The sequence below is a fragment of the Rhynchophorus ferrugineus genome, unplaced genomic scaffold, assembly GCF_030347505.1.
Source record: "Rhynchophorus ferrugineus isolate W39M unplaced genomic scaffold, kcgeb_rfMv2 rfM11, whole genome shotgun sequence".
Classification (NCBI taxonomy): Eukaryota; Metazoa; Arthropoda; class Insecta; order Coleoptera; family Curculionidae; genus Rhynchophorus; species Rhynchophorus ferrugineus.
Window position 1 is genome coordinate 20050420 of NW_027472590.1, and position 72089 is coordinate 20122508.

General features: G+C 33.2%; 3 protein-coding genes across 3 annotated transcripts; 1 reads left to right on the forward strand and 2 right to left on the reverse strand.

The window, feature by feature from the left end:
- Positions 1-418: 418 nt before the first annotated feature.
- Rpt3 (26S proteasome regulatory subunit Rpt3) lies at positions 419-2132 on the reverse strand. Its single transcript, XM_076417901.1, has 7 exons — positions 2021-2132; positions 1722-1965; positions 1465-1665; positions 1237-1407; positions 936-1180; positions 726-878; positions 419-669 (listed from the first exon to the last, which is right to left on the reverse strand). Exons 1-7 carry the CDS (start codon positions 2051-2053, stop codon positions 484-486), a joined length of 1233 nt encoding a protein of 410 aa, XP_076274016.1. The 5' UTR covers positions 2054-2132; the 3' UTR covers positions 419-483.
- A 458-nt stretch (positions 2133-2590) lies between these two features.
- On the reverse strand, positions 2591-4685 carry eIF2Bdelta (eukaryotic translation initiation factor 2B subunit delta). The gene is made up of 7 exons (XM_076417376.1): positions 4535-4685; positions 4188-4471; positions 3770-4132; positions 3481-3701; positions 3189-3430; positions 3013-3129; positions 2591-2925 (listed from the first exon to the last, which is right to left on the reverse strand). The coding sequence occupies exons 1-7, from the start codon at positions 4557-4559 to the stop codon at positions 2717-2719; spliced, it is 1461 nt and encodes a 486-aa protein (XP_076273491.1). The 5' UTR covers positions 4560-4685; the 3' UTR covers positions 2591-2716.
- Positions 4686-4796: 111 nt separating this feature from the next.
- On the forward strand, positions 4797-54314 carry LOC143204668 (uncharacterized). The gene is made up of 3 exons (XM_076417382.1): positions 4797-5189; positions 22855-23018; positions 54175-54314. The coding sequence occupies exons 1-3, from the start codon at positions 5060-5062 to the stop codon at positions 54253-54255; spliced, it is 375 nt and encodes a 124-aa protein (XP_076273497.1). The 5' UTR covers positions 4797-5059; the 3' UTR covers positions 54256-54314.
- The last annotated feature ends 17775 nt before the right edge of the window (positions 54315-72089 follow it).

The window sequence follows — 72089 nt, forward strand, 5'->3', positions numbered from 1 at the left end:
GACTATTGATTTTAATATTGAGAGCTGTAGAAAAGGTCCCTAGGTTTTATGACAGTGCTTGGAAATCGATAGCAAGGATCTTCTTTTGACATCCACACAGGAACAATTTCATTTTAATTGGTCAATCTAAGAAAAGGCGATAACGATTCAACTAAATTTTCAAAAACTCTATGAAAAAGAATTATTAAAGATAATGTATCTGTCTTCGATTTAGTATCTCGCATGAATCAAGTTCTTTTTTTTGCACATTTGTAGTTTATTTAGCATTGAATTTAACCAGCTAAGATAATTTAGATACAATCTTATAAAATAAAATAGCAAAACAAAAAAAAAATAAAAAAGAGATAAATAAAGATACATTTTGATTATTGATGATTTATGTTTCATGTGTGAATGTTTACTATATAATAAAAAACAATGATATTTGTTACTTTAATTCTTACATACACAAAATAGCAAAAAAAGGACATGGATATATGTAATCTATTTGTAGAATTCATGTTCACTTTCATCCTTCTTGATGTTATTCTTGTATCCCTTTTCAAAATCTTTAGGTAGAACAATGTAACGGTTTTCTCTTACAGCATGCATACCAGCTTCTTGACAAATAGCATTTATGTCAGCACCGGAAATTTTATCTGGCCTGGCGACATAATCTTCCAAATCAACCTATAATGCAAAAATGTTAAGAGTACTGTGCTATACATACTGATTTCTTAATAAACCTCTTCTGATAAATTCATTTTTGAAGTAATAGTACTGAAAATTAAACGTTTCTGTCTTCTGTCTGGCAATGGAAATTCTATTTTCCTATCCAAGCGGCCTGGTCTAAGTAAAGCAGGATCAAGAGTATCAGCTCTATTTGTTGCCATTATCACCTATTAACGAAGTCAGATAAGAACAAGACAACATTAAAAATAATACAATTTATATACTTTCACATTGGTAGTTTGATCAAAACCATCCATTTGATTCAATAATTCCAGAAGAATTCTTTGAACTTCTCTATCAGCTCCCGTCTGAGCATCGAAACGTTTGGTCGCAATTGCATCAATTTCATCAATGAAAATTATGGCAGGAGAATTTTCTTTTGCAAGACGAAATACATCCCTTACCATTCTTGGACCTTCCCCTAAGTACTTTTGTACAAATTCAGACCCAACAACTCTAATAAAGGCAGCTGCAATTTAAAATAATTTTAAAGTTAAAATTGATCTTGAATTAATATTTCTTTACCTGTAGTATGGTGAGCTACAGCTTTTGCTAACATTGTTTTGCCACAACCTGGTGGTCCATACATAAGCACTCCTCTAGGGGGATCAATACCAATCTGTTTATATAGCTCAAAATGTGTTAATGGTAATTCAACAGCCTCTCTAATTTCCTGTTTCTGCATATCCATTCCACCTGAATAATTAGTATATAAAATTAACTGTGTTATACTGTTTTTTTTTGTTTCTTTACCTATATCACTATAGCTAACATCAGGCTTTTCATCTGCTTGAAGCATACTTATAGAAGAATCAGCTTCTGGTGGCAAAACATCTACTAAGGCATTACTATGTTTATGTAAAGCCACACTAGCACTTGGCTTCAATAATTCTCTATCAATAGTTGATAATATCCTCACATAATAATTTGAACCGGTTGTTGAACCAACAATGCCTTTAAAAGGATTTCAAATTAATTTTTAAAAATAAATAATTCAAAACAATATATACCTGTATTTTGATCAACAGCTTCCAAGAATTGGCCAATAACTAAAGGAACGGACTGGATCCTTTTAACTTCTTCCTGTGCATGTAGATATTCCTTCTTTAGGTTTCTCTGTTCATCCTTAATGTACTCCTCTTGCACTTCTAAGAATTCCAACATTTGTTGCAGTTTTTTATATTTCGTATATAGGTCTTCGGTGTCCAAGTCTTGCAGATTTTGTTTTACTGTATCAGAAGGGCTACCTTCTTCCTACGTTGTTATGTGATAATAAGAGTACATAATTATGTTTATAAAAAATATTTACCTTTTCAGGCAAAGTAACATCCATAGCTTCCATCGTGAATGACTTGTGAAAACAGTTTTTGTGACAAATGATCGGAGGAAATAAAGTTAGGTTATTAATTCTACTTGTCACAGCAAACTACATTACCGACTTTACAATAATGGTTGATTTGAATTACAAAGTATAGGATTTTCTTCATAGAGTAAATGATTCTGATTCAAAATGAATAAATGATAAATTCCGATTTTGTGGTATTAACCACAAAACATTGAAACCTCTTTATATGTATATAAAAAAGTCTGTATATTCTGTGGATATTAATTTGTTAGCGTGTATAGGTAAGGCATATGAACAAGTCTTTAAAATACATGAAACCAGTGGAGTTTCGTACAACTGAGGATCAATATGTTTTTCGAGGCGAATTTAATACGAAGAAAATCAGTATCACTTCGCTATTGCTGGGTAATTAAAAATTAATCAAACTCGCCGGTTAACAATACTTCAATTAACAATTTAGGAAAGTTATAAATTACAATGAATATAAATTTACATAACACATTTGGGTATTATTAGATAATGAAACAGTTAATTGTTTTTAATATAAATTGTCTTTTAATTGAAAATGTACAAATATTTCTCAAAGGTTGCAAACCTTAAAGGAGAAGCTAATAAAGATAACATCATAAAAAGTTTGGACATTAAAATAAATATAATATATTACATATTTTCCTTTGCGTTAATTCTTAAAACAACAGGAACACTTGTACAAGGCAAAATTGCTAGTTCTGTTATTACTGCTGTCACCAAATCCGGTGGCGTCACATCATATAATAAGTTCAAGATATTTAATTTGGGATTATCTTTCAGAGGCACTAATGGACTTGTTGTACTTAAAGTATCAACAGAAAGTAAGATATTTGAATCACCTGAAAATTAGTGTCTTTGAGATATACGTTTGAATAATACTAATAATATAATAATATATAATGAACATTTTGAATAATAAAACTTACCGATCTCATTATATACAAACGAATCAGTTTGCACTCTTTCTGTAAATTTGTAAGTCTCACAACAAACTAGAACTGGTTTGTTGCAAGCTTGAGCAACTAAGGCCACTTGAGCAGTACCTAAATGTTTTAAAAGAATTAGTTCATAACTATAGATTTATATTATATTTTATCCTCACCTATTCTAGACATAACACTTCCATTTGCCAATAAAGCATGGGCACCAAGAAGTACTTTTGTAGCTTGTTTCATTACAAAACTTAGGGCATTAATAAGTACATATGTACAGTTAATTTTGGCACTTACTAGTTTTCTAAGCATCTCTCTACCTTCCAAGAGAGGTCGACTATCGACTACTATTACTGAAAATTTTTTTCCAGACTTATTTGCATCAATCAATATTCTATATAGAAGAGATGAACTAAAAAATAAAGCTTTTAGAAATGAGACAAATTAATAGAAATTATTTACCATCCAAATATTAGAATAACATCATTAGTGAAAATTTTGTCATTTACTTTCATACAAATGGCATCCCAGGCCCGTTTAATATCATTATTTATGTACAGATCTATTACATCCAACAGTCTAGCCCTTTTTTCATTATCTGTAAGGCTTTTATCCATATGTGTTAATTGTAATTTGAAGTATCTTAAAGCATTTGTCATAGATACAGCAAATGGTCTACATTCCTGAAAATCATGTGTTTTTAAATAGTCCCTCTTATTATTAAATATTATAATTATGAAAATATTCGTACTTGTAAGTAATTTGTACAACATTGTAACACAGATTCCATATATCTACAATATTCATGTTTAGGAGGTGTTTGTAAATCGTTAATTAAATTTTGTATAGCTGCCAGCAATGCCAAACATCTAGCATTAGAACCTAAAATAACTCTTTCTGCATATTGTACACCTAATTTAATAAATACTGGATGAATATCTTTTGGGTTAACTGTATTAGAAATAAAGTTTTGGTTGGATTCTCTGTAGAGATGTTGCACAAATTGGACACACTTAAGGGTTTTTGTTTTTTTCACTTCTGTTATCTTTTGAGGAGACTTTCTAATGTCATTATTTTTCTCTTCTGGTTTTTGACTCTTTGCCTTTTCCGTTATCTAAAAATTTTATGATCTGAATTTTAAGAAATTTTATAATGCCTACAATACATACCAACGGTTTTACTTTCTCTTTTTCTACTTTAGCCTGTCTTTGCGCCTCCTGTTGCTCTCTGCGCTTATTTTTTAATTCCGCCTTACTTAAATTTTCCTTATCATTTTTAAGTTTTTGTTCAGCTAATTTTTTTTCCCATTCTAATTTTCTCAACTCCTTTTCTTTGAGCTTGTTAGCTGCTTGTTCTGAAGTAACTGAATTACTTGATAACTCATTTCCAGGTTTGGATTTAATGTTCTTTTCTTTCACTTGTTTTCCTTGTTTGGGTATTTCATCAGATTTTTCTGAAACGTTTTTAGAATGAATAAATACACATTAGAATAGCAAAAATATTCCATCAAATATACCATGTTTTCCCACGACTTGATTCATTTTTTAAAATAAATAATATATAACAGTTTAAAATATGTTTATTGCAACTGTAGTTAACCTCAAAAAGAAAAGATATGACATATAGTCACAAAGTAACATACAGTTTTGAAGAGTTTAGTTTGTCTTTCTCTAATTTAGTATTTTATATAGTTGCCTGTATTATAGTGCTCTATTTTGTCGGCCATTTGATACTAAAGCATAATTATGTATAGAGGTCGCCCTATGTTTTACTTGACGTTTACTCAACAAGTAAACAAAAAGCGAGTTTGGGGGCCTCAAGCCGAAGAGCTGTTTTTTTGTTTACCTTTTTTTTAAAGATAAACAAAACGGTAGTTATTTGTGTTTTAATGTGATTGTTTGAAAATTCGTATTAGGAAACACTTGAATATTATTTTCCGGATTGTGGTGGTTAAAATTACGCGTCGTTACGTTAAATTACGTGAATTGATAGAGTGATTAACCTCAATGGTGAATTCTATCTAATAATTAAACAATTTTAAATGATTGGAGAGAGATATAAAATGGGAAAATCTGATAAAATGAGCGATAACGTACCGGGAATATCACCCCAAACTGAGGCAAGCAAATTGCTAGAGCAAGCTTTAATGCAAATGGATGGGATTATATCTGGTAAGGTTTCTATTTTTATTTCATACATTAGATTATTTTATTATATATTGTACTACGTAATATCGCGATAAAAATGTGAACGTATATTGTTAATCGAACGTACTTAAAACAAATACATAAAAAATCAGCTGTTAGGGTTTTAATTATAGGCTTCTTCTTTTATTATATTTGAGCCAGAGTCGTAATGAAATTCATTTCGGAATATTTTATTCAGAAATAACTTTCAATAATTTTATGGTAATTTATTAAATGTAAAATATGCTGTTTTAATGTGACATTTGACCTTGAAAAATGTAGGTAATTTAATTTGAATTATTTATATTTTATCTAAGGAGACTTCTCATGTTATGCCATATTATTTCGATTTAAATAACTAATTTATTAGGACAAATTCTAAAAATATTTATATATAGTCAAAGGGAGGATGAAAATGCCTAATTGAATGAATTTTGAAATTATCTTAATCATTATCTATCTATAGTACTTTATTGACTGTGTATGACACAGACTATTTTTTTGTAACTTATTTTATTACATTAGTTGTTAATTAATAATTTTGAGCTTGTATTGCCGTCCCTTAGTGTAACAGCATCAACATTCTCGCAATGTCTAGAGAAGTCGCTAAATATTTAGACTTTTATTGTTGATAAACCAGACATATTTATCGTGATGTTACGAATAAATACTGGGTTACTGATGGTAGTCCAGTCGTTTTTGGTCATTTTCTGGGTGAATCGCCTCTCTGCCTCGAAACTTCCGGACTACTCCGGGAGTTGCGCGCGTCCCATCCCCTTGCAATCTCGGAACTGCAGGTCCTCGTGGTGTTCCACAGCCGGCAACAAGTTGATGGGTTTTCAATTCGAGATTTAGTTCCGCAGCCGGCGGGTGTAGAGGTTGGGTTATTCGCGGGAGTCGTAAACCTGTCGTGATCTCACTTCCGATGTCATCGACGTCGAATGTTTACGATGCCGTGTTCCGCGTTTCCCTCGATCCCGCTAGTGATTTTTGTGGGAATACGACCGTTGGGATCTTGCAATATTAAGTATTTCGTACGTTTCGTTGAATTGTTTTTTCTTTAATCAAATTTTATTGACAGCAAGGTGGTGATTCGGGACTAAAGATTATCGTCGAATCGTGCCAATCAATTTACGGAGCGGTTATGTTTTATGCAGTGGATCTGGTTTGAGTTAATTATGGAAATGTTATCAGGTTTGGCCCTCTAGGGGGTCGGTTTTCTGGGGTGATGATTAGGAGGCCTACATGACGCGGTGGTCTTGGTTCAATATGTGCCATGCGGGCGGAGCCCCACAGGGTGGTGAAGACAACGTTGTTAACGTAAATGGTGGGTACATTTAAAATGATCTTTTCGAATGTAAAGTTTATAATTAGTAGAAATAAATTCCATAGTTCTAGTTGTATCAAGTATTTCTCGTGGAATTGTTGGGGAATCGCGGGTTGTTGTTCACCGTGTCGATGAACCTCAGTGTGCATCTCAAATCCATTGTTTGTACGTATATTACGTATATTATTTATATATGTTTGTTAATGATGCTTATTGTGCATTAAAACAAAGCATTTAGTGTAATTTTTTTCGGACTAATTTTTTTTGTTAATAATTTAATTAAGAGTAATTCATTTGTTTTTATGAAATCAATATGTGCAGTGTTTGAATGTGAAAGTTTTCTTCCCTAAAATTATTTCGCATTTATTTTAAATACCAATTTCGTATGTACCATTTTTATACTATATATATGGTGGTTGCTGTGAAACTTCTTAATCAATGATTACATTTTTACTAATGACTCAAAAGCGCAGCTTTTTTGCGCTTTTTTCCAAGTTTTTGGTCGCCCAAACATTATTAATTTTTTTTGGGATGGAATCACTTTTCAAGTCTTGTTTCGACATCGTTATTACACATCGTATACACCTCAATTGGTTGTAATGAAATCATTTTTCATTGCATTTAATAATGAGTCATTTTAATCAATTAATTTATCAGACAATTTCCATTTTCAAGACTTATTCATTTTTGCTTTTAAATCGACGAAACAAATATCTGCATTATTAGTCACGGAGTCTTGGTTAAATGTATTTCTATTAGACATAAGAGGTTAATAGAAAAGTCCCTGGCCTAGTAAAACGAATTTTTTTGGCATTTTTTTTTTTATTCAACATAATTTCCTTCAAGGATGATACACTGATTATAGAAACCCTCCAACTTTTTTATACCATTTTTGTAGTACGACATTCAACGTTCATCCGACGAAAAGTTCTTCCCAGTGAGCATTCTTTTGAGATCTGAGAACAGGAAATGATCTGGAGAATACGGTGGATGAGGAAGCAATTCGAAGCCCAGTTCATGGATTTTTGACACGGTGTATTGTCTTGGTGAAGCAGCACTTTGTTTTTCTTCAAATGCGGCTGTTTTTCGGTGATTTCGCCCTTCAAATGGTCCAATAACGCTATGTAATAGTCGCTGTTGATGGTCCTTCCTTTTTCAAGGTAAGAAATGAAAATTATTTCATGCGCATTCCAAAATACAGACGCCATAACCTTGCCAACCGATTGTTGCGTTTTTCCACGCTTTGGAGCGGGCTCATCGGATGATTGTCGATTGGACTTCGGAGTGAAGTAATGGTGCCATGTTTCATCCATTGTCACATTTGTGGATTTTTAAAATGTTTTCGTCGGTAACAACCCGTTTTGGGCGTCCACTGCTTTCACCGTCTTCGGTGCTCATTTCACCATGTCTAAACTTAGCATACCAATGCTTGATGGTTGATTTTCCTGGGGCACTGTCCGGAAACTCGGCATCAAGCCAAGTTTTTGCTTCAACTGTATTTTTTCCCTTCAAAAAGCAATATTTTATCAATGTGCAAAATTCCTTTCTGTCCATTTTTTTTTCACAATAACAAAAGTTGCTTCACTCAAAATTTTATAATTCCCAAAGTAATGGTCACAGGACAGCTGTTGAATTTATACACGGATCTTTTGAGGGTTAGGGCTAACCAAAAGACATATGGATTTAATTCTAGTAACGCCGTTTATGTGTCAGGCCGGGGACTTTTCAATTGACCTGTTATACATTTCTTTCAAAGGATTTTTTTTAGTTTGTTGCTTTATTGTGCAAAATCGATACAATGTATTTTATTTAAATTATTGTTCATTGATAGCCGTTACTTTTTCCCATCTCTCAACTAATTTACGGGTTCCATGTTGAAAGAACGATGTATCTTTCGGAGTTATCCACGAATCGACTCACCTCTTGGTATCTTCATAAGAAGTGAGACGCTGCTCAAACAGATTACGACTCATATGTCGGAACAAGTAGTAATCAGAAGGGGCATTGCCTGGGTAATATAGCGGGTGGAGTAGCACTTCAGATTTTAATGTTTCCAAGTATGTTTTCACCGGTTTTGCAACATGTGGTCGAGCGTTGTTATGCTGGAGAATAGCATGGTTGTATCTTTGCTCGTATTCCGGTCGTTTTTCCAGAGTGCTCGAGTCAAACGCATCAATTATTGTCGATAGCGATCTCCATGGTTTTCGTCGAGTAATGCCTTCAAACTCTCGTCATCATTTTTTTTGGCTATTCAAAACGCTTTGTTTTTTTTGTGCAAAAATCACCACTTATAAAAAATAGAAACCAGTATTCACATCACAAAGCACAGAGGAATTAGAACTGTCACCAGACGGCGCGACTGACAATATGAGTAGCGAGAAATTTAAAATATTTTATTTAAATATATGTAAAATTTACATTGCAAATATTATTTCAGAGAATTCGTAGAACGTAATATAACAGATTTAACACAAAACGTAGTATACTTTTAAATATACAAAGTTTAATAAACTATTGAATATGGAACATTTTATATTATCTTAAATATAACTCGGCCAAATACAGAGTACAGTACAATATATTTGTGGAAGACTAGTTATTTTGAAATGCCTTGCTCAAAACAGTTGAAGTCTTGCGTATAATCTGGGAATTGAATAGAACAGTCGAGATATCATTTACCAACAAAGTAAGTCTCTGGTTTTGTCAAATTACATCTATCATACTGCCTAGATGTTTCCTTCTTCTACGCCACAGCTAAAATGGAGGCTTGTTATATTTTACGAATCAGTTACATATAATTAACATTATAAAAGACTTACAATTTAAATAATAACTGGAAACCGTATCCCTCTTCTACATTTCGGTTTGTAGTTATCCTGTGTAAAATGGACATTACAAACCCTTTTGCTTTAATTTAAGAGCTCACAAGAGATTCCCATCAGTTTTTCATTATTTATAACATTTCATATGTGTAAAACTTTTCGCGAATGCGATTTATTCGTTACATATTCAGACATTTTCGACGCACTGAAAAAATGTTTTGTTCACACTTCGACGAAATGATACATATTGAAAAGTGTAATAATTAAAATAATTTATAGCCATGAAATTAAACTTGTGTCTTCTGTTAATTTCAATAGTTCAACATTACCTCCAGTCTAATTTTTGTATATAAATTTACTATAATGAGTTGCATGAGCTTTGTCGTTCTACAAAAAATTTATAGCGTAGTCGTTTTATTGTTTATTTTATTATAATTATTTTTTTAAATTATAATGAAAAAAGATCAGGCGATCATTTGTTTCGCTTACGAATCACTTTTCTTGGATTCATCTTGGAAGAACCAAAAGGTGGAGTATTGCTTTGTTGGAGGCTGATACGTACAGATCCAAGATTCGCTACTTGTGTAGATGTTGTACATAGCTTTTAATTGACTGTGACATATACATTCGACCACACACATAAATATTTCACAACCAACAACAATGCTGATCATTCGAAGCCCACGTTAAACTCTAGGCCCAGTCCAAATAAGCTCTCGTTGGTAAAAAGGAGACTTTAACATATGAAATAAAAAATTAAAACAATGCTGACCTTTTGTAACAATTGAACTATTGATGACAGTGACAGTGACATTTTGTTTGGAAAAACAAAATTGTTTTTTCCACAAAATAGACAGGCTAGAATGCGATCCCTGTGTATAAAATTGAAACCAAGTTATGCTCGTCCAAGCCACCAGAGGTCGCTCATAGCGTGTTTATTTGATATAGGGAGAATTAAAAAATAATATAAGATAAACATTTATTTATATTACAGAGGGAAATTAAAAAATAGATAATAAATAAAAAAAGTAGATAAAATTAGAATAATAAAATATTTTCTTTAAATACTAGTTAACATTTGTTTGAAATATTTTCTAAACGCTTAAAAAAACAGCTAATATGATATCTATAACTGATAACTTATTTTCTAATAATAATTATTATTGCCATGACTATTAGAATGTAAAAAACTATAAACTAAATAATAATTTGTCCAAAATATACTTAAAAATACAATATTTGAATTTATTGTAGATTACGTGTTGCGATTTTGATTACGAAACCTCCTATACTTTTTTATGTATTTTTTATAGGTGCTTAATTGGACCATATATATATGATATGTAGCCATGCTCAGTTTTTTATTTTTGGTCTTTACAATCCCTTTTATTTTTTTCATCCACCAGAACAAGCAACATGTAATTATTACTTTTCTTATTATATTTCCCTCCTCCGGATGTTGAACACAAGTAATGGCTTTGAAAAATATTGACATTTGCTCAATTTGCAAAACATTTTATCAATAATTTTCTTTGGCACATATTTTTGGCAATACGTAAAGAAGTCTAGAGATGGCTTCAAAAACATATGATTTGAAATAAGCGTCTGGTACCGTACGACCACATTTGTCTTACTGGGGAGCCAGTTACGTCAGTTGTAAAAAAGCTACTTAAACCTCCTTCTCACATATTCTCTTCACAGTTGGCTCCTGGTGATCTTTGATACAAAAAATTGTTGATAATTATGTTTTTGGATACTACTAACCTTCAAAAGAAAGCTGTTAAAATTTCATGATACTCTACTCATCAGTTTGTGAATTATTGAGCTAAGAGTAACACAAACAATTTCGTGTTTTAATTTTACACTGCTTCTTGCGTTCTTCAAAAAATGCCGTTTAAGAGTAACAATGGCTTGAAAAGTGTTACAAGGACTCCGCTCCATCAGAAATATGAATAAAACGTTGGTTTGCTGACTTCAAATGTGGTGGTAGAGACACCGATGATGCAGAACGCAGAACGAAAAAATCCACAAAATCGTTTTGAATGATTGAAATGTGAAGTTGCGTGAGTTAGCTTACATCGTAATTATATCAAAGCAACGTGTTGGTTGTTGGTCGACTATGAGAAAGCATTGCTCGAAATAGGTGTCGTGTTTGCTCACTGTTGACCAATAACAAAAACGTGTTGATGATTCTGAGCAGCGTTTGGCCCTTTTTAAACATAACACATCGGAATTTTTGCGCCGATATGTGACAATGCATTAAACTTTACTCCGGAATCAAAACGATCGTCATCTGAATGGACATCACTTGTGAATCTCGTCTAAAGCGCCCGAAAGCACAGTAATCGGCTGGGAAGGTTATGGCCTCGGTATTTTGGGATGTGTGTGTTGTAATATTCATCGACTATCTTGAGAAGGGAAATACCATTAGCAGTGAATATTATATAGCGTTATTGAAGCGTTTGAAGGCCGAAATTGCAAAGAAATGATCGCATATGGCAAATAATTTTTTTTGTTTTATCAAGACAACGCACCGTGTCACAAGTCGATCAAAACAATGGCAAATCTGCATGTATTGATGTTCTGATTTCTCCGATATCCACTGTATTCGCCAGATTTGGCCCCCAGCGACTACTGGCTGTTCGTCGACTTCAAAAAAATGTTTACCGGTAAGAAATTTCATTCGAATGAAGAGGTTCTTGCTGAAACTGAGACCTATTTTGAGGCAAAAGATAAATCTATCTACAAAAGTGGTACTGAAATGTTAGAGCGGCACTGGAATGATTGTGTGGCTCTTGATGGAGATTACGTTGATGAATAAAGCCAATTTTGGAAAAAAAGCGCATTTTCTTTATTACTTTACGCGTTACTTTTCAGCCCCATGTGTTAGTTGACTGAAACAGTCGATAGTAAAAAGTAGCCAATTACTAAACAGTCGATAGTTCCCAACGCTAATTACTACCATGTTAGGCTTTTTGAAGGTCTAATTACATAATTATACAATTTTTGAATGGTATATTTGACCATTTTCACAGATGATACCTTTTCTGATATAATTTAGTTCGACTAAGTAGAGTTTAAATAACCGGGATGCCTTTTTCGAGAATCCGATATAATGTAACAAGATTTAATACGTCGAATAATTACGCCAATAAAATGGGTTTTTGTAGTTGGTTCATCGAACGAACAAAAGCACATAAAATCCGAAGCGCACATAGAAAACCATAACTGTAAATAAATCATTTTAATTGGCGCCGGTACGTTTCGGTCACCAGTCCCTATCACAAATGCTCTAATGAAACTTTTATTTGGAGCGTGACGGCTTGTCCGAATTCGCGAAAATGGCTTTGCAACCTTCAAGCCAAATGACTTTATATTTAGTTGTTTTCGTGTTGTCACGCTATTCGAGTAACCATTCGTAATTGAGACAATAGAACATCTAATACTATTAAATCATCGCCCGCTATCTTTTGTTATAGGCTAGATGAAATATTGATTTATGATAATAATGTACTATATATATTCCGTTCAATAAAACAGTGAACTCACGTCATATGAATTGATGATGTCAAAATGTCGCAATGTTGCCGCATCAACTGAGTTTTAGATTATTTAACAATCATATATCCAAGTAATATGATTTACTTTCATTAGAGAGCTATATACCTTTTACGTTAAGTTCTTATTTCCTTCGGTAGAGTATTTCCTTGTAAACTCATTTTGGTATTACAGTATTTCTCCTTAGTTTGTTCTGTTACTACCTGTATACATATTTCTTGATAAAACTAGTTTTAATCATTACATTCTCCCTAATGCATTTGCCATATATGCAAAACAGTTAGTATTCTTTCGGTCCACACAAATTTTAAGCAGATGCTCATGTATATTCTGAACAATTGCACACATCTCTGTGCACATAAAACTTTCACACTCTACAGTAAGATATCCTACAGTTATCGTATATTAATTATATCTCACCTTTAATTGTTTTCACTCTCATCACCTTGTCTTCAAAATTTTCAGCATTGAATTGTAATCCCATACTCACAAAGTTTCATTCAAGTGCCATTTCATCATTTGGCAATTTCTTCTTCAATGTGCCAGATCGAGTTCATCCAAACCGAATGGGTTATTAATCATTCCTGTTTCCAGCATAAAGAACAATATATCTGCAATGAACTTTTAAAAAATGTCATGACTAATAAGAGTTAATCAATTTTTATTGCAAGGTTTACCTTTTTTCATCAACTTTTATTGCCTTAACACTATTTTTAATATCATCTTACCATGAGTGACCAGTGGGTATATTAGCACCCCTCTGAAATATTCATGTCTCATTGAAATACACATATTGAAATAATAAGTCTTCCTTGAATTTATTATATGCTTTTAAAAATGATATTACTTTAAAGCAATATCTGGAAGTTGCATTCGAGCTCTTCTTGTTATCTTTACACTATTTAAATACTATTTTACCTAAGCTTTATATGGATAATTTTCAGATTAACAGTTTCGTCTGAAGTAATTGTATTAAATATTTGTTTATGTTGAAAAAACTACTCACTGATTTTATACATTTCATATATTTCATCTCCAATACAGCTAATATCAAGCTGATCTTGATTCGTCACCCCCTTCGTATAAGGACATTCGATATAGGTGATGGACTTTCCCCATTACTTTTCAATTCCATCTTAAACAAAGTAATAAAAAAGTGGCACAAAATAATGTCGGATCTTAAAATTGACCAACCAATCAAATTAGAAATAACAAAAATTACGATAGACTATTTGACTGTTGCAGATGACCTGGCGATTGTAACCCAGGACGCTCAAACAGCTCCAAGAAAAATTCTAATAAACAATTCTAGACAAATAATTAGAGCTGTCATCATCTGGTTACAACGTTTAAACTTATTAGCGCGCTTTGATTTTATTTGGATTGTTTAGCTTATTTTTCGCCGTTAAAAAACTATTTTGTGCTATCAATCGATAGAAAAGATAAATGAAAAAATCAAACTGGGATTTATCAAGGCATATAATCTAAATTTACTTAGAGTTTGTCGACAATGACTGAACTGAAATAATAATGTTAGAAAAAGTACTATAACTTTTATATAATTGACGGTAATGAGTATTCCAGACATACTAACCATGGAATATGATAGAACATCGAAGAACAATGGTTAAAATTACGTATAATTAAGTGATAACACCTAATGAATAACAATAATAGCACAATCGCCAGTTAGAAACTGTAAGAATAGTTTTATTGAAATTAAGTGCCCTATATTTGATAGGAGACATCATAATTGCATTGATGAAAAACCTAGTGAAAAAAATTATGATATATGTATTTGACATAATTACGAAGTAATTTTTTTTGCAGAGTTGATAGTAAATACAACAAAAATATTTAAATTGTATATATATATATATATATATATATATATATATATATATATATATATATATATATATATATATATATATATATATGTATATATGTATGTATGTTTGATTTTTTTATACGTTTAGCACTTCTGTTCTGTTCTTTTAGTAGTTAGGTTTAATACTATGGAATAAATTCTAAATATATAAGCACGTCTCTGGGTTTAAACATGCTTTAACATATTAAGTTTTCCTATGAATTCTAAAACTATATTTCTGCCTAGTTTCTTTTACTTTACTCTGACTTCAGTGACAACATTTGCGTTCATCATCTGTGCGTAACTATTGTTCGAAGGTTCTGTTTGCCATAACACAGACCTCTCATGCTGTAAAAACTTGACATCACATTGTTCAAACAAATATGTATACCCTTAACCAAGCGAAGTGTAACACATCGAACTACTTAATGTGCAAGGAACCAGATACTTGATATTGGCTTTTTGTAATTTAACCATGATGAAATTTGATTAGCACTTGTTGAAGGCTTGATTTTAATTAATATTTTTTCTTGTATATAGAGCATATGACCGTTCACTTGTGAATAACAGCGAATGTGCAGTGAGTTAAGTTAGAAATCCATTTTCTTCTATCTGGTTAGCACTTGAATTTTGTAGAAATATATACTGACTTCACGCATATTTGTACATGAACATTATATTAAATATAACGTTCCATAATATTTAGCAACTGAAAAAAGAACAAAATTACGGGGCTCATATGAAAAACATATCAAATAAAATTTTGAGGTCTAACCTGAATTATTATCAACAGTGTTATTTGCCTCGATATTACTTTAATTACACATAACGCATAAGTTAAAGGTATTTAAAAGAGTAAATACTTATAATAGAACGGTCTTTTGGTCTTTCATTGTTATAATAACATTAGGGGGGCACTTAAACCACCAGAATGTCTAATTGTAACACCAAATTATCAAAGTAATGCTTTTAATAGGTGCATAAACTTTAGCGATATCCCAAAAATACTGATATTTATCAATATCGAAGAAACTTAACATATTGAAAGTTGTGATGCAAAGATATATTGTACAACCAATAATTATCGATATATCATCTATGTATCGAGTCATCTGGTAAATATTATGTCACTACTTCAAAAATTGTGCTTATGGCGAGTTGGGAGATTAACCCATACAAGTAATTAAGGATTACTTCTAACATTTCCGGTTATTTGAAGATAAATGTCACACTTGAAAAAGAGCATTTTGGTTAGTTCGAATATAACACACGGGCTAAAGAATCCCGGGCGTAACAAAGAAAACGCGTTTTTTTTTGTTCAAAATTGACTTTATGCATCAAAGTAATCTGCATCAAGTACTACACAATTATTCCAGTGCTACTCTAATATTTCGATACCACTTTTGTAGAATGGTTCATTTTTTTTGTTCTGGCTTAAAACCAGGCGGTGGAATGCATGACGCATACCTGGTCGCGGAGACTTGCCCTGGAGTGACGAGTTGGACCGGGTTATGTGGGACTGCCTCTGGGTTTACCAATACACTAAACCGAAACCGCCTCGCAGTTGATCCCTGTGGATCGCTACTGCATTAAATTTAGGGATATGGCACCCGCTGATCGGGCAGTCATTATTGGTCACGAGGACCCCGCGATTCTATTGATTCGCGAACCTGAGTTAACACACAACTTGCATACTGTTGTATGGGGGCAAATTTGAGAAAAACGAACAACAATCGATCAAGTGCACAGAGTAACTGCGGCTATTGAAAGAGAGTTTGAGGAAAAGAAATACTTCCCTGCAATATACCTGCATGTCTCACAAGCCTTTGATCGGGTTTGGCATTTGGGATTAATCTGTAAGATGAGCAAATTATTACCGCCGAACTATTGTCAATTGCTGGAGTCATATTTATTGACTCCAGCAATTGACAATATTGACAATATGACTTTATATTTACAAGTGGCATTCTCGACATTTAAAACTATTTCGGCTGGAGTTCCACAAGGTAGCGTCTTAGGACCTCTCCTGTATCTGTTCTACACTGCTGACGTTCCAACAACAAAGGAAACACTACTTAGAACCTTTGCTGACGACACAATTATTATGGAAAAATATATATCTCTGCCTAGGGCAACACAAAAAGTACAAGTGGCAGCCAACAAAATCTAGAAATGGACGAAAGATTGGAAAATTCAACCTAATAGCTCCAAATCTGCCCACGTTGATTTTGCATTGCGGCGAAATAATAAAAACTTAATTATATCACTCAATGGATGCCCGATTCCTCAAGCAGAATCAGCTAAATACCATGGAATCCATTTTGACGGTAGATTCAATTTTAAATATCACGTTAGACAAGCAAAACACATTAGAACCAAAATAAAACAACTATACTGGTTAGTCGGAAGATACTCTCAACTTGATCTAAGATCAAAGAGGTTGATCTATAATACAATTATGAGGCCAATTTGGACCTATAGGGTGCAAATATGGGGTTGCACTAAAAATTCAAATCAACTAGTCATTCAACGCTCTCAAAAAAAAATCTTTGATTGATTACCATAGCCTATCGCTATGTAACCAACGAAGAACTGCACGATGACCTGGAAATCAAATGAATTTGAGAAGTTATCCAAGATTTCGCCTTGAAACGCGAAAGAAGATTACTAAATCATACTAATGCGGAAGCAATACAACTACTTGGCAGCGCGCAGGATGTCAAGAGATTGAAGCGAACAAAACGATACTAACCTATATAAAGTGTAAACCTTTAGTGTTGTAAATTATAGCTATACGGTACTATAATTTTCTAATTGAGGAATACATATTGATGTATTTTCTCTCACTCGTCTTGCTTGTTAATTAATCCAAGTACATAGGAAAACTAGTAATAAATTAATTGTAAGATTGCACTAAGCATATCTAATAAAGATGTTATAAAAAAATATTTTAATCAAAGCAAGGCTTTTGTTTCTTCTCAGCCTTGGTTACAATCTATTTAAAGTGGCCATGATGTATATCTGTAACATATATAACTAACTGACCCGACGGAGGTTGTGCTGTCTGAGCTATGTATATTCAATTCTAACTGCAATAACTTGTGTTATAAAAAACATAGTGTTGGTGCGTAAATCGGTAATGATGATGGCTTTCTGTTTTTTGAACGAATAAGTTCACAATGGAGCATGAATTTTAATTGAGGACATGTGTTTGATTCTTAGTACAATTACGAGTGTAATGGCCAACGCACAACGCATTTAATCAAACATTTAGACGCGAAACCTAATATGATTCACAATATGAAAAACGTTCCAATTTTTTCAATTTTTTGTGTAGCTTTTTCAATTTTTATTTTCGCAAAGACCTTCTACGGGATATTAGAAAACTTAAAAAAAAAGGTGAATTAAATCGGTAAAGTCGATCTGATGTTATTGCGTGGCAAATAGGCATTAATTTTTATATCAATTATATGTATACACCTTGCCTCCGTGATAAACTTATCGGCCCATGTACATTTCTGTGACTTATACAGCAAGCATAAGTTACCTGCCCTTCAATGAGTCGCTCCAGCCTTTTGATTAATGAACAATTTAGCCATTTCGATCAGATTTATTTGTCGGTTTCTCCCAACGAATTTTTGGACGAACAAGATTGATGAGTTGGGCAAAGAGGGGCGATTTCGAGAACGCTTCGGGATGAATGTGCGTTATTTGGCGTAATTTGGCAAGATGGATTAAGTGCCAGTTTAATTAGAGTGATTTCATCAACCAATTCGTGTTGTGCGTTTTTTTTTCATCCATATTTACATGTAAAGGTCATATATAGTCGATTCGATTAAACAGTGAACTCACGTCATCTAAATTTGTGGCGTCAAAACGTCGCATTGTTGCCGCATTAACTTTGAATTCAGTTAATTTTTCATTTTGGGTTTGAGTTGTAACAAAATTCTAGTCTAAATAAAATAATGTTATTAAATATAATTTATTTTAACATTATAGTATATCTACAGCAATAATAGTTTATAGGTTAGAGTTTTACGGTATTTACATTTAACTCCTTTGTAAATCACCTATAAGTTAGAGTTCTAGGCGCGTTTTTTATATAGTGATATTCCATAGAGGCATAACCCACCTAATTAACAATTGTTTATCCAATTAATGTATTTTATTTCCGTTAGAGAGCATCCTTTTTTCCTTCGTTGCTGTGTCTCCTTATTAAGTCATTTTCATATCACTGTATTTTCCTTCAGTTTCTTCGGGAACTTCATCTTAACAAAGTCGAATTGTGGTTGAAAACGTGGCGTATCAAAGCAAATGAGACAAAATCTACCCATGTGACATTCATCCTTTGTAAAAGAACATGTCCCTCAGTAAAATTGAATAATCATGAACTTCCGCAAGCAGACAGCGTTAAATATCTGGGAATGCATTTTGATCGACGTTTGACATGGAAAAAACATATGGTTACAAAACGCAAACAGCTTGTGCTAGTTTTAACCAAATGTAATGGCTGGTAGGGCGTAAGTCTAAATTATCATTAGATAATATGGTTTTGCTGTATAAGTTAATACTTAAGCCCATTTGTACTTATGGTATTGAACTGAGGGGTACTACTAGCAAATCTAACATAGATAGCCTCCAGAGGTTCCAGAATAAAGTGTTGCGAGTCATCGTCGATGCCCCATATTACGTGTTCAACAAACTTATGCAGCGCATATCCCCATGGAACCAATGACGAGTGTGATTCGGAATGTTAGTGCGAAGTACTCTGAAAGACTATTAGTGCATCCCAATGCACTCGCCAAACAGTTAAATATGCGCGAAGACAGTGAGGTGCGTAGGCTCAAACGCAAACTACCATACGAACTGATTATTAGATACATAAAATGAGATTTAATAATCTCTAGAATAAGCTAAAGTAGTTTTTAGAATAAGTTAAGATAGACTTTAAAATAAGTTAGAATAGTATCTAGAATAAGATTTAGATTATAAGTTGTACAGTAGATCACTTACTGAAGTGATCTACTACATGTTAGGATAGTTATATTATATAACTGAAACCATATAATAATACTTATAGTCCACAGACAGATTTTTGACGTTCTAGGAGATTAATAGAAAAAAGTTTCTTTGGTTACTACTTCTATAAATTTTTCTTAATAAAATTAGATTTAAGCACTGAATTTTTCCTAATGCAATTGCCATATCTGCAAAAGAGTTAGTATTCATTCTCTCTTCATACATTCTAACCAAATGCTCATGTATATTCTGAACAATTACACTCATATCTATGCACAAATTTTTTTGTCATATAATACGATTGTCTAAATTTTCAACCTTTAGTTGTGTAAACTCTTATCACCCTGTCTTGCTAATTGTCAGCATTGAATCATAACGGATTATGATTCAATTCCACGTGGGAACGTGGAGATATTTCATTCAGTCACTATCACTTTCTGAGTCACTATTCAAGTTAATAACTAAGCTGTTGGTTTCCAATCTAATACTTGTTCATAATTTTACCATTTGTTAATTTCTTCTTCTGTGTGTCTGATGGAATTCATGCACATCGAAGGGTGTTATTGTAAACAATCTTTTTTCTACATATCCAAACAATTCTTGCTTGTATATCTATCTCAATCTACATGTCCATTTAATAATTCTTTGCCAGACCCCATAACATTTCCGTTACTTCAAATATGCAAAGCAAGTTGATCGCTAATTGATGAATGCACGATGACGTATTAATGCTGCAATTCTGATAATAATAGGTGTTTTCGAAGAATCAAATTGAAGTGAAAAAAATTGGCCCCTTTTATATTTCTGTACGACCGTGTATACCACGCGCTAGTCTATCAAAACTTACTAAAAAATAGTATTAAATTAAACTTTTAATATAAGGCGTAATTGCTGTGGACTAACTGCGATTAACAAAAAACTCACTCAACAAACTCAGGATTGAAAAAAGTTCACATCGAATGAACTGTGTACTAAGAAATTAATAGATACATCTTTTGATCGATATTTGCATATCGATACAATTGTTAAACGATATTTATGAAACTCAGACTGAAATGCGACACAATTTCAGTCAATTACCAAATAGGGTGGAAAATTATAAAAAACCCAAAACAAGTTAAACAAAAACAAAAAAGGGTAATTTGTTCTTAAGAATTATAACATGGAACGCAAATGGGATAGCGAGGCCGGGATCTAGAACTATTTCGAAGAACAAATAACATAGATATAGCTCTCATACTGGATAGTACATCCCAGCGAACGCGCTCGAAGCGGAACAGCCCTAATTATAAAACAAAATATACAACATTTCCAAGAAAACGAGATTATAAATGAAGAGACATAAGCTGCAATACTAAAAATACTTTTTAATACTTTATACTTTTTAAAATTAGGCCTAAGGTTTATTATTGGAGGGAATCTTAATGTTAAACCCACAGCCTGTGATTCACGATTAATAATACTTGCAAAATAAACGAATTACTAGCAGCAATTAATATTACCAATTGTAACTATCATATAGGGCGCGAACCTGCTTACTAGCCCACCGACAGTAATAGTGCCAGACCTACTGGACTTTTACATTTCGAAATGCATCTCATTAAATCAAATAAAAATCGAAAGCTTGTGTGAATTATCATCTTATCACACTCCAGTGTGTACTATCTATGCGCAACAATTCTGAAAAAAAGCCTAAGAGAAGCCTGATCATACTAACAAATTTACAAATGGGACACGTTTAGAGTTATAATGCAGGAACAAATCAGTTTAAACGTAGTTTTAGACTCAAAAGTATAGACGATCTTGAGGAGCAAACCCGAAATATAATTGAACAAATTCAGTCTGCTGCGAAACAAGCTATCCCGACATCAAGGGAGACATCAGAAAATGAGTAAAAATATGTCTAAAAATTAGTGAATTTATCAAAGAAAGACGAAAGGCTAGAAGAGTATGGTGCAAAACCAGAAATGCCGTAGACAAAACAATATTTAATAGAATTAGTAATCAGATAAATCAAAATATTAAAGAATATAAACAGAGTTGTTTTGAAAAGTATGTAAGTGAATTAAGCTCGGAAGTAGACAAATATTACTCGCTATGGGAATCAACTTAGAGCCTATTAAAAATGATCAGCTAAATACCTCGGAATACATTTTGATGGTAGGTCAAATTGGAAACATCATGTTAGATAAAAGCAGAGCAGAACTGACAAGTCAAGCAACTGTACTGGTTAGTCGGAAGATACTCTCAACTTGACCTAAAATAAGAGACTGGTTTATCAGTCAATCATAAAGCCAGTTTGAACCTATGGGGTGCAAATATGGGCTTACACAAAAAAACAAGCCAACTGGTAATCAAACACACCCAAAACAATGTTTTACGATTAATTACCAATACTTAGCGATAAGTAGCGACGTAACCGACGAAGAAGTGCACGATGGCCTCGAAATCAAATGGATATACGAAGTGATCCAAGATTTCGCCTTAAAACATGAAATAATGTTGCTAAATCACATCAACGTGGAAGCAATACAGCTACTGGACAACACGCAGGATATCAGAATATTGGAGCGAACTAAACCACACAAACTTATTTAGTGTATAAGTGTATTCTTAACTTTAGTTTTAGTAGTTTAGTTTTATTTTAATTTGGAAAATACGTACTGATGTATTAATACTGTACTCGTCTTGCTTGTGTATTAATGCAAGTACAACAGAACAGTAGTAATAAATTAATTTGTAAATTAAAATTGTACTAAGCATATCTAATGTAAGATGTTAATAAAAAAATTTATCAAACTGTCATTGCCAAACGATCAAACGCGCAAAACTATCAAAAGTATAAGTACTCTTTAAGTTTTCTTACATTTTCCATTTTTCTCTGCAATTTTCTTAATTTTTCCGCAAAACATTCTACAAGATAATAGAAAGCTTAGAAAAAAAGATAAATGGAATCGATTTCGTGGAAGTCTTTCTCAAGTTATGGCATGACCAGAGGAAATAAGGATTTATTTTTAGACATATTTATAGGTAATAATTATTATCTTGTTTTAGGTTCGGGATCGTTGACGGCTCATTCTCCGGAGTACGGCTTCAACAGTTCTCCTCCTGGAGTGCGCGAAGCCGCTAACTCTCTAGTGGCTGCACTTCAAAATACTACGTCTCCCCCTCAGCCTGACCCTAATGTTGTCAAACTGTTACTCAATTGGATTCAACAGGTAAGTTATAGTCCTATAAACGATGTAATAGCCTGAAAAGCAAATATATCCTCGGTCTGATACATGCTATAGTTATAACTTTGAGTTTTAGTTCATTTTGGCTTTGACATATAACAAAATTCCCATCCAAATAAAATAATGAAACAGACATAATCTTATCATATGTAATTTATTTTAACATTATAGTATATCTAATGCATATATTATCGAAAGCTTCCATCCATATTAGTTTGTAGGTTAAAGTTGTTTTATTATATTTACATTGAATTCATTTCCACCATTGAACACCACCTATGAGGTAGAGTTCTAGGCGCGTTTTTATGTATTGTCATTCGCTGGAGAAATAATACACCTTATTAACAATTTGATATCCAAGTAATGTATTTTATCTTCATCGGAGAGCATATTTATTTTTTTAGGTTTTATTAATGTACTTCTTTTTTTTTGTTACCAGCTCTGTATATTCTTCTTGATAAAATTAGATTTAATCATTGCATTCTCGATAATGCATTTGCTATATTTACAAAAGTTAGTATTCTTTCTCTCCTTATACATTGTAACCAAATGCTCATGTATATTCCGAACAATTACACATATAACTATGCACATAAATCTTTCATACTCTATGATATGATTTTCCTATATTAATTATATACTAACCTTTAGTTGTTTCCACTCTCATCCCCAACCTGTCCGTTTAGTTCATTATCAGCATTGGATCATAATTCTACATCCCGAAGGTTTCATTCAGCCACTGTTACTTTCTATTGCCCAGTCATCTGATCTACAGTGTATCTTTTTTTGGGCCTATTTTTTAAACAGTAAATTACATACATAATTAAGCATTTCATTTACATTCATCGAGTAAAAATTTAAAATGATTTACTCTTTAACAAGTCATCTTCAAAAATTAAAAAAAAAGTGAGTTTTGAAAGCCATTCCTTAATTACAGCCTTTGTCGATTTAGTTGTTGGGAACCTTTCTATCAGTGCTTTATGAAATGGGGTATTATCTATAACAATAATTGAGGGTTCCTCCAAGTTATTTAATAGCTGGTTTTCAAACCAGAGTAAAACACGTTATGGTTTATTCTTTCATGTTTAGCTTTTGGTCGCCTTTGGTCTTGGTGAGAAAACACTAACTCCGCTCCAGGGCTAAAACCATTCCTGTTTTCCAACATGAAAAACCATATATCTGCAACGAATTATTAACAAAACCAAAACCTACAATAAATTCTAATATTATTCTTTTACCTTTTCAATTAACTTTTGTTGTCTTTACTCTTTTTAAATTAGAATCGTGCCACGATTGGCCAATGTTCCAATGTCCTTTATATACACACATTGAAATACCAAAGTTTCCGTGATCTTATTATATGCTTGTATTAAAAATTATATTCTTTTAAAACCAAATGACCTCTTTGTGGGTTATCTTTGCACCATTTAAATCCTATATTTCCTAACAGTATATGAAGGGATGATTTATATCCCTCAAAGAGTTGAATATCCCTAAGTTTTCTATAGATACTATCCAAATTAACAGTAGTTTCTGAAATTATTGTATTAAATTATGTATATACAGAAAAAATCTGCTCGCTTTTTTTACATTTCATAAATTTCATCTCGAACAGCACTAACATCAAGATGATCTTGATTCGTCACCCGCTTCATATGTGGACGTTTTATTTTTGGTGATTCCAATATTATATATATATTGTTTTTCATTTTTTATTAGAGATTTATGCAGTCTGTTTTTGACTGTTAGTTGACTTCGGAACTTAATAACAGAATAATTCACAAATATTAAGCAGCGATTTCAAATTTATCAAATCAATCGAAGCGCCAAAGCAACGCTTGCTGGTTTATAACCTTTAATTATTATCACTAACGTTTTGAATAATTTTGAAGAAATTTGACAATTGGCCGGATATTATAAGCTGATTCCGTTACATGTTTGCAACCATCAGGCATCATTTCTTTTTAACTGGATAAACAATATGTTCATAATCACGTGAAATCACTATTATTATGAATAGACTATATATAAGAATTAATTTGTGTTTTTAATTGGATTAGAAGTCTCAGTAGTGCTTATAGACAGTTACGCCAGTCCGACACTAAAATTCACCTTCAGTTCAACCTCTGTTGTGGAATTTTCATAGAACTAACTGACTTTTCGGATTTCCTCAATTTCAAAGTGTTTTCGTCCCCTTTGTGAAAAGCTAAATATTTGCTTGTCGAACTTGGTTTTTGATTAAATAGCTCAAGTTCGGATCGTGAATGGGTAAATAGTTGACGGCATCTCGCGATATTAGAATTTCGTCGGCCGAATTGAATTTATAAGAACAAGCGGAAAGGAATAACTGAAAAAAGTATGGATTGACATTTGCTCCCGAGAAGCCGTCGAGATATTGGTTCGAATTTTTCTTGTCGCTTCATAGGATAAGCAATGAACCATAAAAATTGGATTTTTTTATTCGGCTTTCCATTGTATTAGTATTATATTATGCAATAAAGTACGCAAATGCGTTTTAGTCAATAATCTAACAAATAAAACAATCGTAATAGTGATAGTGTTGGGTTTTATTATCACTCTGTATTCATTGAATGTGTTAAAATTGAGTGTCTTCAGATTTGTTATTTAGAAAAGTTTCTTTATGCTGTAAAATAAAGATTATGTGATGAGAAAACCAACAACTAAGGTAATTAATTTGATAATGTGAGCGTTGTTCTAGGTGGAGTGACTTGTTAAATTTAAATGTTATGAAATCATCTAATCTATTTTAAGGGAAATAAGATTCTAGTGATATCTTGTCGAATGAATACTTTTTGATGAAGGGGTATTCTCAAAATATAAACCTATCTCGATTGGAGTTTCACCGAATAGGAACTTGTGGTCATTCCTGTATCTGCTCTACAGTGGTGATATCCCAATAATAAAACAAACATTCCTTGGAGTATTTTCCAGCGCCATATCCTGACTAAATCATGGACTACAGACTGGAAAATACAGTTTAATAGTTCCAAATCTGTCTATGTCAATTTTGCGTTGCGGCGAAATGACAAAAATTTAATTATATCATTTGACCAATGCTCGATTCCTCAAGCAGAATCTGCAAAAAATATCGAAGGGAAGGGTTCGAAGGCATTACTTGACGATCCGTGTGAAACGCAAGAAGAATATGTAGAATTGTTGAGAGTAACACAAGAAACTATTTCCAATTGCTTGAAGAAAATGGGAATGATCCAAAAGCTTTGATATTGTGTACCGTAAGAATTGAAGCGATGAAAAGTGGATCCATTTCGATAATCTAAAGCGAAAAAAAAACATGGGAACCATTTGGTCATACAAGGTTGAATATTTATGGTTCGAGACTTGATGTGGTATAGTATGAGCTGTTAAAATCTAAGGAAACCGTCAATGGGGATCGTTTCGTTTACAATACATACAGTTGAGCCTAGAACTGCGCGAAAAAACGGCCACAATACGAACAAAAGCACAACAAGGTTATTCTTATAAAAATGGGTCGATTCCTAGATAATTTAAAAACATTTTGAGATGGAATTCTTAAATAACACTTCAAATTTATCATTTAAAACTAATTTATAGCACAAATGTTATAGTATATTTAATAAAATATACGTTATTTTGGTTTGATTTCTAATCTATTTATATTAAAAATAAAATAAAAATAGAAATAAAATATGGAAATCGAAATAATATTTTCATAATCAACAGCGAATGCTACATGTTTTTATCAACAATATCATTTTATTGAGTGTTGACCAAATGACGAAGGTGGTATGACTTATCGTAGAAACCGTAAAATATTTTATTGTCGGTATGATAAAATATTTCTTTCGGTGTTCGTCGCGTTATCTGTACTACAGCGCGAATTTATTGACCATAAAGTCCTTTCTTTATCTGTTGTATGCTGATGGGCAACACAATACATTGAACGAAGTGCAGAACAGAAGTTGTGTGCTGTGTTCAATTCGCGCTTTAATTCTGTTATTCATTCATAAAATATACGCTAGGGATGTCGATATATCGATATTTAAATAATGTCCCTAAGTATTACATGAGTTTTACAACCTCTTTATTCATATAAAAACACCATATTTATATAGAGATTATATTGAAATATATTAATAAAAACCACCATTTTACGCACCATTTTTACATAAAAACTTGATATTATTTTACACTCAGAGCATAATTTTCATGGAAACTATCGTAGTTTTCACCTGAAAAAAAGTCTATAGTTAATACATCATTATTTATACAAAACAATATCTCATTTACCTGTGCTCTTGTAATAAATACATTATTTTTTCCTTGTTTGTTCCACTCTTCCATCTTCAGAGAAGTAGCCATTAGATCATTAGGGCGTCATCAATGTTATTTGTTTTGTTACTTCTATTCAGGCCAACTCTCGTTAATAAAAACTTTTCGTTCTCCATTATTCTTGCATCCTGCAAAATCTTATCTAATTTCTTCTTCTCTTATTCTAATTTCCATTTCTTCGGTTTTCGCTCTCAGCAAAATCTAGCAAGAGTTCACCTGTAAAAGAAAAATTAAATTATTGCTAAAATATATCATGATTAAAGTAAATATTTAATTATTACCTGTTACTGCAATTTTTGTTAGTATTGGCTTGCTGCAGCTTTTGTTTGACGTGTTATACATGTACTTATAAAGCCTAAAACGAATAAAGGGTTAAAATTGCAACAAAATGTGTATAAAACTATTAATTACCTTGAGTATTACCACTATACAATACAATTATATAATATTTTGAACTGAAATTCTTCAACATTTGTGATATTTGAATTTATTTCTTTAGTATTTATATAATGACTCTAAACATTTGTTTGCGGAAGTTTATATTGCTGCTAAAACTATCTGAGTACAAGGGCAGTTCGTTCTTGAATGAAATCTGCAGCTATTTATGCAATTTTCGGGTGAAATTTTCGCGTATGTTGATTCCTATTTGATGTCGTTGAAAATGTTTTATTACAAATTTGGCGCTAGTATAAATTGAAAAATTAATGCTTACTTAAAAATTTAACCTTATATTCTGCACTTACCCTTTGTTCTTCCATGTTTTAAAACCAATGTTTGTAAAACACCGATAATAACACAACAATTTAATTGTTATTATAGATTTAACCAAAAGACGTTCCCACTTTCTTGTAGATGAACATTGATTTATATATATTAAGAATCGTTTTTTAGAAGTAGTAGTAGTAATTGTTTGCCGATATCTATTAATCCCCTTTTTTTACTGAGGTTTTGAGATACGTTGTTCTTTCGATGGCAGATTTATGAAAGTTTTAACCTTTCTTTGTAGAACTTGGATGTCGATTTCAGCGCATTTTATAATATCGAAGGAATAGTTTAGAAGAGAGCCTGTATATGTACTGATGGTTTTACACATGTTTTTACTATTCAGCTGTGCTTTTATTAATTGCGTTATTTTCATTATAAACTCGCATCCAAGATTGTTTTTCATGAGCCTGCTTTATGCCTAGATATTTGTAGACGTTATTATCTTTCATTATCGACTTCAACCTGACCATCCTGCAATATAAAAGGATTTTGTTGGAGATTTCCTCGAGTTAGTCTGAGAGTACGCCCCTAATTCAGTCCATCAATCCAAATTGCACCCCGATATCTTTGGAAAACTATTTAACAATTTTCAGCATTTGGTGTAATTGGATCTGTGTCACAATTCATGTCACAAATCATTCATGTATAATAAATGGTCCCGTTTAATCAGTTTTGTGTTATTATTTTTATACTAAAACCATATTTTGTGTAATTGAGACGATGGGATAAGATAGATTCATCGCAATGCGGAACCAAAGAGGTGTTAATGTGTTTTACTGAGAAATGTCCCCCTTAATTGGGACTGCGTATGTTTCTATGTGTTCTGTGGCGTTTTTTTTTTTTGGGGGGGGGGGATCTTCGTAGTCCATTTGAATTTATTACAGAATTACTACAATAGAATTGTTAACGCAGCATAAAATTTAAATGTTCTAGATTTTTGTGTTAGTTTACAATGCGCTCGATTGACTGCAAATTTGAAAATGGCCAATTATGAATGAATACCCCTTAAAAATGCATACTGTAGGCACAAAAGAGCGCTGTAGACCTGATTATGTGTATGAGTGGCCGAAACATTCCTTCCAAACAGTGTATACTTCGTGTACATTTCGCCTCGTACATTCCCGCGCGACTGAAGCTCTTTGGAAACTTATTTTGGGTTCGATCCTCGTACAGGAGATTTTAAAGGCTTCTATCGGGAAAAACCTTATATATAATAGGTCTTGTTACTTTTAAATATTTCACGAGGAAATCGTTTTACGCTCTTTCTAAAACATCATTTAGTAAACTCCACTTGTTGAGAAAAACAGGTTGAGAATTGAGAATTGAGGTTGTAAATTAAATACAACTTATTTTCGGTCTTCTTTGATTACATTAATACTTAAAGACGAGTTGTTTTGTTTAAATTAATAATATATATATATATATATATATATATATATATATATATATATATATATATATATATATATATATATATATATATATATATGTATGTATATAAATTTAAAGATAATTAATTAATACGTTAAATAATTAAAGTTGCGTCGCAACATCACTAATATATTATTTTACGAGGTTATTGATATTTCTTCCACTTATTATATAGCATTTACGGCCTTTCTGGTACATTTTATATTCCACTTTGTATGCCCAGATTTGGCTTAGGGGCCAGTTATATCATTTTTTATTGTAACTTTATGGTCGCGTTACATTAAGGAGGATATAAAAGATCCTTTCGGAGTACTTTTTAGTAAGTTCTGGATTGTCGACGAAAGGACTTGTGAGAGTCGGTAGTTTATTGAATTTTTCCCTTTCATAGTTATTTGATGAATGTTTCATGAAAATCAGCAAAGATATATTTATAGAAGGAAAAAGAATAGCGTAAATTTATTTTTCATATATTATGCGTTTTATTTGTTCCTTGGGTTGTCTGATACTGTTTCATTGATTATAATATGTTCTTGTTGTTAATAACATTTGGACAATGATGTCCGTGCTGCTGCTCATCATACATGCGTTAAACGTTTTGTAAACTTTGCTTCAGCCATTATCTTTCGAATATCAGGTCTGACAAATATTTATTTCTTGATTTTTGCGTATAACAGTTTTGGAAATATCTTGGTAAGTACTGGAAATCCAGTTCTTCGTGATTGAGCGCTTGTGGATTTACAAGTGGTACAAAGGACACGTCGTCATCAAGCAAAAGTAGTAATTATCTATATAATATTTTTATACTATACATAATATTGATACGGAAAATGACAAATGTTCATTTTCACCAAGTGACCACTTGTACAGTTTTTATCTGCGCATGTTACAAGACAATTTCAATACGTATGGCTTGTCATTGTCAATTATTTTACTTATTAAGAAAACATAATAATTAACCTACATGAAATTTATTCTTATTGAAACCTAAACATAGTCTGATCTAACGTTACTTACATCGGAAACTCTGGAAATAAAAAAAATATATTTAAAAAGAAAAACGCGGATCAAGTTTAGAAAAATAATATAAAAAAACAGAGGTTCATTCCTCTGTGATCAAAACTAAAAATAAATATTTTTGTCTCTTGTACATTTCTAATCGGATTCATCATAGTTGTGGCTTATGTAATAGTGACCACTGTCTGTACAGGGTCATATTTTCATTGGTATTGCACACACTTTTCTTCAGGTCTATTTTTAATGTGCTCTCCAAGACAAACCAGACTAAAAAACTCTTCTTCATCATGATTACATAGTTTTCATTTTCTTTACCTTTCCTATTAATGTTCTTTTTACCCTTTCCTTTGTCTTTTTTCACTATCGTCATCAACGATGTTTTTGAATCATCTTACCCTTTAGTCGCGTTAATTTCTCTTTATTTTTTTCCACTTTTTCGTTTTTGTGCTGGAACTTATGGGTAATGTTTCTTCTGGTGAAAAAGGACATATTAGGCAATATTTGGATATTGTAGGCGAATGTCTACAGCACAAAGTTTTGGTTTGGTCATAAATGAACGAAACACACTTTGCCACGGTCGTACCCAGTCTACCCTACTGGACCTAAAACTGATAGTAAGTTTATTCTATTGTAAAAAAGTTATATTTTATGCCTAATAATTTTTGATGAAACGAAAAAAAGCACGCTTCAGAAACTTATTTATGTATCTAATAGTTGAGAGCCCGAGGCACGTTTTACAATATTCCGAATTTCTATTTTGTTTCCCCCCTATCGAGAACGGCTTCGAACTGTTTTATTATTATAATGTTATCGTCGCAACGCATTACGGACCCCATAAAGATCCCCTTCCGCCCCTCGCCGATCCGGTTTTACTGCGTCGTACATTTTACCGAACGGGAGCCGTCGACTTTTGCCGAATCGGGCTTTGGAGAACTAAAAAGAGCGAAACTTTTTTGCCGACGAAGAAGCAGAAGGAAAAACAACAAAAAAGCGGGGGGTACAAAAAAAGCGCAAGAAAGTTTACGAGGTGGCGACAAGGAGTCGGTTCGCTTTATATTAAAAATGCATCGGTTTCTTGCGAGAATACGTAATCGGGAAGCGAACGCCAAGCGACAGGATGTCGTGACTTGAGAATTTTTCAGATTTTCTAACATTCTTGTGTTTTTTCTTATTCTTTTGTATTATAAGCCCGATTGTTGTACGAATTTTTTAACCTAATTTTAAACACTTACATTAGATATCCTTAGTACAATGTTAATTTACAAATTAATTTATTACTATTTCTATGTTGTACTTAATTTTTTCCTAAATTAAAGTTAAATTAAACTACTTAAGCCAGCTAAGTTCAGAGAAACACATACACTATGGAAGTTAGTGTAATTTGGCTCGCCTCATTCTTCTGATTTCCTGCCTATCGTCCAGCACCTGTATTGCTTCCATGCTGCTTTGATTTAATAACCGTATTTCATGTTTGTTCTATTCTTGGATACCTTCGTAGATCCATTTGATTTCGACGTCATCGTTCAGCTCTTAGTTGCTTACGTAGCGATAAGCATAGGTAATTAATCGTAGAACTTTGTTTTGTCATCTTTGATTACTAGTTGGTTTGATGTTTTAGTGTAACCCCATATTTGCAGGTTCAAATGATAAACCAATCTCTTGATCGGTGGTCATGGTCAAGTTGAGGCTGTTATCCGACTAACCAGCACAGTGGCCTGATTTCGAGCCTGATCGTCTACTTTGCTTTTTGTCTAAGATTTTGTTTCCATATGAATCTACCATCAAGATCGATGCCGAGATATTTAACTGATTCTGCTTGAGGAGTCGGGTATCTGTCAAGTTATATAATTAGGTTTTGTCGTTTCACCTCGAAGTAAAATTAACATAGACAGATTTGAAGCTATTAAGCTGTATTTTCCAGTGTTTAGTTCATTTGTGGATCTTATTAACTGCCACTGGTACTTTAACTACAGCTTTAAGCAAAGTTATATCTTTTGCCATATTAGTTGTGTCTTCAGCAAATGTTGCCTTTTATTATTCAGATATCAGAATTAGCCGAAATAAGTTTAAGTGTTGAGAATCCCTGTTCATGCGAGATTCTAAATTTTATTTCGAAAATATTCTAGATTAGTTTCAAATGTCATACCCGGCCAAAAGCTTGTGAGATGCCCAGGAATATTACAGGCAGTATTTTTAACTGATTAGTCGGAGGATGCTCCCAACTTAACTTAAAATCAAGGAGTTTAATCTGTTATTCTATTTTAAGATCTATTTGAACTAATGTGGTTCAATATGGTGTTGCACTAAAACATCAAACTGACTAGTAATCAACGATGGCAAAACAAATTTCTCTGATGAATTACTAATGCTTATCGTTACATAAAATATGAAAAAATGCGAATCAAATCACATGAACTTTTATAGTGTTAGTGAAATATCTACTGATATATCCTTCACTCGTCGTGCTTGTACATTGATGCAAATACCATAGAACAATATCAATAAATTAGTTTTACGAATTAACGGTATAATCTTAAGCACATCTAATGCAAGATTAATTAAAAGACAATAATGGTGCAACTTGCCAAATAACCATTGTCAAGTTCAACTATTAAGCAGAACATTCAAATTTTAAAAGATTTAAAAGGTTAATTTCAAGAGATTTATTATCAAAATAAGTTTGATAATCCAATCTTATTGCAAATATTGTTCGAAAGTCTATATATATGTCCTAGTCCATGGATCCACGGCTGGATAAAGCGAGAAAAACGACAAGTTAAATTTAAAAATTTTTTGAAACTTTAATAGAACAAATTGACATGAAACCAAACTATTTATTAATTTAGTGTTTTCGAAACAATACCTTACTTAACCTTACTGTACGTACAGTTTTTTTGAATCTTGTTATAGACGATGCTGTAAAATCCAATATCTCTAATGCATAATTGATGCAATAATCTCTCTAATGTTCTGCAACCAAAATATATATTTCTGTTTAGTATTTTGCAGCAGAAGTTTGAATAACGTGAATGCCTTTTACAAGAAATATCGTTCTGGTTAAAGGTTTAATAACATGTAAGTAGATGCCAAATAATTAGCATCTTGCTTAGAAATACTTGCGAAATTCAAATATTGAGAAATTTTATGACTACGAAAAGTAAAAAAGTAATATTCCTACGAAAGTGAACGTCAGGAAATTGAAATCCTAAAATCAAAATATAAAGTGAATTGCAGTTCTAGGTTTTGCTTTTTTTATTGAAAGATTTGAGCTAATATCCTGTCATTCTGTTAGCTTTTAAAATGTTTGTTGTATCGTTGAGAATTTTGGCAAGTATCTGATCAAAACCAGTTTTATTTTTGTAGAAACCTTGATGAAGCGTTAACCGACAAATATCGAAATTAAATAGATGGAAGATAATTTTTACATGAATTACGATTGATTCTGCAAAATTTCAAAAAAATCTACGAAATATTAAAAATATGACGCTGTCTTTATTATAAACAGTCAATTACATTATGATAAATAATTTAATTCATTCATTCCCAAACATTACTACATTACTATTGCTTATGTATTATTTATTATTAACTTACCAATTTCTGTAGCTGCAGCTGACAGATCATTATATAAATTAACATTAAATAAGGATTAGGTACGATGTATAATGAGTCATGCGCGGTTAGAAAATCTTGATCTAATTTCCGTAGATTATAAATTTTTAACCAGGCCGGGATGCAGGTAACAACTACTGGCACCCAAAATAATAGTCTAAAGAGACCCAGAAAAGAGAATGAATTACAGAATAGGCATACGCAAGATGGATATGACAAATATTTTATCATATCATCCAAGGGTGATCTACTGACAAGTATATCACCATTTATTATACATAGAGAATTACTGTCAGAGGTGGGAGAAGTACAATCAGTTAAAAAACTTAGAAATGGAACAATACTAGTTGCAGTGTCAAATTTTGGACAGTCAGGGAGAGTGCTGAAACTAAAGAAATTTTACAGTATACAGGTAACAGTTGGCCCACATAATACACCAAATTTCTGCAAAGGAGTTATATCGAGCAAGGAGCGATCTGTGTGTACAGACGAGGAGATACTGCAGAATTTAGCATCACAGAGAGTAACATCGGTAAAGCGCATCGTCTCGAAGAAAAATGGAGAGATCGTTGCAACCAATAGCTACATCCTAACATTTAGAAAGGATCACATACCTGAAAAATCAAGGCAGGTTACCTAAGTTTGAAAGTTAGACAATATATCCCAAACCCCATGAGGTGTTTTCAATTCCAGAGATTCGGCCACATATCCATAAATTCCCCCAAGATACAGGGGATGCCCTGTATTCAAGTAGGAACTTTTAATACAGAAAGTAAAAACTCATGAAAAGGTGTCATACTTCGTGGCTAGGAAATTAGATAGACAGCAGTTGGGGAATCCTCAAATGAATTTTGCCAATGCTGTTAAAAAAAACTTATTTCACCACCGTGCCTTAAGGCAACATTGATAAACAAGAAATGAAGGAACTGGATGTTCGAACATCCACTTCCACACGGAAGGCTTCTTCAATTACGAAGAAAACCTCCACTGAAAACACCTCGGTTTCAACAAGAGAGCTACAAGCCCCTCCACATTCACACCGAAAACCCTCCCCAGCCCGGTTTGCTTCGGGTGGGGGATCGATCCCTTTCCCGCTATCCTCCTACCCTCCATCCCCATTTATCCGGATCTCAGTCCCAGAGAAGGGGAGAAGCTCCTTCAAGTCCAATAAGAGTAAAGAGAGGCAGACCGTTTCCGAAAATTATCGGAATTCAACGCCTGGCTCCTCGCGTAGGTCATTATCACCAAGCAAGAGGAACAACAGTGGTCACTCTAATGACCGTACTAAATTAAGCTCAAAGCATAGATCAAGCAGTGATATGGAAATAGAAATTTCTACACAATAATTAAAATGACCATCATAGTGCAATGGAATATTAACGGCCTTAAAAGAAAACAGGAAGAGCTTCGTCTTGCCATAGGACTTTATAAGCCATCGATTATGCTCCTACAGGAAACTAACTTTTCACCTACAGACTCTTCAAGTGCGAGGCTATAAGATAATAAGAAAAGACAGGACAAGCAGTACACGTTCATCTGGAAGCGTAGCTATTTTAATCTGCACAGAAATACACGAAGAAAAGATTAACATAATAACAGAGCTTGAAGCAGTAGCTGTCAGAGCATATTTATCTGGCAGAAATCATCATGGGGAATCTCAATGTTCATGCGCCTGAGTGGGGCTCATCTAAATACAATCAAAGGGGTCGATGGATTGTTGAGGTCATTAATCACAATAATCTGTGCATTATGAATGACGGATCACCTACATTTGTATCTACTTTATCGGACACATTGTCACACTTGGGCTTGAGTCTGTGCTCTTCCTCATTGGCTGGACAGGCGAGATGGACAACTGTGGCTGATATGCATGACAGCGACCACTTTCCCACTTTAGTTAAACTCGCTGACACACCTGGCATATTACCTACAGTGACTGGACTTAATATTAGAGGTATTGATTATCAATATAGATCGTTGATTGAAACCACCCCAATCACAAAAAATATAGACACATTCGTAAAAGAATTCACCGATTCCATTATCAATGCAACTAGAAGATTTACTCCTATTAACACCACAAAAATAAACAAATTACCGGTTCCATACCGGATAGGAAAAGGGCCCTTAATAGATTCAAATTAAACCCAACATCCGAGCTCTTTGAAAATTATAAAATATTAAAGGCAATTGCGAGAAGAATTATTCGGCAAGCAAAACTAAGCTCTTGGAGAATATTTACAAGTAGCCTTACCGCGCAAACCTCATCACATACTATATGGAGAAAGGTATGCATACTGAAAGGCACCCCACAATCTAAAATACCAGTAATGGTTGATGGAAGTCGACGTACTGAAGACCCCTGTGAGATGAATGAAATATTTGCAGCACACTATCATTTCATATTAAACAAACATAAGGAGAAAAAGATTAACAGCAATGATGGGGTGCAAAATGCACATGCTTTTTTGAATATTCCATTCACAATTGAAGAGCTTAATAAGGCCATGAGTAAGGGCAGAAACTACTTCCGGACTAGATAACGTTTGCTTCCCATTAATCAAAAACCTAACTCAATCGCAACACTTCCATTTACTTAACATCTACAATGAAGTTTGGATGAGGGGGCATTTGCCTTTGTCGTGGAAGCATTCGCTATTAGTCCCTATATATAAGCCAGGTAAACCACGGCATTCAGTATCCAGCTACAGGCCTATCGCGCTAACCAGTCACCTATGTAAAGTACTTGAGCGCATGGTTTGCCATAGGTTGATATATGCGATTGAAAAGCAGAGACTACTAAATAACCGTCAGAAAGACTTCATTAGAGGATACTCTACATTTGATCACTTGATGGGGTATCAGGAGGACCTTTGTGAGGCCTTTAATACATGACAACATGTGACTACTGTCTTTCTTGACTTAGAAAAGGCCTTTAACTCCATCAATATTGCTAGCGTCCTGAAACAACTATCTAACTGGCAAATACGGGGCAGAATGTTCGACTTCATTGTATCCTTCTTGACTAAAAGAAGCTTCCGGGTCAGGGTTGATGGAGTAATATCTACAAAATATCACCAAACCAATTACGTACCTCAGAGCTCCTGTATCAGCCCATTACTATTCATAATTGATATGAACTCCATTAACGAAGTCATTCCCACTTATATCAACGCCCGAATCTATGCAGATGATGTGGTTATCTACCACAAACATACTAACCATAAGTACAACCAATCTCTATCACAGAATTGCCTCGATGAACGGAGAAACGTGAGAACTTTGTGGGTGCTGCTTATACGTCTAGTTTACTCGAGAGACACTTTTGGCCTCCATAATTGACTAGCATTTTCACCGCGGAGCTGCTGGCTATATATATGGCCCTATCTGCATTGGGAGACAGATTAGCGAATTCATACTAGTAGTATCGGATTCTATGAGTTCCCTCAGAGAGATACAGACAAAGTTACAATTTAGTCTATATGAAAGGCCTAAATAGGCAATTGACCCAATTAGAATAGGACCTTCTCATAAAAAACAATAAATTATGGGAAGTCAAGAGGATATTTTATCAATCTATAGACCATAATAACATCAGTAGACACAAGTCAAGCGTCCTCGCACGACTGCGAATGGGACACTGTAAACTGACACATGAATATTTGTTGAAGGGACAGAGCCCACCCTTATGTGATTTGTGCCAGATTCAACTTAGCGTTAGACACATCCTAATGGACTGCCAAAAATATGATGATTTGAGGAGACAACTTGAGATGCCGACAACATTGGAACAATTCTTCCAACCTGAGCAACTGAATCTGCTGATTGACTATCTAAAGACCATAGACCTATTTCAACACCTGTAACATACATTTATTATTGTGTAATTGAAAAATTTTATTGTATATATTCTATTGTTTATAATCTACTGCGTAGTATTGTAAGCTGTTAATGTTCATATAATGTATTGTAATTCACCCTAAATAGCTCAAGAGGCTAACGTGTTTAAATAAATAAATAAATAAATAAATAAAAATATTAATTTTTAAATCAGCTGGATATTGAAGATCTATTTAACGAATTTGCCAATAGTGAATCTGGATACGTGTAATTTCTATAACTATTTATATAACTAACTAACTAACTAACTTCTTAACGTAGTATAAAACAAAGTCGTCTTTTCTGTCCCTATATCCCTATGTGCGCTTAAATCTTTAAAACTACGCAACGGATTTTGATGCGGTTTTTTTCAATAGATAGAGTGATTCAAGAGGAAGGTTCATATGTATAATACATGCATAATATACTAAGGCAACATTGCTAATTTTTGAGGTTTCTAACGTGATGTCGTAAATTAACCTATTTTTTTAGGCTTATTTAGCAATTAGCAAAAACGCTGCCTAACCCTACGAGTTAGATCAAATTAATGTACTACAGTATTGTACACCATAAAAAGGTCTACAAAAAAGTCCGCGATGGTATATGTTTATCTTTTAGGGATAACCCACATTAACCATTTTTATTGTTTACTTTTTACGTGAGAAAATGGCTTATTTACGAAGCTATTTTAAGCAATACGGCATTAATCCTTATCAAATTAAGTACCTTAAATACAGTGTGCAATTAATATAGATCAATATGGTTCCTTACAGCATGTAAATTAAACAAATATTTTCGGAGATATTACAAATTTAAAATTTGCGTTTAAAAATGTGTAATGTAATAAAAATTGTATGAATTTAGATATTCCAAAGATAGCAGGAAATCTTCATAGTAAGTATAGGGGAAGAGGAATTGTTTTACTCCAAATTTAATGCGTGCAGGCCAAGGGCAGTAATGAATGAACCAAAAATACTGGATCGATTTTAATCATGTTTTCATTGAGTGACATAGGCATATATATTTTATGCCCGTGCAAAGTCGGAGCGGGCCGCTATGTTTTTATATACAACGTTCATATTTTTTCTGTAGTGTATTTAATTTAGTATCAGCATTGCACCCGTGCGAAGCCGGGGCGGGTCGCTAGTTCTATAATATAACATAATATTGACCTTTTTTTGTTGTGCATTTTCATCCTATTTTTATCATTTCATTGTGACGAATATTTGAATGGGATAATTTGATCATTAAGATTTTCTTCTTTAGTACTGTGGGCATTTTCTACATATTTATTTTAGGGACAACATACACCGTCTTAGTTAGATGACGGATCAGTTGTAAACCCATGCAACGCTTTTTGCTGGGTAACAGAAAGAATAATTTAAGGCATATAAATAAACTTTTTTAATTTAGAAGTTATTAGAAGCCCCTATATTTATGTTGAAAATAATTTTTTCATTTATAATTTCGATTAAAAATGTTAAAAAGTACGACACGGTAAAGGTGTATCCAATTAAAATTTTAACTTTGATGTAGTTAATTAAATATTTGAGCTTGCGCCTGTTTCCTCGAATTCCAGCATAATTATTTAATGTTTAAAATTCAACACTCTCATATTAAACGTTATAGGAGATTTTTCATAAGGCTTTTGTTTGAGTTAATCCACGTTTTGTAAATCCTCCTATCTGCAAATTTCCAATATTTGTACCTTTCATGAAAAAACAAGTATATTTTGTTTTTTTGTTATTTATATTGGCTATTACTTTTTATTGAGTGCTAATCCAAAATGCACGTCTCGATGTTAAGAAAATTAATTTTCCCGGAAGTATACCATAGTCGGTGCCATAAATATAAATAAGGAAATTCCATTGGAACTACGAAGAACGTCGTTATGTCCCATATTGTTTATCTTGCCGAGGGGAATGAAGGAAATGTGAGCGTTTATGTGGTTCTTGATAATTTCGTCAATATACGATTTTCGTTTCATTTGTTTTTATTTGATATATAACTATATTTATTACCTACAGGGGAGAGACAAATAACATAAACGCCATGCAATGTAGTACATATTGTTGCATGTTGGTAAAACGGCTTTTATGTAAGTAATGCGTATTTATTGCCATATTTTTGGCCGATATTTTTTTGAAAATTTAAATATATTCCTTAAAAATCATAAAAACCATTTAATTATTTATAATACATATTTTAAATTGGTATTCAGTTTTTCTCGATAAAAAAATATCAATATTTTTTTGTTGAAAAATATCGATATATCAAGACATTGGTGAAAAATATGATCCTTGGGACCTCAGGCTCATAGAGTTAGACTTCACCAGCGACAGTATCCGCGGTAATGACAGTTTTATAAATATTTTTTGAACCTATAAAAGGAATGGAATAATATCACCCAAATATTTTTTTGTATTTTAATAATATGTTAATTGTTATTTTTAAATAACATATATTAATAAATATAGATTGTTAGTACAATAGAACTTAAACAAAACCTAAAAATTAAAGATGTACGACAGCCATAAATACTAAATAAAAACTAAATATAACATACTAATCCATGACGTAACTAAAAGTGATCGCTCAATAACTACCAGACCCTTTTTAAATTAAATAAAAGTTTTATTTATTATTGAACGGAAATATTTTTAAATGACTATAAAAAATATAACCATGTTCAGCTTTCCTCCAGTGAGACATTTTCTTCAATGGTTAATAATTTGGCCAGATTTTGAAAAACCTCGTCCCGAGACATATGTTGCGGGTATAGCAGAATATTTTTAATGTAACATATAATTCAGGTAATATCATTTCATGGGCTTGCTAAAAATCCAATGACTTTTCTAAACGTTAATAAGAGGCATTTCCAAATACTGTTTAATTTGTGAAGTTGTTGCAGTATCTGGTGTAACTATTTCTTTCATTCTCGCTACACCCTTATCAACATATCATCATATGTCAATACATTCTTTGTCAGTAGTTGTGTCTTGAATTTCGAGTTGCGGAAATGTATTTATATTTTATGAAGCTAAAATGGAAAATATCTCTTTTATGATAATTTTTTGTATCGCATCAGCATTATTTGTAATACCAAATCCTACCTTTTTAAATCTAGGATCTAAAGATATGAATTGTCTTTTATTGATGACATCTAATTGCAGATAGCAGAAGTGTGTGTTTGTAGCGGTTAAAACAATGGTAAAATATCACTAAAGCAGTGGAATAGTGGGTGAAATCCAAAGTTGTCTGATTGAGACCAACAAACATTGGGTATTGTACCTAGACAAGGTAGAACTATTGGATTGAATTGGGGGAATGAGGTATGGTCTGATGAATCATTGTTTAAATTGACAAGCGACTTGGTTTATATAAGATCATTATAAGATAATAATAAGATCCGGGCTGTCTGCTTTCTATAATCAAGCATGGTAGAGTTTCCTTTATGATTTGGAGGGCAATATCGGGATATTCACCTGGTCCTTCCTTTTACACCACTGGCCCAATTACCATCACTGAATATCTCGACTTCCTAAATGATAAAGTTCTTACTATTATTAGTCCCCGGCCTACCATAGTAAACCTAATAAAATTAGTTTTTTTTATTCAACACAATTCCCTTCAAGGGTGATCACGACCCTCAAACTTTTTGATATCATTTTGGTAATACGGCCTACCATAGTAAACCTAATAAAATTAGTTTTTTTTATTCAACACAATTCCCTTCAAGGGTGATCACGGCCCTCAAACTTTTTGATATCATTTTGGTAATGCGATTTGCCCTTTGCTTCATAATAGGCCTCAGTTTCGTCGATCACCTCTTTATTCGGCGAAAATTTCTTCCCAGCGAGCATTCTTTTGATATCTGAGAACAGGAAATAGTCGCTGGGGACCATATCTGGAAAATACGGTGGATAAGGAAGCAATTAGAAGCCCAATTCATGGATTTTTGACACGGTGCTTTGTCTTGGTGAAGCAGAACTTTCTTGTTCTTCAAATGCGGCCGTTTTTTCGGCGATTTCGCCCTTTAAATGGTCCAATAACACTATGTAATAGCTGATATTGATGGTCCTTCCTTTCTCAAGGTAGTCAATGAAAATTATTCCATTCCATTCCATCCGCTCCACGCTTTGGAGCGGATTCATCGATTGGACTTCGGAGTGAAATGATGGAGCCATGTTTCATCTATTATCATATATCGTTGCAAAAACTCGGGTTTATTACGCCTGATCATCTTCAAACACTGCTCCGAATCATCAATTTGTTGTTTTTGGTCAAAAGTAAGTTCGCGCGGCACCCACTTTGCACAGAACTTTCTCATACCCAATTGTTCGTGAAGGATATGATGTACATATTGAGCTGATATCTTTAGAGTGTCTGCTATTTCATTAAATTTTAATTTACGGTCATTAAAAATCATTTTGTGGATTTTTTAAATGTTTTCATCGGTAACAACCTCTTTTGGGCATCCACTGCGTTCACCGTCATCGGTGCTCATTTCACCACGTCTAAACTTAGCATATCAATCCTTGATGGTTGATTTTCCTGGGGCAGTGTCCGGAAACTCGGTATCAATTCAAGTTTTGGCTTCAACTGTATTTTTTTCCCTTCAAAAAGCAATATTTTATCAACACGCGAAATTTCTTTTATTTCTATTTTTTTTTCGCTATAACAAAGGTTGCTTCACTCAAAATGCTATAATTCACAAACTAATGATCCGACAGCTGTCATATTTATTAAAACATATGGATTTAATTATTGTAGCGCATTTTATGTGTCAGGCCGGGGACTTTTCAATTAACCTGTTTTTTCTGCCAAACACTGCCGTATCTCAAGGTGATAACACGTTCAAAATGTTCAGTATTGGTTTGAGGAACATCAGAATATCATCAAACATCTTTCCTGGCCAGCACAATCGCCAGACTTATAGTTATTGACCCATTGTGAGAAGTTTTAGAGCAGAGAAAGAAGAGATTTCCATCTCCAACATCATTAAAGCAATTGACGGGTAGTTTGGTACAAAATAGGGACAATATTCCACTATTCACTGGAACTATTTAGACACTCTACAAATGTATTCCTCGAAGAATTGCAGGTGTTTTAAAAGCAAATGGTGGCTCAAAATCTTATTAATAAATGAATATTTGCCATATGTTTTGTCTGTTGTTTGTCTATATCTTGGGAATAAATTATTTCGTGATGTGGATACGATAACTCAAACAGCACTCATAATAGATTATATGAATAACAAAAAGTTTGGCTTAAGGAATAATTTATTTATCATATCCTAATATTAGAAGGTGATTTTATTACTATTCATATTTATTGCTTTCCTTGATTTGCCATTCCTTTTTCTGTGTATAATAAAATTAAAACATATAACATAGTAATGAAATATTTTAGCTGCAATATTGTTTTAATTTTACCCGCAAAACTAGATAATTGATTTCAAAAAATTGTATGCTATTGTTTGAATTTGCAAATTGCTAAATATTTCGATAACAATGGCTGTTGCCTCAAAAGCCAAAAGCGTATTATCATTGCTGTTTTCATAACGTTACAATGAACCGATAAAATTTAAAATCAATATTATATCCCTACTAAGAATAGATAGGACCGTCACCCTTTCTATTTATAAAATAGGGGTTTCGAATATTGGGAAATTATCTCAGGGATGTTTTAATGTGTTAACAGAAGTTTAATTTTTTTTAAAATAAGTTATCTTTAAATAGTTATAATTAAAAAATATTTATCGGAAAAATCGGCATTTGTTCGTTAGCGAATCGACGTACTTTTAATTATGACGCAATTAACAATTAATTTGTTGTGCTTAGAACATTTTATGGTGGTGGTCCTAACAAAAAATCCCAAAAATATTTTAGAATAATAATAATAATAATATAGGATAGACGGATTCTAAAAAAGAAAAGTTATTCTTAAATTATAACTGTGATTACTAAGATATTCCTAACCATCATTTGCGCACTGAAAATTGGAATATGAGTAACTTTTTGACGCGTTTCTATTTTATGCTAAATGCGGTTTATTTATCTTTATTTCATTGTTATAAAGACGGTTTTGTGCTACCGACAGTCAGAACTATCACAATAGGGATTTAACACATGGGCTGAAAAGTCCCGGGTCTAGTACATAAATAGCGCTATTTTTATTGCATTTGTAGGAATGTTTGTCTGGTCGGTCGGTCGAAATGTGTGGCTGTCGATGCGATTGTTTGTCCTAACAGTCATTACTATTTTTGAAAGGAATTTGCACGAAAACTAAACACTGATTGAAGAAATACTTGTTTATTGCGATATTAAACGATACATGTGGTCGACGGGAGAATGGACAGGATATTAGGTTAGGTAAAGGAAGTACGGTAGCGCTGTGGAAGTGGTACTATTACAAGGGGGTAGAGAAAAGAAAAAGAGAGCGAGACGTCGTCGTGGTGGTCTTTTATAGCCGGGAACTGCATGGTACCAATTCACCGGCGTTGCCAACCTTTGAACTTGGTGTATGTGAATGCGTGGTGGCCTAAAAGGTCGTAGCGGTCGCTACATTACTCCCCTCCTAGTGGAGCTGCCGTGGAACGTACCTCCATATGGTGCAGGTTCCGGAGTGCACCCGCAATTACGAAATGAATCGCCTAGAGACTGCTTATAAGATAGGGATGCCAACCTGAGCGAGGAGTTTTACGGGTTCAGCTTCCATCGAAGTTGGAGCAGGACGTCGTTCGTCTTGGCGCTTTCCGATTTTTTTGAGGGTACCTATAAGTGTGGTGCTTTACGTGTCCCGTTTCGTGATGCAAGGATGTTCATGTGTTGATGTTATGCCTGATGGCCTTTATGTGGTTTTCTTCCATCAGGCTAGTCTTGTGGGATAACGTCGACCATGTATTGTTGAAAGCTTTCATTCCTCTCCTCGTGCTATCCTTCCATGCACGTGTCAAGTACCTGTTGAGTAGTTTATGTTGAGCTGGTTTACCTGTTAGGCACTTTGATCACGTCGGGGTCACCAATTGTAGGAATGTTCGTCTGGTCGGTTGGAACGTATGACTGTCGATGCGGTCGTTTATCAGAACGCTCACTACTATTTTGTGGAAGGAATGGTTGAATAAAAATTTGTTTATTGCGATATTAAATGATACGTGTGGTCGACGGGAGAATGGACAGGATATTAGCTTAGGTAAAGGAAGTACGGTAGCGCTGTGGAAGTGGTACTGTTACAAAGGGGTAAAGAAAAGAAAAGAGAGCGAGACGCCGTCGTGGTCGTCTTTTATAGGCGGGAACCGCATGGTACCAATCCACCGGCGTTGCCAACCTTTGAACTTGGTGTAGGTGAATGCGTGGTGGCCTAAAGGCTCGTAGCGGTCGCTACACATCAAAAGAATGCAGAAAGCGTTTGTTATTTTCAAAACAATGGATTAAAAATAATTTCGTGTTTTAATTTCACACCATTTTTTCTTGATGGGAAAAATATCGTTCAAGCGAAGCAATGGCTTGAAAAGTGTTAAGGACTCTGCTCCATCAGAAATAACAATAAAGCGTTTTTAAAAATATAAACGCTGACTTTGCTGACTTGAAACGTGGTTGTAGAGATACCGTGATGCAGAACGCAGTGGATGTCTAAATGAGTGTCCACAAAAGTGAGGTGGTAACACCAAAAAACATAAAAAAAATCCACAAAATCGTTTTGAATGATCGAAAAATTAAGTTGCGGGAGTTAGTTAATATCGTAAAGGTATCAAAATAACGTGTTGATTTTATATTGCATGGACATTTGACTATGAGAAAGCTCTATTCAAAGTGAGTGCCGCGTTTGTTCACTGTTGACCAAAAACAAGAACGTGTCGATGATTCTGACTAGTTTTTTGGCCATGTTTAAACGTAGCAAATCGGAATTTCTGCGTTGATATGTGACTATGGATGAAACATGAATGCATTACTTCACTACGGAATCAAAACCATCGTCATCTGAGCAACTGGTACACCTCGTCCAAAGCACCAGAAAGCACAACAATCGGTTGGAAAGGTTATGGCATCGGTATTTTGGGATGTGCGTGGTGTAATATTCATGGACTTATCTTGAGAAGGGAAATACCATCAACAGTGAATATTATATAGCGTTATTGGAGCATTTGAAGGCCGAAATTGTAAAGAAACGACTACATATGGCAAAGAAACAAATTTCGTTTCAAGACAACGAACCGTGTCACAAGTCAATCAAAACAATGGCAAAGCTATGTGAATTAAACTTTGAGTTGCTCTCACATCTGCCGTATTCGACAGATTTGGCTGCCAGCAACTACTGGATATTCTCAGATCTAAAAAATGCTCAATGGCAAGAAATTTAGCTCGAATGAAGAGGTTCTTGCTGAAACTGAGACCTATTATGGGACAAAATATAAATCGTTTTTGAATTGAAATGTTAGAGCGGCGCTGGCATGATTGTGTGGGTCTTGATGGAGATTACGTTGATGAATAAAGCCTATTTCAAAAAAGCATTTCTTTTGTTACTCACGGGACTTTTCAGCCCTTCTGTTATCAAGAAAAATAATATAAATTTGACTGTATTTTTTGCATCAAATGGTGAAGACACAGTGTATGATTTAACTATATGTTTTATCTTTATTAAGCGGTTATACATAATATCTTAATACATACTGAAAGAAAGTGTTGCCACAATTTTTCTTTATTTCATATCTTCGCGACCACCGTGTAACAGTAATTTAGTTAATGTTAGTAAATAATAGCAATAAAAAGTAGAGCTCTTATGGCATTTAAAGTGGAATGTTTTTTCCCGATACACTAGCCATGATATGTGGTGGAATATTGAAGAAAACGATGTAGAAAATTATATCAGTATAACATAATATTTGAGTAAATAAAATACACGAATTGTAATTTTGTAACAATCAAAATTCCAATAGTTCATTAGTACTTTTGCAAAATCTGGGTTTATTAATAATATTAAATCATCTTAAATGTCTTCTTAACATGATTTTTTAAACAAAAGTACAGTTTTTTTAAACATCTTTATTAGATACGCTTAGTTCAATCTTAATTAAAAATTAATTTATTATTACTTTTCATTTTCAAGTCGAGTGCGAGAAAATACATCAATATGTATTCTTCAATTATAAAATTATAATAACCTATAGCTATAATTTATAACACTAAAGGTATACACTTTTTATAAGTTCGCATGGTTTGGTTCGCTTCAATCTCCTGACATCCTGCGCGCTGTCAAGCAGTTGTATTGCTTCCGCATTAGTATGATTTAGTAATCTTCTTTCGTGTTTCAAGGCGAAATCTTGGATAACTTCTCAAATTCATTTGATTACTAGGTCATCATGCAATTCTTCCTTGGTTATGTAGCGATAGGCATTGGTAATCAATCGAAGAATCTTGTTTTGACAGCGTTGTATATCTAGTTGATTTGAATTTTAGTGCAACCCCATATTTACACCCCATAGGTCCAAATTGCCTTTTTAATTGTCTTATAGATCAACCTCTGTGATTTTAGATCAAGTTGAGATCTTCCGACTAACCAGTATAGTTGTTTTATTTTGGTTCTAATGTGTTTTGCTTTTGTCTAACATGATATTTCCAATTTAATCTACCGTCAAGATGGATTCCACGGTATTTAGCTGATTTTGCTTGAGGAATCGGGCATCCATTGAGTGATATAATTAAGTTTTTATTATTTAGCCGCAATGCAAAATCAACGTGCGCAGATTTGGAGCTATTAAGTTGAATTTTCCAATCTTTCGTCCATTTGTAGATTTTGTTGACTGCCACTTGCACTTTTTCTATTGCCCTAGGCAGGGATATATATTTTTCCATAATAATTGTGTCGTCAGCAAAGGTTCCAAGTAGTGTTTCTTTTGTTGTTCGAATGTCAGCAGTGTAGAACAGATACAGGAAAGGTCCTAAGACGCTACCTTGTGGAATTCCAGCCGAAATAGTTTTAAATGTTGAGAACGCCATTTCATGTGATACTCTAAATTTTCTTCTGAAAATATATGGCTCCAGCAATTGGCAATAGTTACGCGGTAACAATTTGCTTTTGAGACATCCAGGAATATTGCAGGGCAGTATTTCTTTTCCTCAAATGTACTTTCAATAGCCGCAGTTACTCTGTGCACTTGATCGAGTGTTGAATGGTGATTTCGAAAACCAAACTGGAAATCTGGTATTATTACAACATTTTTAACACGTTTAAATATTAATTTCTCAAATACCTATATACATATTATTATATAATATTATTATAAAATGTTATAAATGTTGCAGGTAGTAGCGAAATAGGCCTGTAAGATTCGACATGTTTTGTAGGTTTGCCAGGAAAACAGCAGTGACAATACTTATGGTTACAGTACTTCAACCGTCAGTTTTTCTTTCAAATACATTTTTTTGCAGAAATAATATTTATTTAGGGCAAAGTAAATAGCTGTCAGAAAGTAGTTTTTCAAAATTAGTCATGTCATCATCATCATGCCCGGCATGAAATTACTCAGAACAATGATTACATCTTCTGTCAAAATGTTACCAACTGTGGGAAAATGACTTGTTAGCTTGCCTTTTGTTAAAATAATAAGAAGTAACAAAGCTATATTTTAAAATTATGCAAAGCAGTGCAAGTATGTATACTACATAGTTGGACCTTCGAAAATTGCATAAGAAACTTTTTTGTCGCGGCTCTGTACTATATTATTGTTTTTATTATTAGATCGCAATATTACAAATATATACGAATGTCTCAATAATGATCCCGACAAAAGAGGAACTCTTTTACCTCCAGAACTTCAAAAAGCCGTTTCACAATGGACAGATAAAATTTAAAATCAATAACTCCGAACAAAAGACTAGAGAGAAACGTTCCTCCTTTATTTATGAAATATTGGATAGAAGAATTTCAGGAAATTGACAATAAAATTTAATTTGTTTGATATAAAATTGTTCTATATAAATTTGATGTTTTTATTTTATTCAGTGTAATGTAACAATATGAAAGTGCCAAGGATAGCATTTTGATGGAGAACTTATTTTATTTTGCTTAATATTGATTAATTATTGTTTTCTATTATTGTTTTAAATAGTCATCAAGTATAATGTGGAAGTTCAACAAAATACAGGTTTTCTTGCATCTCTTAAAAGGAACTTTTTTCTACAATATATAATTTTCAACTTCCAAAGGAAATATCATTTGAACTTAACAATTTTAAACATTGTTCTACCATGGAGGTCAAATTGATAGTAATTTTTAATTAAATGTAGTAATATTGATGATGGTGGTGAACCACACTCTTAATCAATAGCAATGACATAAAATCATTACAGACAATATCGATAACTGATGTGATGTAACTAATAACGATATATGCTCATGGTACGAAGGGAAGGTAACACGCGACGTACTAGTTTCTACATTAAAACTAACAATAATGGATGTGAAATGAGATGTGACACCATGTAGGCTGCCACTAGGATTAGTAGGCTTCGCTTGTGTAAAGCCAATATCACAAATAAACCAATTAAGCAAGGTTGTATACTCACTTCTCCTAACTCAGACTATGATGAACGTGCAATGCACTCAAGGGAAAAAGTCTAACAGCAAGGCAAACAAGCTAGATACGCTGCTATCAAGAGCCGGCAGGATTCAAGTTACAGCTAACAATAACATCAGTTACTTTGATATCCACTTTGAATTCCGTTTCTGGCTTATACAAATTTTGTAATTTATATTTTATAATCGCAATGATAACATGCCATTATCTCTAATTTAAAAATAAATAATAAAATGGTTAGAAGGTAACAAATGAAATAAATAAAATTTAATGAAGTTAAAGAGAGAACAGTGTAATGCCATGAGAACATACTCACCATTTGATGAAACTCAACTCAACAAGTGTTATAATTATGAACGTCGCGTCGTCACAAATGAACTTTTTAACGTCCCTTGAATATGTTGAGATATCACTTTTGGCAATGGTCCACGAAAAAGTATTAACAATACTAATCTCACAAATAAAGAGAAGCAGCATCTTCTATTTCTCTTTACATTATCGTTCAAATCTTTCTAAACATAAATGACACAACAAGTAAAAAACGTCTATAAACGATTTATGATTTCCTTGAATGGTGCATGATTTTGTATGTGTCAACAAATATGAAGTAGAAGTTTAACATACAGTTTCTCTTACTTGTCTAAAAATAAACAAGTGCTTTCATATCACATTATTTTGAACTTCTAAAATATTGAACTTAAATTAGCCATTTTAAACACTATTCTACGAAAATGATAAAATTGATTTTAATTTTTTAGTTAAAATTAACAATAAAGTAACAGTTAATGACACGTAATAAAAACTAAATCCAAAAGCCAGATATATGATGTGCGGCTATAATGCTATCATAAATATATGATATAAAGTAATTTCTGTTACAGATGAATCCACATCTAAATAAATTCTTACAGCCAGAATCTCGATCATTAATCCAAACGTTCTGGAGCCCCAGAAGACACCAAACTATATTTATCAAAACATTCGGCCTGCCAGCGTTGCAGCTTTAAGTCAAATCCCCTTAAACATAAATCTCTATGTTTATTGTATCCATTTGTTTCTAAGATTGTGTTTATGTTCTCCCTGGGGAAGACAAAGTAACTGCAAGTAGTTTATTTTCGAAGTCCAACTTTATTTTCCATCAGATCGGATACGGTCCTTTTAAATTGTGGTGCACTTTCTGTTATGATTGCCTTTTTTCCTCTTTTATTAAATGGGTTAAGTTTTAGAAATTTTATGTCGATTCATTTCTAGTATTATGTTTTATTTTCTCGAACAGTATTTACTTGATGATCGTATAATCAAGATCAACATTTATAAATTGTCGTGAACAACTATATTTGTTTTTTTATTATTATTTCCCTTATGGGCCACAATCCGTCCGGTGGGCAATAAGTATTTCTCATGTTTAGATTAACCATTAAATACATAATATGTAGCAAATTACTAATATCTAAGGATTTTGAAAAACTCCTGTTGAAAAGAATAAAACCGATCATAGAGAGAAAAACCTAATACCAACACACCTGTTTGGATTTATTAACAAACATTCAACAATTGACACACAGAATAACAGATGTTATTGAAAAAGCCTACAAAAGTAAAAAAGTATGCTCAGCCATATTCTTAGATGTAGCACAAGCCTTCGATAAGATTTGGCATGAAGGGTTTGTTCATAAACTACAGAAAATGTTACCAAAAAAACACACCGGACTACTAAAATCGTACATTACAGCCAGAATGTTTAGAGTTACACAAGAAGAAGCTTACTCTACAATAAAAGAAGCTAAAGCAGGAGTACCACAAAGAAGTGTACTGGGGCCAATGCTTTATCTACTCCACACTTGGGATATACTACAAATGGAGAATATTATGATGGCTACATTTTCTAATGAGACTGCGATTATATTCGGAGAAAATAGTGAAGAAGCCACGCGAAAATTACAACAGGCAAGTGGCAGTATAAATAAATGGACCCAGTTCACCTACAATCAGACCGTACAAGCAACAATAACATTAAATAATACTATTATTGTTCCATATAGCAACAACGCGAAATATCGCGGATTGAATATTGATGCAAAACTTCGCTGAAAGGAACATATAAAGAAGAAAAGAAAATAACTCTATCCTAGCTGAAATGTAGGAGGTTAAGAGTTGAACGTATTGCTTCGAATAAAGAAATATAAAAGGAAATCATTATTTCAATATTTTAAATATTTGATCAAATAAAATAAAATGAAACGAAATTAATCGGTTTATTCAAAATATATCAAAATGAATTGTATATTGTTGTGGTTTTTCATTGTGTGATATTGTGGCGTGAAACAGACTAAATTCAACCGTGAATATTTACTCTACAAATATTGTTGCATTTAGTGAACTATCGAAATGGCCGGGCTGATTTTACTATTTACATTACTCAAGGACTTTTATTTTTCAAGTTAAATGTTGGTATTTATTTATTGCTATTATTTTAATTCATTAAACCTCGCAGTAAGCAATTGATTAAAAAATAATTGCTTTTTCGAGAAGCTGAAATAAAATAATATTATATGAAGAAAAATGACAGCCACAGGGTGGAGAATGTGCTAGAGAAAAATATCATAATTGACAGATCCAAATATTGTCATGATACGTGTTTTGTTGATGCTGCTTATTGTGTTTTCCATCTAAAAGATTGATTTCGCACTAGAACTCTGTGAGGTATTCGCTAATTTTTACTTGAATTAATCCGTATAAATGTAGTCTGAGGCTACAACAATCGAATGACTGTATTTTTAACAGAACCTCAGAGAGAAATACAAAATTAGCATTAAGCATCGTATTTGAAAGATCTCAATCTTACATTAGTCAGGACTGTAACACTGTCGCAAGTCTCGGAGTCATACAGAAAGATTGGAAAGATGAGCGTTGGAAATAGGCAGATTGTAGTTATGATCCTTTCTTCCATATGCATTAAAGTTGGTGAAAAGAACGTCTTACAAGGAATATTGGTACATCTAGATAACATCCTATTCACACCGGTGCACATAAAGTTGAGGCACAAATTGATTAAATCAGATACCAAGGAAAATGAATTATGTGAATAATATCAGACTACTATTAGACGCTTCAGAGAGACTTTGCAGGCTCTTCCCATAAGCGAAAAGGTACAAAGACGGTCACTGGGAAAAAGAAGAGGTTGTAGTGTATGATAGTGGTAGTTGTTGCTTTGTAAATAACATAATATCTTCAAGTCTATTTTCTTTTGTTTCAATGTGATAACTCGTTTACATAGATATCCAAATTGTCAAGATATATCGTTATACTGTGCCTATAACAAAAAGGAAGTCATTTTCGGATTCATTACATCCAAAAATATAAAGATTACATGACAGAACCTAAGCAGCTTTTAAAATTTATTTTTATAGGATTGTGTTATTAATTAATAATGTGTATATTACATTTTTATTATTGTTGATATTATTGTTTATTTTATTATTAATTTATTCATCTATTACTATAAACATTTCTGTATTATCAATAGGGTCAAGACATATTTTTTCTCAAGAGTACCAGCTTTTTTTGTAGCCAGTGATTTGAGATGATTTTGAAATAAATAATATTAGATTTTATAATGGTCCTATTTTGAAGCGTTTTGTTATATAGAAAACCTATTAATTAATATTCATTGGATCTAGTCGTGAAAGTTTTTCCTGTTTGAATACCGCATGTTTGACGTTTGGACATGTGACAGCATATATTTCTTTTCTTTCGAATAGTTTGAGAAGAAAGGCGCTGAAACAGGTCGTTTGGTGCGATATTTCGTCGAAATTAGAACATATATACTTTTGAAGGTTTTAAATGATCTATCATTTTTCTTGATTTTAAAAAATGATGAATGAAACCAATCATTGAGGATAAATATCTTATTCAGGATCATCGAATTAGTTTCAGGAATTAACATTCCACGAAATCACTATAAGAAAATAAAATTTGTTCTGTAATATTTTTAGATATTGCTCAAGCTTTCAATAAGTTTCGCATGAAGGTTTAAAGCATAAGATTAAGATGCTTTTCCCTGACCAGTATTCACAAAAATTTATTCTCATTCTTAATTATTTTTATTATTCTCTATCACCTTGCAAGTTATCCTCATTTCTTTAATTTTTGTCAGCCTTGGAACGAAAATACACAACTTGTTTGGAATTTTTATCGACGCATAATTACATAATGTTTATTTATAATACAAAATTATTAAAATATTGTATAAATAAGACTTGCATCTATGCAAACCGTCCAGTGCATTCAAAACAACTACTTCACGCGCAGATTTCGAGCGTTTTAGTGCTCCTTTAAAATAACATTATTTTAAACGACAATTTTTCTTTAAAATTCACTTTTTTTGCAGAAATAACTTTTACAAGCTTACTCATCATGACAACAGGCAGTAACAGCCATTAACAATATATTATCAAAAATTTTTGATGGAAGAAGCATATAATGGCTTCACCAAGCAGTGTTTCTAATAACTTTATTCTGGAACTGTAGAAGAACATGAACCCACAGATGAATATCGATGATTGTCAACTTGCCCAAACCGACGATGCAAATATTTCGGTATGCAGCTGAACAGACGCCTAACCTGGAAGCACATACTCGCTAAACGAAAACAACTTGGACTTAAATTATATCAAATGTATTGGCTCATCGGGCGCAAATCCAATTTATCATTAGATAAGAAGGTTGTTATATAGGGTAATGCTAGAAAGTCTAATATAACAACCGTACAACGGTTCCAAAACAAGATGTTACGTACCGTTATGTTATGCTCCCTACTATATTTCAAATAATACAACGCGACATTCCTCTAGAAGTAATAACGAATATAATTCAGTGTATTTGTGTGAAGTACTCTAAAAGAATGTTAGTGTACACCAATGTGCTTGCTAATGAGCTGAAGGTGCAATGTGATGGTGAAGTGTGTAGACTAAAACAATTAAAATCATTTAATGTGGGTTATATGATAAATATATGGACTAATACATATAGACTTTAGGATAACATTTAGAATAGGACTAACTGATTAAGGTAATATTTACAGTTAATGAAGTGCTCTTCTACACTACTACATGTCATGTATTATAATCATAAGAAATTCTGATTGCCCACTGGGAAGCTTGTTGAATAAGTTAATAGTAATTTTAAAAAATTGGAACTGATTCAATTTTGGATTAATTTGATTGTAATATATTAGCAAGGTATAGCAAATAATGTTCTTTGTGCTGTTCTTTATTGAATCATTTTGCAATTTTAAAATCAGAAGCGCAATTTTTGCCTATATTTTCTGTGAAACATTTTTACTAATGAATTAATTAACGTCAATTTCGATTCATGTTGCTACGCAAACATATTACTCTATCTGGAAAATTAGTCAGTGAAGTTATGGCCTAATTAATATATGCACAAACTTTATTACCGCATCAATTGATTATATTAACAGGAACCCCGCACGTAATATTGATATACGCTTAATTTAACCGAGTCTTTTTTGATGTATTCGAAGCTAACAGGAGCCCCGGACAATTAAGTCCTCTTTCGTAAAAAAAAACCAACCGAACTTGTCGGCCATAAATATTTAATCTTCGTCCTGTTTCGCGTTCTCCCGGTGTCGTGCCAACATCGTTTAGGCGAAGGCCCAGGTGGAAAACTGCCGCAGTAACCGGATTCATTTCCGGCTGAGGGCGCGGGATTTATGGAGATAATTGTCGGTAAAAGGGCCGCCCCAACATCAAAAGGGTTATCTGCGCGATACACTCGTGACCTCGGTACCGCAGACTGGTAGGGCGCGAGACCCGACGTCGAGCGCCCTCTGTTTAATTTTCGCGACCATACGATCGAGTTTGAGTATGATTAAGGGGGGTGGGGATGGTAGAATGGGACAGCGGCTTTTTTTATGAGCGATCTTGATTGATCATTGTTTTTTGTTCGGAGCTCTTTATTCCCAAGCGTTTTTCATTTTAAGTCTGTGTAGGTTATTATTATGTTTTATTTTTAAATTCTTTTTAGGTCTTTAAATATTGAAAGTAGATTAAATAGATTTAGTTTTTTTTTCTTAATATTCATTTAATTTTTAGTAGATGCAGCTTATGACTGCACTGACTGCACTTTTTCACTCCTCTGAATCAGAGTATAGACGCAGAGGAAGAGACAAAACAATTGTTGATTAAATATTAGTACTTGGCTGAAAATGTGCAAACTGATTGCTTCTATCGTAAGAACCATTTGGCGTTCTGAAGCTAATATACACATTCATGTGCAAATATCTTATTAAATATTTAATTACCGGTAGTAATGTATAAGACCTGTTACAATTTGAGTGGGACTTTTTCTAAATTTTGGCCCATGAATAAGAAATTTTTCTCTACCATTGTTATAAGATAAGAGATATAAACAATAAGATTGTTTATTGAGGAATGTTAATAACTATATAACTATGTTTGTCTCCATACATCAGCCTTTATTTTAAAATTTTATGTTTTATGTTTTACAAGACTTCATTCCATATTGTCTTTCAGTTTTTCCTCTTTTTGTATTTTTATTATTTTGCCTATTAATGTCTAATTCATTCAAATTTTGGTTCTTGTTTAGTGCTCAAGTCTGTATATTGTTTAGCAATATGCACGATGGTCAAGTCTTATTATAACATGTTTGTTTTCTAGTTAGCCCTAACCCTCAAAAGATGCGTGTATAAATCTGACAGCTGTCGGATCATTAGTTTGTGAATTATAGCATTTTGAGTTATTGTGAAAGAAATGGATACAAAAGAATTTCGCGTGTTGATAAAATATTGCTTTTTGAAGGGAAAAAATACAGTTGAAGCAAAACTTGGCTTGATAACGAGTTTCCGGACACTGCCCCAGGAAGATAAAACAGCAAGGATTGGTATGCAGACGTGGTGAAATGAGCATCGATGACGGTGAACGCAGTGGATGCCCAAAAGAGGTTGTTACCGACGAGAACATTGAAAAAATCCACAAAATGATTTTGTAAATTGATAACTGTAAATTGAAATTGAATGAAATAACAGTCACTTTAAAGATATCAACTGGACGTGTACATTACATCATTCACGAATGTGAATGTGTGGGTATGAGAAAGCTCTGTGCAAAGTGGGTGCCGCGCGAGCTCGCATTTGGCCAAAAACAACGACGAGTTGATGAATCGGAGCAGTGTTTGAAGATGATCAAGCGTAATAATCCGAGTTTTTGCGTCAATATGTGACAATGGATGTGACATGGCTCCATCATTTCACTCTGAAGTCCAATCGACAGTCATCCGAGTGGACTGCACACGATGAACCCGTTCCAAAGCGTGGGAAAACGCAACAGTCACAATAATTTTCATTGACTACCTTGAAAAAGGAAGGATCATCAACAGCGTCTATTACATAGCGTTATTGGACCGTCTGAAGGACGAAATCGCCGAAAAATGGCCGCATTTGAAGAAAATGAAAGTGTGCACAAAACAATGCACAGTGTCACAAGTCAGTGAAAACGACGGCAAGAATCCATGAATTGGGCTTCGAATTGCTTCCCCATCCACTGTATTCTCCAGATCTGGCTCCCAGCGACTATTTTCTGTTCTCAGATCTTAAAAGAATGCTCGCTGGGGAGAAATTTTCGTCGAATGAAGAGATGATCGTCGAAACTGAGACCTATTTTGAAGCAAAAGACAAGCCGTACTACAAAAATGGTATCGAAAAGTTGGAGGGTCGCTATAATCGGTGTTTCACCCTTGAACGGAATTATGCTAAATAAAAAAAAAATTTGCCAAAAAACTGTGTTTTGCTGTGGAGAAAATTATTAATTGGTAGCTTATTATAAATTTTATTCTAAATTTTACCAAATATATATTATAGTCCTTTCAAAATAACAGTGAACTCACCTCATTAGAATTTATAACCTCACAAAGTAGCAAGTTGCTGCTTCAACTTTTAAGTTTGTTTTGGCTTTTATGTATAACAAAATTTTAATATAAATAGCATAATAAAAGAAAACTATTGTTATCATCTATAATTTATTTTTACACTATAGTACATCTAATGCTATTTTTAATAGGATTTAAACTACGTTGTTTTATTATATTTGCATTGAACTCTTTTCCACACCATCTATGAAGTAGATTTCTAGGAGCGTTTTTATGTAATTGTATTCTGTGGAGACCTAATCTAATTAACAATGTTATTTATAATTAATGTATCTTATTTGGAGAGCACGTTTACCTTTTACGTTTAGTGCTCGTTTCCTTCGTTGCTATGTTTCCTTGTCAAGTCATTTTGATATGACCGTATTTCTCTGTAGTTTCTTTTGTCGCTGCCTGTATACATTTTTTTAATATAATTTGATTTAATCACTGCGTTCTCCCTAATGAATTTGTGATATCTGCAACACAGTTAGTGTTAGTGTTCATTCTTCATCCATACCTTCTAACCATTTGCTACATCCATGCGTTCTAACCATTTGGTTAGAATGTATGGATGTAGCATTTGCTCATGTACATTCTACAGTTAACATATGTAACACTAACATATCATATCAAACACTTACTCACGATTCCACTATTTGACAATTTCTTCATTAATATGTTTGTTGTGTCCACATATCCAATCAATTCTGACCTGTATGTCCTTCTCGATATGCATATTCATTGTAGTAATTCTACGATGCTGCGCACTCCATATTAACTCGATAGGATTGAATATGCAGAGAAAGACGTAATATTCTGTGGTCATATTGTTGAGCCGTCTGCTCTACTCTGTATCTTTCTTCAGGTTTATTATAAGTTTTTCTAATTATTGCAAGGTTCATTTCTAAAAATGTAAATTACATAAAACGCAATTAGACATTTAATTTATACTCTATTTTTGCACCTCCTCTCTATCTCCATTTATATATTTGATAACAATTTGTTCGCTCTTTAACATAGTGTCTTCAAAACTTCATTTGTTTTGCAAGCCATTCCTTCATTACAGTGTTTTTCAATCTTTTTGTAAATATTTTCCATCAATATGCTATTTGTATGGTGCATTGTCCATAACAATAGCTGATGGTTTCCCTGAGTTCTTCAAAAGCAGGTCTTCGTCGCCCTTATACTTCGAGAAAATACTCTGCTCCAGGAATAAAACTATTTCTGTTTCCAGCATGAAGAATAATATATCTGTAATTAATTATTAATAAGAATTATGACTAACAAAATCTAATTAAATATTATTTTAACTTTTACTTTTTTCCATCAATGTTTGTTATCTTTACGCTCTTTTTATTAACACGTTGCCATGAGAGGTCCAATAGTCTATTTTGAAATATATATCTCGTCTAGATCCGCAGATTGAAAAAAACTAGTTTTTCTTATATTTTTATATGGTTTAAAAAAATTATTTCTTTAAAGAGCAATATCTGGAAATTCCATTAGCCCGCTTCGTGGGTTATCTATACATAATTTAAAACCTATGTTTCCTAACAATGCATTAAGATATAAGCACATACCTCAAATAATTGTTTTAATTTATGTTTGTATAATATATTTATATATTATGTTGACGGAACAATAAAAGGTCTTGCAAGTCGTGTTTTATTGGTTCCATATATTCAAAAGAGAACATAAGACTATAGAAATTACGCCGTCTATTGTATGTTTTTTGAAATAATTTCACAATTCTAGTTTTATAGTTTATTCTAGTTTATATGCATGTTTTTTTGGATAATTGAATTATTATTTGCTAATTCTATGGTTATGGTTTTACTTACTTGTTCACAAGAAATAAGAAAACACTCGCCTTTTATTGGCGATAGAGTATATGAATATATATTAATGCCAGTAAATATCAGTTATGGGATACTAAAATTGAAGTATTAAAAATTACAGAAAACTATATCAATTTTCTAAGCTTACGTAATGGTCTAGAATGTAAACTTTAACTAGTTATCTAATATTGTTTGGCATGTTAAATTTGTGTATATTAATGTTAATGTCATTATTCATAGCGGTTAATAAAAAGTATGATGTAAAATCATGTACGGAATGGGTGCTGACGTAAAGTGTTCGCAGACAATATTATACAATATTTGGAGTATGCAAAGTGCATAGATGCTACTAAATGAAAAATATGAAGTTACAGGAGCAAAATTCAGACATAGAAGGTATATTTACAGCACATTGGTGGCGCGAAAAAAACCAAATGTAAAAGAAACACACCAATAATATGTCAATAAGCATAATTAAATATATAGGTGGTGATCCATCGTTATCAAAATATACCATATTATATTGTCTTTAATTTTCATTAATGTTTTTAATGCCTCCATTAAATGTTTTTATTTATATTATTTTAAGTTATATTTTTTTGAAGTTATAGCAGAATAAGAAAGGCACATTAGTAAATCTGAGCAACAATTTTGTTTTTTTTAATTGCATTGTATTTTTACTAGTCGTTGACAACTAACCTACAATTTTTCTTTTATAACACCTTAAATCTTGATATATATCTAACCCATATGTGTTAACTCTGCTTTTTTTTCCATTAAGTGCACCTTACTACACTACATTGTGCGAGATCAAATTGTTTCAAGTCTTTTCAGTTTGCGTCTGGTTCTGATATTATTTAGATCTTGATATTAACTTGAAAATTGATTCTCTCCCCGCGTCTCCTTGTGATTCTGTTGATTTCCTAAGTGACAATCGGTATCCGTAAGTCTCAGTGTAAGCAATCGGTCCTGTAGTATCTGGGAGTACCTAGTATGCTTTTTAGAACTGTTTTCTGGAAAACTCTTATTATATTTATATTGCTTTTCATGGAATATCCTTATAATTTAATTCCTTAGGTATATATATTTTTTTATATGCAATCCATGCACTCTTATAGTATAAGTAAGTGATATTTGTTTAGTATATGTTTTATTTTTGAAATAAAGTATTCCATCCAAAGAAAAAGCCAATGACAGGACAAGGTCTACTGGGTCCGCTAGTTTTATTGTATAATAGTAATTTATTATGTACTGATAATTGTGATTTTCAATTAACCAATACATTTTCCTATTTGAAAAAGATAACAAATTGTTGATACAATATCGTTAGTTAAATTTACTTCTCAACAAAATACGGATATGAAAACAATAAAAACGCCATACATAATTAAACGCGCTCAAGTAGTCGATTTCGAGTTCTTCTGCATCTTGTCCTTTTTCTTGTCGTCTTACTGTTCTGTTGTCAATAAAAATAAATTTCCGTTAAAATAGTATGTTGTTGTATGTAAATAATATCAATAACTATTTGGAAAAAGTCCAAGACGACTGTTCGTTAACATAATTTATGGAGTTAAAAACATATCGATACAATAACCGAATCCAATGAAACGGTATTTTATTTTCTTTGGAGACTATTTTTATCAACCCCGTATCCACAACTAGTCACCGTGCAGTCGTAACCGACGGCGCGACTTTTCTGAAAATAGTGTCACAAAATAGAATCGGTCGCCGATGCGGACATTCACATCATTTCGGCTTTTTGCTCTCCGTTTTATTATAACGAACGTCCGACAACTGTTTCTCACGTTTCTGTTTTCTTACGAATCGATTGCGACACTGTACGAACACGATCAGCATATTTTTAGTGTCTCGGACGTTTTGATTTTGATTAATAGTTTGCGAATTTCGGGAAAAAAAATGAACGACGCCAACAATTATACCTCGTCGTCGGAAGAAGACGAAGTGACGTTCCTCCTGCGACTGAAGCCCGCGCCCACTCCGCCGGTACGACGCCGCAAGAACGTCGTCACCCCCACGACTACCCCCAAGGGTTGGGACGTGGTCATCGAACGTAAGGAACGTGACGTCTCGAGCCCCACGTCCTCGTCGGTGTGTTCCAGTCCGGTGAGGCGTAAGAGATTCAGTTACGATGGTAGGAATGGGACTAGGGGCAGCGTGGTGGTGAGCGGCGACGAGAGGAATTGCAGGGGAACCCCGGTTATGTTTGAGCCTCGGCCGGATGTGTCGAAGAGAGAGGAACCGCCTCCGATACCCGCTCGGTATAGGCCGTCTGCTCCACCGCCTGAGGTGATTGATAGTTACGGTTGGTGGAATGCCGACCAGATGGCGACAGTGGGTCACTTCGGCTATATCAATCAAAATCGGTAAGTATATATTCAGTGCAGGTTATTTAGAAAGCGGTTTCGGGTTTGGCGCATGCGTATATACGTTTCATTTACTTTAGAATATATATATATATATATATATATATATATATATATATATATATGTATATATATAATTTTGATTTTAAATTATACACAAGAAGGGAAATAGGTTTGGAAGGTAAATAAACATTGGACATATCTTGAAATACCACATTTTGTATGAAATATTTATATATTTAAATGAAATAATAAAAAGAACAACTAATATACCAGGTGTGCCTGAAAGTCGCTAGACTTAAGTATGCAATGTTATGATTTGACACATATGTCATTTTATTCTACTGACATCAAGCTTCAAAGCTATACATGTTATATTTTCATAAAGTCATTAATTTGTACCTCTCTGAATATGTCATGTTTTGTGCCTGAAAACATGCAAGTTAAATCGTTTTGGTTCGATATACAATTAAAAAAAATATATTTTATTTATTTTTATTTTCAAGTAAACTAAAGTACAATATGTCGGTTAGTAACTTAATTACTATGTAACAATTTTAGTTGTTTATAATTTAAACCAGACTAGTTGAATAAAAACTTAAGACTTCGGCAGATTAATAAATTAGGACTTATTAGGATATGAAATTAAGACTGAATTACTATTGTTGGTTAGTATATTGTTCTTATTTCAATATTAAATGTGTTTCTATGGTATTTGTGGTGGAATCAGGAATTTTTACTGTTGCATCAAAGGACCTTGGCATGCCAATATAATTTGCATTTGTGGCACGCATTACTTTTCTTATTTAATAAATAAAAGCCTCTGAAAGTCATCGTTAGATGATAGAAACTTATGGTGAATATGCTTCAGCATTAAAAATATATGAGACGAAAATTCAAAAATGGCGATTTGCAAGACGGAGAACGTTCTGGTAAATGCGAAACTGTAAGAGTTATTGGATGATGACCCAACCCAAACTCAAAAACAATTGACAGAAGCGTTAAGGGTGGTCTAAGAAGCGATACAATTACGGGCAATTGGGAAAATCCAAATGATGGGAAGATGGTTGAAGACAGTGGGAAGTGGGAAGACATCAATTGAATGGCAAATAATTTTTTTTCATCTGACTATGACTCCAAGGCCAAATCGTTTTCGACAATGCCCTATGTTTCATGGGGCCAGACTGGCGTTATGAAGTATTGAAATCTGGTTAAACAGTTAAAGGTAATCGCTTCCAACAACAAATGATCAATTTGAACCATGCGTTGATCGAAAAATGCCTAGGATGGATCCGAAGACACAGTAAAGTGATTTTACGGTACTAACGAACCGCCAAAACCGGTCGAGGAAGCGTCGACAGCACATATTATCGCACTCGACGTACTCTGTAGACTTTGCTCCGTCCGACTATCAACATTTCTCATCAATGGGACACGCGCTTGCAGAGCAACGCTTTGTCAATTTTGAAGAACTTAGAAAATGGCCCAATGAATGGTTTTGCTCACAGCGCATTTTTTTGGGATGGAATCCATAAATTGCTTGAAAGACGGGCAAGAATCAAATGACCATTTTGAATAAATAAAACTTTCCATTTTGTTGAAAATTATGTAGTTTATTTTTTCAAAAAAAAAAACGGTAATGACTTTTTGGTACCTGGTATGTTCAGCTTTTCTATTTTTATAGAAACACCATGTTTAAATTAATTTACGTATTTAAATAATTGTACATGAACTCCACGAACCCTCTATTAATAAGAAACCATATAAGATTAAAGAATAAATATACCAATAAAAATAAGATTAATAATTAAGGAGAATTGATATATTAATAAAAACAAGAATTATAATTTTTTTTTTATTTGAACAATAACAATAATTTTCTTCTCTACTTCTTGTTATCGTTTAAAATCTGCAGCTATTGCGGGGTAAAATTTTGGCATATGTCGATTCCTATTTTGTCGTTGAAAATAATTTATTTTTAAATTTGACCTCTATAAATAAAATTGATACTGTTTGGATTTTATAACTTTAAAAAATTTACAAGACTATATAGTCTATTTTATGCAATATAAATTTTGTGCGCATGTACCAAATCCGAAATCGTTTTCTAAATAACGTATGCTGTATATAATGTACTTCTAACAGTTGAAGGGTAATTGTATAGTTTTTTAATTTAGAGAATACTATACGAGGGTTGCTATTTATATTTTGAACTTACATATTTGGGTCAGCTTTTAAACCCGAGCGGATGACATTATGACGTCATCTTTATGCACTGAACTCAGATCTTCAATCCGGGCCATCAAGATTGGTTCTAGTTTTCGAATTCGCGCATGGAGGTAACTCTTATAACGGCTATCAACTAACAGCGTTCCATTTAACACCATTTGGAACTTGTTTTTGTGCTGTTATTGTATTTCAGAACGTGTGAAAATGCAGAGACGACGTGGCAAAGTCTATTCAAAGTGTTTTGTTATATGTTCGGTATACATGAAAAATTAATGACAAACGCACTCGAATATGTGTATTGGCATTACTTTGATTTTGCTGTAGTAAACACTGACAAGTCATGGGTACCCAAAATTATTTTGTCACGAGTGTAGAACAAAGCAGTTCAGGATGCCAAGAACTTAGTCTTCATCGCCGGCAAAATGGTATCGCCATTTTTTTTTACTCTTTGTGATTCCACTATCTGCCCTATAGGCAATAAGTATTTCTTATGTCTATATTATATTTACATGACGTGCATAAAATGACTTCATTAAGCGATCTTCTGTATAAAATATTATCTTAATTAATTAGTCTTATTCTAAAGTTTATTCTAATGTCTACATATGTCCAGTAATCAGATCAGGTGGTGTTAAACGTTTTAGTCTACGCACATCACTATCACGTCGCATATTTAGCTGATTAGCGAGTACATTGGGATGCACTGACACTCTTTCGAAGTACATCACCCAAACACGTTGAATTACACTCGTTATAGGTTCTAGAGGAATATCGAGCGTATCACTTTATTTGAAATATAGTACGGAGCATCAACAATGGCACGCAACACCTTATTTTGGAACCGTTGAATGATGGATATATAGTAGATTTGCTAGCGGTACCCCATAGTTTGATTCCATATGCCCAAATGGGCTTGAGTATAGACTCATACAGCAATACCTTGTTATCTAATGATAACTTGAATTTACGCCCGATGAGCCAATACATTTGATATAATTTTAGTCCAAGTTGTTTCCGTTTAGAGAGTATGTGCTTCTTACAGGTTAGGTGTCGATCTAAGTACATAACAAGATATTTAACATGCTTTGCTTGGGGGAGTTGACGCTGATTGATATTCACTGGTGGACATGTTCTTCTACGCAGGGTAAACGTTACATGGGTGGATTTTGTTTCATTGACTTTAATGCGCCATGTTTTCAACCATAATAGTATTTGCTCCAGGTGGGTTTGTAGGTTTATTGATGCTGTGACTGGATCTTCATGGGATGCTAAGATTGCTGTGTCGTCTGCGTATGTTACCACAGTAGTTATTTTTGTGGTGGGCAGATCAGCCGTATATAGAAGATACAGTACTGGACCCAGTACACTACCTTGCGGAATTCCTGAATATATGGGATTTAATTCGGTATGTTCATCGTCTAGATTTACAATAAAATGTGTATCAGTGAGATACGATTTTAGTAACTGATAGTCCGGATGAGGGAGAAGTTTCTTTAGTTTAACCTGCAAACCCGTATGTCATACTTTGTCAAAAGCCTGAGATATAACTAGAAAAGCCGAACAGTATCTTTTAGAATTTAGGTCAGTGTTTATTTTGTTTACATGTCTATGCACTTGTTCTATAGTCCCATGTTTATTGCGAAACCCAAACTGATGTTCTGGAATAATTTTTCTTTTTTCTATTATATAGTTTAGCTTCTTTATGTATAATTTCTCGAAAACTTTCGAGATTATCGGTAATAAACTTATAGGCCGGTAGGAGGTCGCAGCTTCTGCTATTTTTCCTGGTTTGAGAATCATTAGTATTTTAGCTACTTTCCAGATGCTAGGGAAGTAATTAATTCGTAGCATAGCATTAAATATAAAAGTTAGTAGTTTCATACACTTTCCGATTTGTAATATTAATTTCGCTCATTATTGTTTGTTTAACTTTTTTTGACCGTTAATTTCTCGTGCGGTAAGTCCATTTGAAATGGCGAATCCAGAAAGCTAGTAATTTTGTTTTTGTCATCTTTATGTAGCTGAGACTGAGACGGAAAAACTTTTTTAAAGTGTTTTGAGAAAATGTCGGCCTTCTCTTTATTTTTTCTAGCCCAATTATATTCGCTTGTTTTAATAGGTGGGTTAAGCTGCTGGGGTATCTTAAGCTTTTTTGTTGCTTTCCACAACGAATAGTCTGTAGCCTCAGTTGGTGTCAAATTCTCTAGATATTCTTAAATGCCTTCGTATTGTTAATTTTGGATTAGTTCTTTCAGCTCTTTTATTGCCCTGTTAAATTTTCTTTTATTCTCTTCAGTCCTTTGCTGTTGCCAATTCCGCCGTAACATTCTTTTTTCTGCTATCTTTTTATGTATTGTACATGATATATGTGTATTTTCTCTTGGAAATGTTTCATTGTTAGGAGTCGCGGAATATGCTGCCTCCTGTATATTTTCTGTAATGTTTATTGCTGCTATTTTTATGTCAATTTCAGTTTGTAACGGTAAATTTAGAGAGATGTTTCGGTCTAAGTTTTCTCTAAATGAGGGCCAGTTAGTTCTATTATTGCACAGAGAAAGTGGTTTATCTTTGATGGTAATTTTTGAAAAAAGTGTTATTATTATTGGTGAATGATCAGAAGACAAGTCGAAACATGATTCTGCCTGACACTTTTTTTATCAATATTTTTTGTAATACAGAAGTCTATAGTATCTGGTTTTTTATTTCTGTCTGAAGGCCAATATGTTAGTTCACCAGTAGAGATATGTTGTGAGTTATCTGTCCTTATGGCTTTGAGCAGTTCTCTACCTTTTGATTATTCTTGAACCCCACATTAAATGTTTTGCATTGTAATCTCTTTCGGCTATAAATCTATTATCTAGCGTACTGAAGAATTCTTGAAAGTGTTCTGCCTTGTTTTTATGTTTGGGTGGGCAATAAATCGCAGAAATTGTTAATGGTCCATGGTCTTCCTCTTTGGTTATACTGGTGGCTTGCAAGTAGTCTTTGCGGAATCTTTCTTTTTCTAAGGGCCTTATATCATCTCGAATGATTATGGCTGTACCTCCATGTGCTTTATGAGTAGGGTGATTTGTATGATAAAGTTTATATTTAGGGATTTTCAAATAATGTTTGTCCGTAAAATGTGTTTCGTAAACCATCACAACATCAATATTTTGTTACGAACATTTTTAGTTTTCTGGCGTGTTGTTGGAGCCCATTGGCATTCCAGCGATTTTGTAGCTAATGGTTTCAGGCATTAGGCAATTTTGCTGACGACGATTGTGAGTAGACCAAGCACCGTATTCATTTGATCCATTAGTTTGGTCATCATGTTCTCTAGTCTAGAAATGTTGTTGCTAGTTTCACTAGGTCATGATGGGGTTTCTCGCATTTGTGTTGAACCATTTTCAACCATTTGGGCATAAGTTATGTCTGGTTGACTTGGTCTGGTCGGTAGACTAGTAGCTGTGGATTGTTTTTGTTGTGGTTGATGCCTTCTTTCTCTTGAGGCAGGATATAGTTTCTGATGTAGTGTGTGAACTGCGCAGTCCTTCTAGTTCGCTGGATGATTTCCGTTACAGTTAACACATTTCACTTTATCATCGCGGGTATCGCCAATGAAAGCGATTTCGTCATCGAAGAAAATCATTCAATTTTGCAAAGTCAACTGGATGATTTGATTGGCAATTGTAATTTATAGAAACAAAGATCACGGAGGGAGAAATGGAAATATTTTGACACTAAAACACTAGTTACTATGTACAGAAATAGAAATCACGTGATATAACTGTTCTTCAAAAAAGAAAATTACGTGTTTCTCTAATGATATCAAAGATTTATTTTTTGTGATGAAAGCCAAAAAAGGAAAGCTGCTATACAATGAGTAGAATGTTGGCCAAGATCAAATACAATTAGTATCAATGCAAAATTGGTGGCGATATAAAGGTTGAGCAATAAATTAATTGTAGTTAATTTAAAAGTGTTAATTGATTTATATATTTATGACCGGTTATTGGCGTATTAGTTGGGATGCAATATGGATTTACGAAATTTTGCTGTTTTTCTGTCTGTGGGATTGCTGTGCAGTTGGTTATCATTAAGTGAAACAGATGTGGCCTAGTTAAAGTTGACGATAAGTGCTTGACTACTTTGTTAAACAGTTTTGAATATCATGTGCAAAAATCAAAGCAGGTTGTTCTTCACAACTTTCCCGGTAGCCACAAGTCGCTGGATTACAATCATGTCATCGACAATTTGTAGCACAATATAACAAGATTGAAGCTCGAATGTCTCTTAAAACACATTTTCTGCATTCACATCTTGATTCTCGTCCGATTTGGCTCGTCTTGAATACATAGATCTAAGATGCGTCACCTGCGTATATTATAGACACAGCTTTAGGTATACCGCGGTTACATTTCTTTGTACCAATTGACGCCGGCAACTTTTTAAGCTTTTGTCAAATTATGAACAATCTAACGTAAACATATATTTTCACAGTTAAATGTTCATGTGATACTAATTTCCAAGGATGACTTCATCTTACGGTAAGTCACATGACGATCTTGCAATATCATTTTGTGCGCAGCATCAATATTTTCTGCCAAAACAATTGATTTTAGACGACTTTCACGAGTTAATTACATTTTCTCACTAATACATTTTTAGTAAAACAATAGAAGCTATAAAAACTTAGATACAAGTAACATTTCAATTTATCCAGTTTAATTTGTGTTTTGTTGTTTTTAAAGTCAAAACGTCAATGAAATTAAAATACAATTGATGTCAATATATGGCAAATATAAGTAGCATCATTGATTAAACTTTTGTATTATTGGTGTATTTCTTTTGCATTTCCTTTTCTTTATATCAAGTATAGGGTATAAATTACTAATGTAGTTTTACAACTATAATTTGATATACTTTAAATGCATGTTACTACTATGTGTGGTGTCTGGCTGTTGATGATTTCGCAAGTTTTAACTTTCCCAAGTTAGAGTCAAAAGAATTTTACTGTCCGAGAAGTAAGAAATAAGACTAATGTATGAAAAGAAATCAAATATATAATTAAGTGGCTATATTATAGACTTAAAGAATCGTAATATTTTTTGATATAATCACTCCTTCTACACTATCCTAGTTCTTTCAGTGATCATAGACAATTTTAATCTATGTGCTGCTGTTACTCATGCGAGTTGACACGGTTTTTCGATGAAAATTGTATATATTGTGTTGATATTGTGTCTGATTTACACTGCGCACCTTTCAACTATAGAGGGCACAATGACTGCGACCTATGCTGACCCAAAAAGTGCTTCATTCCAACTTCAGTACCATTAAATAAAATAAAGAAATGGTTTAATCACTTAAGAAAAAAGGCAAACCAAATCAAATCAATACTGAGTAGGGAAATCTGTTCGTCAGTAAAATTATATAGCGAAAATATCCCACAACAAGAACATGCACTTGAGTCTTTACTTGTTACTTTACTTTCTCATAAAAAACAACAATAAAGAAAAATTTTAAAAGTTTTACAACACAGTGGCATATTGTTTTTGAGACAAATTGCCATGGCATAGAATAGAGAAGAAAAATTCGTTTAAAAACAAATTCATATAACTTGACAAATTTAACAATTTATGTATATATTATCTCTATAATCTAATAGTAATATAATTTTATTGTTTATATATTGTGAATATACAATTGCCCTTTTTTGATCAACTGATATTTTCGATATGTTTTTATGATTTTTTTTCTAGTTTGTCAGACTATTACCACTTATACCAAAGCAGAAGTGGCGAAAGTTTCAGTCCGAATATTGGTAAATATAGTGATTTGACTGCTGCGTGTTCGGCTTCTACTAAAATATAATAACCGTAGTTGCTTGAAGTTGTCGCTAACTGTCCGGATTCGGTTTATACTTTCCGAGCGTGGAGGAGCGATGATTGCGTCCCGAAGCTGTTTGAATTTTCATGGGGTTGAATTGGTGAAGGCGTCAGTTCGGTCTGCGATTTCCATAATTGAAACGGCACCGTGAAGAAATGCATATTCATTCATTTCGTTCTAATCGGTGTACGGCTGAAACAGTCGCAAAAACGACGAACGAGTTCACTTATTTAGAGATTGTTACTGGGCGAATTCAACATATTTTATTTTTTTAAATGAATACTGGCAGACTCGACGGACGTTGTCCTGTTGAAATGTCATTTTTCATACCAAGTAACGTGTACTCACATTTATTATCTATAATGTGTTGATGAAATAGCTGGCGACATCACATTACTATCTTGATTATCATCAATCGGGATATGTAGAAGTTCATAACGCTACATTTTTAATAATTTCTGGACCTGATCTAATAAAAAGATAAACGAGACAAATAAATTACTTATATAAAATATATATATATATATATATATATATATATATATATATATATATATATATATATATATATATATATATATATATATATATATATATATATATATATATATATATACGTATATTCTATCTGTCACTGAATTTCTTTGTTTAAGGTTTAAATTATACCCTTCCTCATATTTCCGAAATATCAATAGATATGGCAAAGCATCGTAAGAGCGATCGTTGGCTTGGATCGTCGTCACCCTGTTATCTCTGCTTGGTATACGTAACAGGTCATTTGAAAAAAATCCATATGTTTTTTAGTTAGCCCTAACACTCAAAAGATGCGTGTATAAATTTGACAGCTGGCGGATCATTAGTTTTGAGTGAAGCAACTTTTGTTATTGTGAAAACAAAAATGGATAAAAAGGAATTTCGCGTGTTATATTAAATGAAGCAAAAACTTGGCTTGATGCCGAGTTTCCGGACACGGCCCCATAAAAATCAACCATTAAGGATTGGTATGCTATGTTTAGACGTGATGAAATGAGCACCGAAGACGGTGAATGCTGTGGACCTTCAAAAGAGGTTGTTACCGACGAAAAGATTATGAGAAAGTTCTGTGCAAAGTCGGTGCCGCGCGAGCTCACTTTTGACCAAAAGCAACGACGAGTTGATGATTTGGAGCAGTGTTTGAAGATGATCAAGCGCAATAAGCCCAAGTTTTTGCGTCCATATGTGTCAATGGATAAAGCATGGCTCCATCATTTTACTCCGAAGTCCAATCGACAGCCATCCGAGTGGACTGCACGCGATGAACCCGCTCCAAAGCGTGGGACAACGCAACAGTTGACTGATAAGGTTATGGCGTGTATATTTTGGGATGCGCATGGAATAATTTTCATTAACTACCTTGAAAAAGGAAGGACCATCAACACTGACTATTACATAGTGTTATTGGACCGTTGGAAGGACGAAATCGCCGAAAAACGGCCACATTTGAAGAAAAAGAAAATGCTGCTTCACCAAGACAATGCACCGTGTCAACAATCCACGAATTGGGCTTCGAATTGCTTCTTCATCCACCGTATTCTCCAGATCTGGCACCCAACGACTATTTGCTGTTCTCAGATCTCAAAAGAATGTTCGTTGGGAAGAAATTTTCGTCGAATGAAGAGGCTATCGCCGAAACTGAGGTCTATTTTGAAGCAAAGGACAAATCGTACTACAAAAATGGTATCGAAAAGTTCTAGGGTCACTATACCCTTGAAAGGAATTATGTTGAATAAAAGAAACTAATTTTGCCAAAAAAGCGTGTTGTACTATGTTAGGTCGGGGACTTTTCAATTGACCTTTTAGATCTCGACGTTTAAATGGGTCGTCAGCAACAGTTGGTACATTATAGCCTCCATACGCAATGCTCTCTATATGGTGTTTTGGTTGATTTAATGATAACATAGTTATGGTTTTGTAATCTATTGAAAACGGTGCTGAACAACTGGATCAATTGGTTTCCCCAGTTGCCGCTATTCCTCTCTATCATCATAAAGTAGATTTGTAAATACGTTGGATAACAGTCATTGAAAACAAAGAACCATTTTGATATTTTGATTACAATTTGGCCAGGCCATTATCATTTGGAAGTAAGAAATTAATTTACGTATTTTACATAAGAACAATTTTCCACAAGATTGAG

Excerpts from the sequence above, each read along its gene's own strand:
- Rpt3 (XM_076417901.1), bottom strand. The coding sequence starts at position 2,053 with ATGGAAGCTATGGATGTTACTTTGCCTGAAAAG. Across the intron at positions 879-935 it reads ATCAAACTACCAATGTGAAA|GTGATAATGGCAACAAATAG; the intron begins GTATATAAATTG and ends CTTCGTTAATAG. Across the intron at positions 670-725 it reads AAATGAATTTATCAGAAGAG|GTTGATTTGGAAGATTATGT; the intron begins GTTTATTAAGAA and ends TTTGCATTATAG.
- eIF2Bdelta (XM_076417376.1), bottom strand. The coding sequence starts at position 4,559 with ATGAATCAAGTCGTGGGAAAACATG. Across the intron at positions 3,431-3,480 it reads GTTATTCTAATATTTGGATG|TTCATCTCTTCTATATAGAA; the intron begins GTAAATAATTTC and ends TTTATTTTTTAG. Across the intron at positions 3,130-3,188 it reads AAGTGTTATGTCTAGAATAG|GTACTGCTCAAGTGGCCTTA; the intron begins GTGAGGATAAAA and ends TAAAACATTTAG.
- LOC143204668 (XM_076417382.1), top strand. The coding sequence starts at position 5,060 with ATGATTGGAGAGAGATATAAAATGGGAAAATCTGATAAAATGAGCGAT. Across the intron at positions 5,190-22,854 it reads AATGGATGGGATTATATCTG|GTTCGGGATCGTTGACGGCT; the intron begins GTAAGGTTTCTA and ends ATCTTGTTTTAG. Across the intron at positions 23,019-54,174 it reads TACTCAATTGGATTCAACAG|AAGAACATGAACCCACAGAT; the intron begins GTAAGTTATAGT and ends CTGGAACTGTAG.